The sequence below is a fragment of the Bacillus rossius genome, chromosome 12, assembly GCF_032445375.1.
Source record: "Bacillus rossius redtenbacheri isolate Brsri chromosome 12, Brsri_v3, whole genome shotgun sequence".
In the NCBI taxonomy this organism is placed as follows: Eukaryota; Metazoa; Arthropoda; class Insecta; order Phasmatodea; family Bacillidae; genus Bacillus; species Bacillus rossius.
The window spans coordinates 20,888,820-20,960,908 of record NC_086339.1 but is presented as its reverse complement, the minus strand read 5'-3'; the positions used below and the strand labels follow the sequence as shown (position 1 = coordinate 20,960,908).

The following is a 72,089-nucleotide window of genomic DNA, read 5'->3' as shown; positions in this document are numbered from 1 at the left end:
TAATCTTTTATTATGGTCAATTCACTTGATATAATAATATTAAACATAAATTGATTGGAGAAAAAAATATGTATTACTATATTGTTTGATCTTGGCTTTATTAAATTAGTAACAGTTTTTTATTAAATTTTTTTTTCATAAAACATTTTCTGAATATTTATTCCACCAATTAGAAAAAAAACTTTTTTTTTAACGAATCAAGACAGTAACACCGAAATCATAAAAATCTTGTCCCTTCTTATCACGTATGCATAGAGACTGGAAAAATTCGCACTTTCGATGACCTCTAGGATAGACTCCACAACCCCCTACACACTCAGGCAAATGCCACTTGCTCATTGGCTATTGACTCGTGACACCCGTCAACTGGGACACTTGCGATTCGATACTTTTTTGGTTGAAGGTTTTCCATTGGCTCAAAGTCCTTCAGATAAACTGTAAGCCAATAACAGAAGTAATATAAAGGTACAGTTGTTTGGATTCTAGCATATCGTGAAATTAATCCGCGAATTTTTCCGGTCTCTACGGTATGCAGTTGATACGAAAGGAACACGCTGAACTGGTTACTTGTTTCTCGGAAATGTGTTGCGCCGGTGTGTGACGTGTTCCTGTCGTGCCGCAGCCAAGCCCGGCGCCTGCCCGCTGAAGCCGTCGGGGCCCTGGGTGTGCGCGAGTCGCTGCTCCGGCGACTGGGACTGCCGCGGAGACGCCAAGTGCTGCAGGAACAGGTGCGGCGCGCTCGCGTGCCAGCGGCCCGTACGCTAGCGCCGGGAGGCCCCGTCCGCTAGCGACCCTTCCCGCGCCGGGAGGCCCGTCCGCTAGCGACCCCTCCCGCGCCGGGAGGCCCGTCCGCTAGAGACCACCCCTCCCGCGCCGGGAGGCCCGTCCACTAGCGACCACCCCTCCCGCGCTGGGAGGCCCGTCCGCTAACGACCCCTCCCGCGCCGGGAGGCCCCGTCCGCTAGCGACCCCTCCCGCGCCGGGAGGCCCGTCCACTAGCGACCACCCCTCCCGCGCTGGGAGGCCCGTCCGCTAGCGACCCCTCCCGCGCCGTGAGGCCCGTCCGCTAGCGACCCAGCGCGCTCCGCCTCCACAGCAGGGCACTCCGTAGACCGTCATCCGCAGCCAAGACCCTGCCACATCGTCAAACATTCCTCTCCGACCGTCACGAGCGTATATGGGATGCGTCGAACCACTTCCCCCCCCCCCCCCCCCAATCGGACCGCTTTTTGCATTCAATTTCTTTCCTTTTGTTGCTGGGAACGATAGATTTTTATAGATAATGTTTTTTTATATTTTTTTTTTAGTATTTCTACAACGAAGCATCAGAGTTAATAGGAAAATATTTAAAAATTACAACAAAAAACTTATTGTTTTTAGAAAAGTTATAAAACTTTTTTATTTTATTTATTTCTTTAGATTTGGCAATTTGTTCTAACAAAATATATATATATGTCATAACACATTTGCAAGCCTACCTACTGTGAAATTAAATTCAGAGTGCGAACTTTCGTACTTTAGATGAATAATTTTTTAATACTTGGGTGGAGCATAGCTTCTAGTTTTTCTCCACCAATAAAGTTGGACAGATAATCTCAGACAAGTTTCCAAACACGTCACACCATCAAAACGGACGACGTATTTGTACGAGCATCACATTTTTAAAGATTTGTTCGATGGAAACTGTAGTCATCAAAACTTGTCAAGCTAGTGACGTTCTTTTCGGTGTCATAATTTTAATCATCAATACTTTGCCTGAATCTTTACAAATGTCAGATAAGTAAAACATGCATTTGGAGACAAATATTTGCTTCGGAACTGTAAATGTAATGATTATGTGGTGAAAAACCCGTATAAAATGTTTTAGTAAAAAAATTACTCAGTGCAAATTCAATCATACAACACGACGACAAACTTTAAGTAACATTTTTGAGTAATGATAAACTACGTCTCACTAACCAATAAATTCCTTGATGACGATCCAACTAAAAATTCATTACCACTATGTTTTTTTTTTCATGCTGCAAAAGAAGATTATAATTTATTATTATATTTATGTATTTATGAATGTTTGTAAGAATGTGCCACTGTATTTATAATGTTTATTAAAACAAATAAAATGTTCTTTTTGTGAATTTGATTTTCCTTCATTACATTTTTTACCCTGATGCTTATAAATATTTATTTTAAACAGAATTTATATATATCGAATGTACAAGTTACTTAGTGCAAGTTAATAAATTGAAAAATTACATGTATTAATTGCAAAGTTTATTTTGATTCTGGGCATATTATTACCAAAATTACAATCAAACGAGGTTTTATCCATTACCTTGAAGATCACTTTTCTCGGGGATAAATTATTACTGAACTATGATTTTTGAAAAATAATTATCTACTACGCTTAGGATTTTTGAAGAATAATTATCTACAAGACTTAATTACTACTAAAACATTTTTGTGCAATAGTACTTTTATGTAAAAATTGAAATAAAATTAAGATTATTATAAAATAATTTTATTCTTTGTATTCATAAATTTAAGTACTATTTTATTATTTGATAAGATTCTTATAAAAGTTTAACTTTCAGGATACATCCAGTCAACTTAATGATTTTAGTGACAGATAAAGGTGTACACAAAACAAAATTCTGGCTATTCCCGTGTTTAATATAATATGTATTCATCATTGTCTATTGCTAATTAGAAAACTTATAATTTGAGTTTTGATGAAGTATATCCCGAACAATTAAGTTAATAACTACTATGATGATTGAAACGTTGTAAAAATTAATATTTCTTATTTTTTGACGCTAAATATTGGAAAAATAACGAAAATTAACTTTATTTAATAATGTACTGTTAGAAACTTTGCCTAGCTTCCCTTTCCCGCCAATATGGTAAAACCTCATTGCATTTACTTTATATAATAAATATTTTTTTATTTCGTAATTTTAATTTCATAGCTCATTTTCTACTCATCTCTCAGATATTTAATGACCTAATCGCTTATCCATCGGGAACGTTAGAGGTTATGTTATGCGATACCTGGAAATCGTAATAATTTAATTTGGTACTTTAAAAAAAGGACACCTGCTCTTATATTAACTAGTCATTTCTGTTGAAGGCAATGAAAATTAAAACACTGAAGAACCGTCTTACACGATTCAATTATGTCAAAATAGTTAATCACATACCGGCGGCATAACAGCATGCATAGGTTTGTGTTTTCGTTTTTGCTTAAAAGACTGAAGTCAGTTTGTAAATACTTATTGCAAACAATCTTTAACCTTATTGAGCTGATTCAATATTATTTTTAGATACATAATAATTTTATATTATGTCATTAAATAAGGTTTAAAAAAAATCCAGGGACGAAATTCGAATCGGGTCTTTTGAAGTTAACAAGCTGTTATTCCAATTGGGCAGTTATAAAACGTATTATATTCATTATAAAGCCAGTTTTATTAAATATTTTACAATTTAAGATTACTTTTTAATATGACTTTTTTAGTTTATCAAATATATTCCAGGATAGTTTCACTATAATAAAGTTTCATTTGGCACACCAGTACGTTTGGTATGTCCCCTAATGTTTACTAAAGTGACTATATATAATGTTATGTTGCTACACGTGAGTCCACCATCTTTGTTTCACATTTTCCGTTTATCGACTTTCGTTCCATTTTCACAAAAAACACTCCTTCCAAATGCCGTATTCTGAAAGCTAAGATGTTTACACAAGAAAAAAACAGTAAGCACTCGTCAGAACGCCATTAAGATAACGGCAACAAACGAATACTTCGTCGTAAAATATTTCTGTTCGATGTCCATGACCTTGAAGAATCTACTGATGGATACTATTTGTCCGTTTAATTGCCGTCCCACTTAACCCGAGACGAGCGCGTGTTTCCTCAAAGTACAGAAACTGGAAATATTTTTCCTCGATTGTGCAATGGTCTCCCCGACCCTGCACGTGTTGCGTCACTTCTCGCGTGCCTAGAATGATTGGTCTGAACGGAGTCGCAGCAGAGAAATTGCGTAGTCTCTGGAAGCAGCTCTGAGTGTAATAACTAGTGGTGTTTGAAGTATTATGTGAAGAACTTTAACGCGTTTTAAGTAGAATATATTAAACATGATATATATTTCATTTTATGACAGTTATTGTCGTACATCCATCCATGAAAGCTATATTTTATTCGTCTTAAAGCTGTATGTCCCGTTCCAGGTCATTATTTTGTATTTACATTCCACACGGATAAACTTGCTGTTGTTTTGAGTGGCTGAAATTTCGCAAAACGGAAATAAAAAATTTACATATCGCATAATTTTTGCATTATTAGCTGGAAAATTTGTATTTTTAACGTTTTTTGTGTAGTATGGATAAGAAGAATAAAATGGAATATAAAAACTGGAACATTTTATATTTAAAGTCAATTTTACTGGCTAGTATGAGCTATTTATTAAATCTATTTCAGAAAAAAAATCTAATTTTATCTAGCCTTTTAAATCCTCAGAAATTTTATAGTTTTAAAATGTTGAAAAAAAAAATAAGTAAAATTCTCTGAAATTTTTTTTAAACTATACCATGCAGTAGCCATCGTAATTATCTTTAAACCCAAAAAAGTTTATTTATTCTTTTGGTTCTCCTTATCTATACAGCACAAAAATGTTAAAAATTTAATTTTGTCAGTTAATTATCAAAAATGTAGGTATGCGATATATAAAAGTATTTTTTTCATTTTGTTGAATTTCGGCCACTGGAAAAGTCTACAAGTTTAACCGTGTTAAACGTAAATATAAAATAATGACTCTTAACAGGACAATACCCATTAAGGGGGAGAGATCGGAACAGAAAAAAAGCCATACAGGCTTAAACCAGTTTTATGCCATAACGATTTTTTAATGTAAAATATTCAATATTTGCTTTTTTTTCAGGCAGATATCCCTCAATTAGAGATTTTCAAACACATAACATAGTGTCCATTGTCAGGATTATTTCAGTTGTAGAATGACTTCACAAGGAAAAATATTTGTAGCAGCCAAATCACTAATAGCTCTAAGCATTCCACTAAATTATAATAGGCTATGGTTTAAAAAAGCAGAATTTCTAAAAATAAACGATAAAAAATAGTTAGGTCTGAAAACTGTTGAATCCAAAATGGCGTCTTTCTGTTCCTGTCTTTTTTCCTTAAGAAGGGTCCTGTTATACTTTGCAAGGTTCTGGGCCATTTACTTTTGCGGGACCCTAGTATTTGGGAGAGTGGCTTCACCAAAGGCTCCCCTCCCCTTTTTGGTGGTTATGAAAGCCCTCAGAAAAAAAAGGGATCCAGATATGTTAAAAAAATAAACTCTTTAAATCAAAATTTTCAAGCCAAACATGAACTTAAGTTTAAAGATAGTTTTGCTCATTTACTTATACGTTTAAAGTACATTCATTTATAACAATGAAAATTTTGCGTTATTAAAACCCGAATAAATTATGTTTAAGTAGTGTAATGAATAGGATTCTACAATTCAATGACAGGTGCGTCGGTCTAGTAAGAGAACCATAACCCAAATAAATGACTGACTGGTCTCGGCTAATCCTCAACTACATATAAGGCTTCTTTCAGACGAGTCGGTTTGGTTGATTCAACTAAGCTTTCCCCGGTTGACTCTCAACTAGTTGCTTGCAGTGTGAAAACTCTTTTCGGGCTGGTTTCACACCAGGCAACCTGTGGAATCAACTTCTCTTCCGAAACGGGAGGTCATTACAATGTTAGGAAGCAGAAGTATGTCTTGTTCTATCTTTCCTGCAAGAAGAGAAGCAAAAAAAGAAGGAAAACCGGTTGAATAAAGTGTGGGTTCATCCGTTGTTACAGAACTTTCCTCCAAGCTTCACTACTTTTGATTTTATCTCTGTATTCCTCACGACTCAGTTCCCATATCGCGGGACTACTATGAATTTCCTCCATAAACTGCTGCACATTGAAACCGACAGGTGGAACGCCCTCCATCACGACCTCGGATGGACTCAGCCAGGCGACTGGTGTGAAGGACGAATGCCCATTGGTGTCTTGTGCTGAGTCTACTGGTGGGGATAAGAACAAGAGCGGCACAAGCGCCTATTGGCCGCCCGCCAGAGCGGGCGAGTTGACTGCCTGTGAAGTTGTTTCTGGCGGTTCCCAGTAGAAGAGTCTAGCGACAGCAATGCTACCTTCCTGCAACTGCCGCACCGCTTACGCTCGTTCCGGGGCCGGCTGCCGCACCGCTCAGGCTCGTTCCGGGGCCGGCGGCACGATCATATATATCATCTGAAACTTCCAATCATTAAATATGGCCTCGTGGCTGAGCGCTCAGCGGCGCTATTAAGTATGACAAATTTTAATATAAAAATAAAAATCAATTATACATATTAAAGCAACTCTTTCACTCGCATTAATATTGTTACGATTTATAATGTGTGAAGAACTGGGTTCGTAAGGGATAGACCAATTAATTTTAATCACATTTTTATTGATTACTAAATTACAATATTGTACAAAAATATTACACAGCAGACAATAATAGATGTACAAAAGTAGACGACACGCAAAATATAAATAATTTAATAATTTAATCACGATGCGTATTTGATACAAAACACCAAACTAAGTTGTTAATGCAGTAAAAACTACTATATAAAAGAAAAATGGCGATCTACGTGGCGAAGGTTACTTTTAAAAAGTGGTACTGACATCTAGCATTATTAGCCTTTATACAGTTACTGTTTGTTTTGATAACCAGCGTGACTTCAACTTGAGAACAGACACCCACCTCCACGGAATTACACCGGACATGTTTATGACAACATCACGACCCGGGGGGCACGACCAGCAGCGAGGGGAAACAACCGCAGAGAAGTGCCTGGTTATTCCACCTTGAGGTCGCGTCGTCATCAGAGCGGCGGCAGCAGAGGGGACTGCCCCTGCCGACACCTCGACTTCGTGCGCGTCAGTCGTGGCTCCGCTCTGCTGTCTGGGGGAAGTCCGGCGAAGCTGCGGCGCAACGCCACATTGGACGACGATGGGTGAGAACTACCTTTTAGTACAGCAGTCTTCCGATGTACCCGGCATGTTGGACCGCATTTCCTGGCGGTGTCTCCCGCTAACGCTAGACGCTGAGTTGTAGAGCGAATACGTGTTTAAAGGCCCGTTCTACAACAGCACGCAGACGGATACGGACCCCTACGGATTATCATCTCGCTCCGTGCGACCAATAGAAGTTGAGTACTTGGCTGCGGTGGTAGCCGCGTTTGTTTATGTTCTAAAGATATGTTAAAAATTGTTTCAAGTACAATGATATGCGGTATTGTATGATTACTTTGTCGTTTATTTTTATTATTTATGTAAATTCTGCCCATGTTATGATTTCGAAGCGAAATATATTTATTTTAAAATTAAATTAATATTTTCGTAACCTTGAAATGCAGTCTCACTGGTTTCCGTGCACCGTGTAAGCAGCAGACGCGACAGTGAAATGTTGTGGGAGATAGGTCTCCGTTTCCGTGCCTTGCAGGCCGGGCCTAGGCTGATGTTCGGCAGCAAATATTGTTTAGCCGATCACTTCCGAGCGATCCCGAACCGTGCCTCCGACCAGCCCGGATCGATCCGAGCTTTCCGACTACCACTTAACGTTTTTTTTTTTTTTTTTTCGTAAAAGCCTTTTAGAACTTAGCAGATAAGTATAAGTTTTTTTTTTAGTTTCAGTTTGCTTAGTTGGCTTAAGCCCGTACATTATTCACTGGTGCCGAACCAAATGTCATTCCTACTCCTTAAATTACGGACTATCGGAAGTCTATTACGTTGCAGCTAATATGAGCACAGGGGATTTTTTTACGAGACAACGTCTAATAAATCGATGAACGCCGGCTGCACACACGAAAAAGTTTCCCGTAACGCACATTGTCCCACTACTGTTATGCTCATTGTACGCATGCGTGGCATCTCTCTTCCACTCGATTGAAACAACCATCGATTTGACTTTTCAATCATATTTTCGTCGTTTGAATTATTATTATTATGTAATTTAACGATCGTCCACCGATTTTCAGCACAATCGGTACGGTTATTTTAAAGTAATGTTGAATATTCAAATACGTTTTTAACGAACAATGGTGTTTTACAGTTACACATAATAATTCAAATTACACCCGGGATCTTTTGCACTATTTTTTAAATAATATTGTAACACATTATAAATAAGTTTGGTGTATTTGGGATGCGTATTTGTTATAAAATCGTATTATAAAAATAAATTCCGTGTTGCCATCTACGGTGACGGACGCGAACCGAATGAATCGCGATATCTATCCGCTATCGCGGGAACCAGGCACTCCTTAATACATATTTTCCTTTGTTTATCGCAAGGGGCGTTATTATTAATGAATTATAAATAAAATTTCGTGGCTGGGGCCACAATTGCATATCATTTTGAGCACTGGAAGACATAAAAACAAAAATATTCTCGACGGATTTTAATCTCTGGTTTTCATTGCTTATTACAACAACAATTTCGGCAATGAAGGTTAATTATTCTTGCATATTAAAAATCTGATTACTAGTATAATTTCAAGTATTTATTCTTTTATTATTTAAAAAAGTAGCATCTGTCGGCGAGTGCAGTAATAATAGGTTATGTTAGATATTTGATTACAGTTTATTTATATGAAAACGTGTTCATAATTATATTGAAACGAAAAGTTAATATGGTTTTCATTGCTTATTACAACAACAATTTCGGCAATAAAGGTTAATTATTCTTGCATTTTAAAAATCTGATTACTCATATAATTTCAAGTATTTATTCTTTTATTATTAAAAAAAGTAGCATCGGTCGGCGAGTGCAGTAATAATAGGTTATGTTACAATTGACTAAAGAATTATGGTGATTCATATAATTTTTGATAGATATTTGATTACAGTTTATTTATATGAAAACTTGTTCATATTTATATTTAATCTTTATAGCTAAATGCCAGTTTTTAAAATTAATTACAAGTCATCTACACGTGAACTGTTTCGTCGACTGTTTATAAAGTGAAGTGAAAAGTTAATGTGGTTTTCATTGCTTATTAGAACAACAATTTTGGCAATAAAGGTTAATTATTCTTGCATTTTAAAAATCTGATTATCAACTAGTATAATTTCAAGTATTTATTCTTTTATTACTAAAATAAAAATGATTAAATTTTATTCATAAAAGTATACAACAATTTCATCAATGTTTTGTTATGACGTTGTCACGTTAAACTATCGTCCGTAAACCGACTTTACAGACAACCAATTTTTACTATATAATATATACTATATAATTATTGTACAGCGGGACTGTAAGATTGTTTGCAGAAAATCAACTAAAAAATTGCCAGACTAGTTATACAAATTATATTTCACTGTTATGAAAATACATAATTCATGCTGAACGTAGAACATAAGAATACATAAATTTGTTCGTTACCGAGGTTAGATGTTACTACATGTACTGCACGTGTTATTGACACACGAAACTACAGTAAACTCGTGCAATAACATCATGTCAGTGTTAAGAAGACTGTAAGTATCCGCTCTACCACTCTGGTTCTGGGGTAGAGCGCCTGCCTTGTGATTAGTAGGACCCGGGTTCGCGTCCCGGCTCCTCCAAGGCGGATTGCCCAGACAAAATGATAGCATTTTCTTTGGTTGAAATACAATCCCTTGTAACAAGCCAGACTACCAGAGAAACGGTGGGTGGAACAGAAAAAAACCTTCCAGGTGGCTTCCAAATGGGGAGCTAGTTTCTTTTCTTGGGCTCCCCATGCGGTGGCCATTCCAGGGGTTTCTCCGGGGGAACGGAGTTTTGCAAAAATATTTTTTTTAAAACATAAAGATGTTAAAATACTAACGAACGTGCCCTAAAACAGTACCTATAATTTCAGTTGGTGGTGATGATGATGAATTAGAGATTGGCGTCTTGTCAGAATAGTGGGTAAATAATTGTTACTTATTGCGTAACCAGTTTATACCAAGTTTGATAATTCATATTTTCAAAATAAAATTTAAAAAAAAATTGGCTACCATGCAGTTTCACATCACAAACACTTTCAACTGCTTATTTTATTTTAATATTTTACGTCAAAATACAATTGGCTATATTATACAGAACAGTTTATCCCGGGAACAATGTTCTTCGATGTTTTTTTTAAAATATATTTTCAAAATCAAATATCTTTTGGTGATTATACAGCTTTGCATCACAAAAACATATTTTTTGCCTGTTGCGTAGTTTATAAACGAGTTGTTGAAAACTTCGCTGTTAAATGTTTTTCGTCTTGCATTATTGCGTTTCTCACGTATTTTATAAACCTGGCCTAGCTGCCGATTTTCCCATCATCAGAATAAATACAGAACGCACCAGAATTACTCGAGTAGAAAAAAAACGCACCCGGGTTTTAGGTTATTTACTAGTGACTTACGTTCTTAAAATTGTTAATATTTTTGGTTGTAGGTAATACCAGATATAAGATTCATAGAATATTTTTAGTGTTCAATTAAAAAAAAAAAGAGAGCTTTAAAATGCCAACAGCTTTACGGCACGTGAGAGAACAAACCATGCAATAACTTGCTTTCTCAGAAAAGTAAACAAGGCAAGATTGCTGTGGTTTTGTTAATTGAAAAAGAAATTGCATGTTCCACCTGAGCTTTTTTCTTTTAATGACGATTTTTTTATGATTTTTTATGGTAGCTGTTGTATTTTATATGTTCATAACGTCCCATATAAATTTATATATTTTTAGGAATTAAAATTAAGTAGCACTGGAAGACCAGTAGCTTTCGTGTATAACATGTTATGAATCCTCCCAAGTTACCTTGACGTTATTGTAGTTATCTTTCAGGACCGTAACTGAGAACACACTTGTTTGCCATTCATCATGATGCCACTGAGATACACAGGAATTTTATACAGAATGAGTCAGAATACATCCGCCAAAATTCGGCTGTAAGTTCATTACGAAAAAAATAAGTTGAAAAATAGATGTTTTAGAGTATTTCCCAAGATTGGCATACACCTCGGAAGTTAGAGCTGAACAACTGGAATTTAAGAAGGAACATTATACATCTGGATAGTGTTCAGCTGAAGAATTTTTTGCATCTACTGCAAAACTTGTCGTTGTAAAATAATTACTTCGAAATAATGAGTTCGATAAAATTTTACGACTGTAACAGTTTTTAGGGGAATTTATAATTTTTTTTTTAAATAAACAGTATCCAATCGATTAATGATCCATATTAAATACATAAGTGATTTTTCTATATGTTTTAAACTTATTTTTCGTGATGAACCAGCAACTTAAATTTGTCAGTCGAATTCTGACTTGGCTCAGTGTAGATGCGCATCACAGTAGTTGAGAGCAACACTTCTTATCTTCGTGCTTGCACAAGCATGCATTAATCATCGCACTGCTTGGCAGGTAAGGTAAGTGTGCTTAGCTTCTTGGCACGTGTAACAAATACAGTGACGCTTGCATGTTCTTCTTAAAGTACAACCGTTTGTTGCGATCTACAGTAAGATATTTTTGGTTGTTGTTATGCATAAGTTTGCTGCCTCACAGTTTTGAGAACTTTACCAAAGTTTGAAATTAAATCATCTAGTATTTACAACTACTAAAAATATTAGGTGGGTACTGAAGATAAAGTAGCAGCAAAGCACAATTTCCATAACTTGAACTACTATTTTCAACCAACTGTTTTGGTATAACCCTGTTAAATTTCTACTAGGTTCAAGTATGGCTGACTTCGCCATACTTATTAATTTATCAAGAGCACTTGCTTCAGAGTTAAAGGTTTCGTTTAAGCAGTAATATAATGAATGCAGCCTGCCAACTTTAAAAACTTATCATGCTGTTTGGAAAAAAAAAATATTCGTATGTTGTCTGATAACTTTGTAGAAATATCACGCGCAAATTTAACAACAAACCAAATTAAAATGCCTAGGATTGATAAAAGGAATACTCTGGTACCATTTACACTTTGTCACTCTTTATCCTCCTGATAGCATTGCAAAAAATAAACAAACGCACGTGTTGCAAGATGGTAGCGACACCTGCTGTTTGAGCAGCTGAGACGTGAGGACGATAAACACTGACGCAGGAATAAAAAGTAGAACTACTATAAAGTCCCTTACCCGTTTCTTGCGATACCATTAGGTAAGAGTAGTTCTGCCCAACGTACATTCTCTCTGAGGAACCAGCTCAGCCCGAAGGTGGTTGGTTAGACGTCTCTTTCCCCCGCTCATAAATCTCATTTATAGAATTGTTTTAATTTTCATTTGACATCGGCTGATTTTGGTTTGTTTTCCGTGTGTTTGTGCATTCATTTTTACGTTATCCATTTTTCAGGTTTTCTTCATGGCATACAGTGTAAACCAGCAATGGCGAACACTGAAATAATGTTTTAAATCAATCTTGTCCGTTGAAAGAATCATTCAAAGAACATATTAATTGTTACGTTAAAAATATGTATCCAGAAATTAAGCAATAAACTTTCACAAACAAATACTATTATCATACTGGGTGATTTAGCCATTGGAAATTGAAAAAAAAAGTGGAAAAAAAAAAATGAAAAAAAAAATGATTCGAGGGCAGGTTCTAAATAAAATGCTCTGTGTAAAAGTGTTTCAAAAATAAAACACTCGTGCCATCCAACAGACCCAAATTAATAAAAAAAACTTACATGAGTTTTTAATTCACGCACCATTTAGATTTATCAAACAGACACGTAATGCTTTTTTTATAAGTTAATTGAAATGCAAATGTTTTTGTGACGACTGTTTCAGACTCGAAGATGGTGATACTGTCGTCGCTGTTGATGATGACCTTGATATGCACGGCAGCAGAAACAAGCAGTGAGTACAGACCGGTGGTTCGCACTTCTAGTGTAGCGTGGAACGTTGAAGCGCTGTTGTGAGTGAATTAAATTGGCAACTGCATCAGGAGAACCTCTTCGGCTGAATGCAGGTCTTCAAAGAGGGGGGAGGGAGGGGTTTAAGGGGGGGGGGAGGTCAAAATCCCCGGGGCTTGGGCACCAGTGGGCCCCGGATGAGTTACCCTGATATAGGATGAAAATTACAAGTCTCTTGTTAATAGAATCCATAAGAAACCTTACAAGTTATATGCTATTCACGGGATGACGGGATGACGGGATGATGGGTTGACGGGTTGACGGGATGACGGGTTGGTGGGATGACGGGTTGACGGGTTGACGGGATGACGGGATGACGGGATGGCGTGATGACGGGATGACGGGTTGGTGGGTTGACGGGTTGACGGGATGGCGGGTTGACGGGTTGACGGGATGGTGGGATGACGGGTTGACGGGTTGACGGGATGGTGGGATGACGGGTTGACGGGATGGCGGGATGACAGGATGGCGTGATGGCATGATGGCGTGATGGCATGATAGCGTGATGGCGGGATGACGGGATGACGGTTTGGTGGGTTGACGGGATGACGGGATGACAGGTTGACGGGATGATGGGTTGACGGGTTGACGGGATGACGGGTTGACGGGATGACGGGTTGGTGGGATGACGGGTTGACGGGATGACGGGATGACGGGATGGCGGGGATGGTTTGCGCAGGCAAGGCGGGGTTCTGCCCGCTGAGGAGCTATGTGACGCGGTGCTCGCCCTCGTGCAGCAGCGACTACCAGTGCCTGGGCGGGGCCAAGTGCTGCCCCAACGTGTGCGGCTCCAGGTCGTGCGTGGGCGCCAGACCCGTGGCGCAGGGCGGCGAGGCTGGCTCCAAGTACGACGGCCCAGGTGACACTCCCACTTCCTTCCTCGTGCGACCATCACTCCTATCAGCCACATTGTAAATTTCCCTTTAGGATTATACACTTTTATAGTAAACTAACCGTAGTTACCCTCGCTTCGCTAGGATAAAGCCAGCCAGCCAGTTTCTATAAAAACCGGAACCAGAAATCCCTTCGAAGCTCCAGAACCTTCTGGGAAATTCCAGAACATTCTCGAACATTCAAGAAATTTCTGGAAGATCATATAACATTTTGGAACACTCTAAAATATTCACGAACCTTTGGAAGATTCTTTAACATTATGGAACGATATACAACATTCTAGAACATTCTCGAACCTTCAGGAACATTTTGGCCAGTCTCGGCCGATTCGGCACTTGATTCCCAGCTGCTTAACCGACTTCTCTTAATAAGTCCATTGGTGCGAAGCCCTGTTAACCCAATCCCTGCCGTTTCAAACGATTCCCCATATAAACTCAGAATAATTGTTAGGCAGTCACTATTTACACATAAACTCTTACAAAAAGATTAGTGGAATTAAAGAAAGCCACCCTTCTCACCCCCTGTTCCAAAAAATAAAACCCACAAATTAATCTCTGGTCGGTAAGTATTTTTCGCTTATTTTTCTTTTCAGACACCGTGTATTGTGGGAATGTGAAATGCAGAAGCTCGGAGAAATGCGCGTTTGACAGAACTTCCAGGCGAGAGAAATGCATCCCCAAGTGATGCAAGACTTCAGAAACCAGCTCTTAACCGGTTTGAAAAGTGTAAGTAGGTACTAGGCACATGATTTTTGTATCACAAATAGTATTGTTTACTAAATCAAACACACACTGTAAAAATACTTAGCATTACAGTGAACAAAAGTTAAGTTTCACGTGAACGATCAACATTTTTGATTAAATTACATTTTCTTTCAAATCACTTTCAAATTTATATAATATAATGTCTTGAAAAGACAAATGACCATGATTGCTGTGATTCTGGAGATGAAGGATCCGAATGTTTCAAACATATAACAATGTTTTAAATTTTAATTTTACATCCAACCTTTAACATTTGAACCTTATTTCAACAAAGAAACAAAAAATGTAGGCCCCGTATTTTGCCGAAATGCGATTGGTAAGGTGGTTCTCTTTGTTTTGTCTCACAGAAAACTTTTGTCACTTACGGCAGCGAGATAAAAATTAATAAAAATGTTTTTAGAAATCGTGTGATGAACTTGTTGTGGACCTCGAAATGTTACTTAAAAACATTTTTTTTAAAATCAGTTAGCTTTATGTATTTTTGAATTATTAAATAAAAATATTGGTTTATGCTATACCGAAAATATTAATTAAGATGGCGCATAACTGGGAAGGTAGGTACAGTAGACAAAACTGTTCCAGTATTTGACAGGAAATGAGAGGAAAAAAAATACGTGAAAAAATCAGCTGCTACTACTATATAAAGCACCAAGAAACTTAATCCAAACAGAAAAAAGTGACTAAAACTACAGTCCGGAGGTGTGCATGGCACTGACAGTAACTACAGAAATGAACTCCCCAGTCTGCAGTGTGCGTTCGAACGAGTTGCAAACTGATCATTGGTCATTCAGGCGTTTCCTCCTCGAAGATGAATCTGGTTCTAAAATTAGACTAGCAGTCATATTCATCTCTGTTTACACGGTTGTTCGCCGAACCACGTTGCTGAACGGCGCGCGAAGTCAACGGAAATGACTCGGAGCCTGACCGTCTCTTCCCGGAGGTTTTTTTTTTTTATGGACATTTTTGACGTCACGTAGTAAAGTAAAGGTCATGACCGCAGTGTGACGCGCTTATGGCAGGAGAGGCGATTTGCTCACGAGGTTATTGCACCAGAGGCAAGCGGTGGGTACGGATATATTTAATTCGGTGTTGGTTTTTGGAGGAGAAAAAAAAAATTAAGATAGTCTTCCAGTACTCGCTGGTGATGTGTTAACATCTAACCTCGGTTAGCGAGCAAAATCCCGGTTGCGTTGAGTAGAGTTACGAGCAACATTTATATTGGGCCTTTTCCTCCAGTTTGCAATTTTTCCTCGCGCTTACGCTGTCAGTATTCTCGCACGTACTCTCCTCTTGAGTTACCAACCCATGCAAATAAAAATAAAAAATCTCGTTTATTCTGGAAATTATTATGAAGGACATTATTTATGTTATGGGTAATTCGTTAATTTTTTGTTCCAAATTTCAAACGATTAATTAACACGGCATTAAAAGGAACGAACATCTCACATTTTAAAAGACATTACAATATAAACTACAGAACTGTATTAATACTCACTTTATACAATTAACTTCCAGCAATGAATTGTTCACTAATTTTTTTTCCACATGACCTGTCATAACCTAAATTAATTAATATTAAAAAAAATGTTTATTTAAAGTCTGCTGGTCAGATAACTAGATTATATATATATAATCCCATTGGCTATAATGATACAATAATTCTGAATTGGTTTTTGCACAGTTAGTGCGCACAATTTTGAGCATATATTGCTATGTGCTTGCTTATATAAATTTTTAATTGTATGCCCAGCCTAAGAGAAGGTCAAAGCAGTGAGATGAATCCGCGACGGAATGTAACTGGGGGGGGGGGGGAAGGGAAACTCCCCGAATAAACACTTCGGCTCTCGGTAGCGTTCACTACGTATACCATGCACGAAAACATCGTGTTTCACTCCGTTAGGAATTAAACCCGGGTCGCTTTGGTGCGGTATGATAGTGACTTGACCACTCCACCACCGTGGCCATTTTCCTTGCTCTTGAAAAATGAAAAAGGGGGGGTGGATTTAGTTTCTAGGATTGTTTATAACGCCTCTTCACCTTCTTCATTTCGTTATTTCTGGAAACCACGCGGTTTGTTTATGTGTTTTTAAGTAATAGTTACGCAGCTTTTTATCACAACATGTAATTAAAATACGTTACATATTTTCAATGATGTAAATGTAAGAAAGAAAAAGGTGCACAAGCCTGTTTATAACAGCTGTAAGTAACTAATTTACAGTTACGATACATGTGGCTTGAATTGGAACAAGCATTCTTTGTAAATGAACAATTTACCACAGTAGGATTGTTAACTTAATAAAAAAATAATACATCTTTTCTTTTGCAGGAACTTCTTGGCCAGCAAGAAATCTTCATAGTTGGAAACAGAGGTGAAATAAATTCAGTTCTTAATTGCGTGTTTTTACTTAAATAATTAGTCATGTGCTTTCTTTAAACAAGAATAATCTGTGTTTATTTACTATTCATAATGAATAAATATTGAAAAAATTTGGTGATTTGTTAAAATATTTTTGTATCAGCCTTGCCTTAACGGTTTTAGCGTTTTAACATTTAAAAAACACACGGTTAATGTTTCTTAAATGCTAGTAATACTTTTGTATATATATTAATTTTTATTCTGTATGCCTCAATGTTATTTTACTAGATTTCAGTTATTGAAATCAAGTTTATCTATTGATTAGTTTTAATTAGCTACTCAAATACATAATTAAATAGCTAATATGTGATATTTCTTATTTTGTACTTGAGTTAACGATGAATATATATAAATTATTCCTGTAAACGGTATATTTTGAATAAGTGCAAAAAATAAAGAGCTAAAACGAAGTTTTCAAACGAAACATAAGTTTTCAATTTTTAAATACATTTTCAGCGCTATGTTTCCTTAAAAAGTATATTGATATTTAATTGTAATACGAAGGACGTGAGTGTAGACAACTAATGGTTATCGAGAAAGCAACGTGTGGTGTATCCATCTCTCCTACGCTCAGACGCGATGCCTCATTGGCGGATCCGAGGTCACGGGCTCGATACCAGGTTTAAATGTCTCTTGAAGTTAACGCCTTGGCACTGCGTCGTCACCCTATCCTCCCGCATCGCGGAAGGCGACGGGGAACCACGGCAAAATCATCCCACGCAGTGTGCAGTCTACTCAGGACTATCAGGACCAGGGCCGTGGCAGCCAGTAGACCGAAAATAGTTTGACTGACAGTCAGTTTGCCGACAGCCATTTACCCGAAAAGTCATTTGACCGACAGTTTTTCCTCCAAAATTTAGGTCAAATTAATTTCTGTCTACTGACTGCTAACCGTCTGGTTTGCTAGGAAAATCTATTCTTCTTCTTCTGCTTCAAACATTGGACCTTAAGACCTGTCGCTAATTTCAAAATTGCTTTCTCAAAATTTACCGTGGTCGTTTCACTACTCAGAAACTGGTATTTATGAACTACTTACTTGTAAATCAGTCGATGCTAATTTCTTCCACGCGGGATTTACAGTTCTGATGGTATTCTACAATTTTATCTTACAAGTTATATAAATCATGTGTTCTGTGGATATCAGTATCTTTGCCCTTCAAAATTATTACTTTTTTTAAAGGTAAGTTTTGCACAAGGTTTTTCACTTTAAGGTTTGTTGTGGCAAACTTTCTTACCAATGATAGCTACTAATGCAGTATCTGTTTTTACAAGCTAAATCATTTTAATCACAAATAATAAAAATGAATTCCAAATACACAAAAATTTTTTTTGCTCTAATGCTTTTTTTAAATTTCAGTTTGAACAGAAACAATTGGTTTGGATAAACTTTTGTTCTAAAGAAAGTGGTTAACAGTCTAGCTGTAAAAACAAATATTCAGTAATAGTTTAACTAATTTTATCTTTCGCAAGTTGGTACGCGAACTTGTCCGCGCAGTGTTTGGGTGCCCTAAAGGCCTCCACACGCGATCATTCGGAACTGTCAGTTCGGACTTATCAAACAGTCGGATCTGTCGAGAGAGAGAATAAGGACGATGGAACCGATCAGTCGGAACATATGGAATGACGAACTGATGGCTTTCCGTCAGTCCGAACTGCCGAGTGTGGGAACAGCGTCTCACCAGTCCAAACTTGTCAGTCCAAACAATCAGTCCATTAGTCCATCACCTGAGTGTCGTAGCAGACAATATTTGTTTGTACTCTTTGGTCGCTTTGCTATTTTTTTCTTTTCCTTTTTTTCTAACTATAAAAGTGCAACTGCAACACCTAAAGTTTCTTCCACATTCTACGATGAAACGATACATCCCACAGCAACACAGTGACCACAAGACAGTGCGTGTGTGGGGGAAGGCTTCAGTTGAGTACAAACTGCTCAGTCCGAACCGGGAGCTGGACTGACCGTGTGTGTGTGTGTGTGTGGGGGGGGGGGGAGGGCCCCTTGAGAGTGTGAGAACTCTTGGCTTGGAGGCCCGACAAACAGGGCGGCCAACCGCCAGCGGTTGGTTGGTTTGGTGGAGTAAAAAAAAAAAAAAAATCCAAACCGTATCTGATCCGTGAAATCGGCGAGACGTGATTAATTTAACGAGCGGACAAAACAAACAAACACGGAGATGGGACTCGGTCGTCGTCAAGGCAGAGGGGGTGGTGTTGTTGGAGGGTGGAGGGAGGGGAGAGAGAGATTTGCGCGTGCAATCCCCCCCGTCATTGTGAGGCTGGTGGATGCAGTGTTGGGGGGGGGGGGGGGGTTGAAAAGGCAGCCCCCAGGAAGGTGAGGAGGGGCTGTGAGCCCTCAGGGGCGCTCAGCGAACCGCACAAAAGGGACCTTGACAAATCTATCGAATGTGACAAATTCAAGTCGGGGCACGTGACCTCTCCGTGAGCGCCGCCACACGTATGCTTGTTGGGGTAGGGGGGGGGGGGGAGGGGGGAGGGTTGCAGAGGCCTGGCGGGGCGGCGGCGCTGAAATACTAAAATACTAATCACGAGGCTGCCACGAACAGCCCGCGGCGAGAGGAGAGCTCTCGTGTTCAATGGTTCGAAATGGTTTGCTGCAAACACACTTCCTATACCATACAGACTATAGATGTGTTTCGTCAAGTCTTCAGTTCAATGTTAAGGCATACAGTCGAAAAAATTATGATCAAGCTCTCGGTATACGGTATACATTTCGTGAATGCGACGGAAGTCGAGGAACTGCCATCTGTTGGCGGATGTCGCGAACCAAAGTTCACAAAGACAAACTTTACAGTGGTAACTTGTTAATAAATTCAAACAAGATGGGCTGTATTTCAATAAAATTTACTTGTCGAAAATCGGGTCCATGGCCAAGGTTTAGTGGTTTTTTTTTGACGTGATAACGTCTCGGCTGCACGCACGAAAAAGCATGACTCAATTGTCACGTTCCGCCTGGGCCGAATGTGCGAGAACCGGGCCAACCATCGTGCGAGAAAATCTTCTATAATATCAAACAGGTTAAGGCGGGCTTTTTAACTAATTGTTCGTGATTATATTTAAACATATTTATTTAAATTATTTTTGCAAAAACTGCAAATAATATTTGAAAATTAAAAAGTATGCAATTTTTCATCAATGTTTTCTTATGACGTTATCACGTAACATTATCGTCCGTAAACCGACTTAATAGACAAACCCCCCCCCCTTTTTTTTTAAGTATTGTACGTTTTTATCGGAGCCGTTTCATTATATAGTTTAAAATTTATCTCTACAAGTGGAATGATTCGATAGTCAACGTAGCTGCACCATCAACGAATTCTAGAGGCGGGTGCGGAAACTACATATGATTAGCGTCAACAAAAGTAGTTACGTTCATTATTTTAAAGAATTATACGTTGAATTTAGTTTCAGAGTTTCGTATTATAAGTGTATTTGCAACATGAAAACACATCGAGGGACGATCCAAATTTTAGTTGATAGGGTAAGACATTTGATTGCTTTTCTATGTGCAGGAGACTATTCTTGCACAGATGATAGATCCTCGTTACTGGAAGTCATAAGAGAATCGAGATTAACAGAATAAAAACTTCTATTTGTTTTGATCTGATGTATATATATTTTTTTAGAAAACGTAATAAAATAATTATCCGTGGAATATACGTAATATTAGCATACACGGTGTACGAGTTAACATACATATTTTATAGTTTAAACTCGGTGTTCTAAAAAGTCAATGTTCGAAAAAATAAGATGGAGCCAGATCATAATGTTGCCTGCTAATCGTATGCTATCTTATCCTGCGATCTAGCATTGGCCGTCATATATGTGTTATTTCTTTTAGTGTTAACCAATATTACTAACCAGAGTGAGGCTCGATATTACACTCCATGGCTTTATCTTCTTCAATTTTTTTGTCATTGCTTTTGTTTAAAGGGTTATTTCCAAAATTTTAACTCCATAACTCCCTGGCAATGTTGTTATTCCTGTTATTATGCAGTCGTTGTTTTCAACAGAAAAACACTTAATGTGATATACATATTAAAAGGCATGTAAGTGATAATACCTGTTATTACGAAGACTTGCGTGCCTTTTTGTACACCTATGATATTACACTATGTGAATATATGTTGAAAATTTAGGTCACATAACAAATGCAAGGGAGAATTTGAGTAAAAATTTTAGAAATAGCCCTCGGTAAAAGGCGTAGACGAAACAAAAAGTCAGTATGGCGTATAATACCGGTCTTACGAATAGACATTCACTCACACCATGACCATATCATGTTTTTCAAGAAAATTTCATACTAAATGAAAGTTTAATTTTTCCTGTACACAATAATACATGGTTGCTTGTAAAAAAATGGCCGTAAGTTGAGGAGGCCATTATTTGAATTTATTACTCTTGCTCTAAATGAGTATGAGGGAAAGACTCAAAACCAGAATCCCTTACATCAAAGTTACCGTTTCAGACAACTCATGTGAACCAGTGGCACCGAAACTAATTCTTATGAGGACTACCACCACGGTTTACGTAGATTTTGTTTTGCCAGTGTTGCATGTTCTCGGGAAGGGGTTGGGGGTGGGGGGGGGGGGGGGGGTGAGTTATAGTCCACCCTTTCACCCCCTTCACTGAAACGAGCTCCGTATTGGCTGTCCGGCATCGAGACACGCAGATCTCGCACGCATAAAACTCTGCTGGAGCGGACGTATCTTGAGGCGCTCGAGAGTCGGGGGTGTTTCCTTTCCGGTCCAGTTGGCGGCGCTGTCGTCGCCAGGACCGCGCTCGAGGACAGGGGGAGGGGAGGGGGGAGGGGGGAAGGAGTGGGGCGGTGGATGCTGGGAGCGTCGACCACACCCCCTCGCATGACGGCCACTTGCGCGCGGCGCACGCGACCTAATTGTGGCCGGCGCGTGGCCGTAACCAGTTGTTAAACCAGAGGCGCAAACACGGACAAGGCCTGGGTGCGGGGAGGGGGGGAGGATCCACCACGGCCGTTGTGGAGGAGGAGGAGGGGGGGGGAAGGGGGTGTGGTTTTTGTTGCCGGCGGCCACGGACAAGACCTCGAGACGGGCCGGGGGGGGGGGGGGGTGAGTTTTGTACTTGTGTACGCGACCAGACACGCGGGCAAAAGGGGAGAAGAGACCGGGAAGTGATTTCACTCCCCACCCCCCTTCATTCCCCCGAAGAACTCTTTAAAAAAAAAAGTTTTTGTTTGATTTGCTCTGCCACGAACAACGGCGCGGGAGGGGATGAACAAATATTTAGCCCGGAGATATGCGGCCAGCTCCACAAAAGAGACAACGGAAGGGAAAAAAACATGGAGTCCGTGGCGCGGACCAAGTGCCCGGTGCCGACTGAACTTCCGGGACCGTGAGAAAAACACGTTTCAGTCTGTCTCCGCACTGATTCGTTTTTTTTTTTTTGCGACCGCAATGAAATACTCCTCTCAATACAGACATGGTTATGATTACGTAATAATTTTGTAACCTGACAGTGATAAGTTATACTTAAAACGAGTACCGACATAGTGATTGGGCGTAAAATACTTTAAAAAAAATATCAAGACATAGTACAAACTCATAGCTAGATAAACCAGTAATAATAATATTGGCCTAGAAAGTCGTTAATCCAGAAGGGCGTGCTAAGCCAGTTTATGATACACTACAATAATGCACGTTGGCTAGAATAATAGGGCAGTGCAGCATCCAGTGGCGTAGCCAGGATTTGTGTATGGGGGGGTGTTAAGAAAAATTCCCCCCCCCCCCCCGTATTAAAGCGGGGAGTGGGGGGGGGGGTCCTCCCATGGGAAAATTTGGATTTTAAGGTGTAAAATAGTGCTATTTTAGCAGTTTTCGGTACTTAAATTTAAATATTGTAATGGCAAAAATTTTATTAATTTTAATGTGAAATTTGTTTGAGTGATGAAAAAGAAATTAATTAAAGATTTGGTGCTAAGGGCGGGGGGGGGGGGGGGGGGGTTGAACCCCTACCCCCCCCCCCCCTGGCTACGCCCCTGGCAGCATCAGTCTTCGATCACTATTGGCAGGTTCTTAGTGAGTCTGTAGTTTGTTGAAGGACATTCTCGACATCTTGAAACAAAACAAAAAAAAAATATGCCAATAAGTAGAGACATGATTGTATGGTTTTATTTTCAGAATAATTTCGTTAAAAAAAAAAGAGATTTTGGTATTGTTTCTATAAGTTCATTGCATATATAAATTTAGTGTCATTTTTTGGCTAGTATTACACTAAAATGTTTCTTTATACATATTTCACCAGAATAAAGCAACTGTGCTAACACGATACATTTTTATAGTAAAATAGTTTGCAATAAATAAGTTAAGGACAGATTAACTCGGAACAAGAAAAATAAATCAACAGACATTTGTGTATTTGAAAATTAAATAACATCAGTCTTTTTAAAATTTATTTAATAAAAAATGCAATATCATTAAAATGTTAAATTCTTTTTATATCCATTTTGTTGATGTATTTTGGTACCAACTAAATACTAAGTAGATCACATTTACTTAATAATATTTATGTTTAAAGATTATTATTTTTGTATTTGAGTTAACCTATGTTAAAATTTGTTTTAAATTAATTTTTTTACTTGTTTTTTGGTAAAAAAGTTATTCGGTAATATTTCGGTTTTATCGCATTATTTACCATAAGATATCGTCCCTACTAATAAGCCAATATTTCAAAGCGATCGGTGAATAACTTTCTGAGATTTAAGAGTTTGTACGAACGAACGAACGTTTACACACAGCTTAAGGTGTAGTTTGTTGTAATTATAACTTCTCTAAGAAAAGGCTATTCACAGGCAGCTGGCTAGCATTCAGCAATCATTGTGTACGAATATATTGACGTCAATGTTGACTTAATGATGTATCAGCCAGCCAGTTCATTCTGCAATTATTTATGTAGCTTATTTATGTATCTTTTTTTTCGAGCTTCAAAGCTTGTGATGTGAAAACACCATCATCCCGAGGAACTAACTAGCTCGCCATCCGAGCACGCGGAAACTGCGTGAGACGGGAAGCCTTGTTTTCACAGACGAGAGAGATAAACTCCCGATCGTGCATCTTCGGTTTTTTTCTGTTCATTGGAACAGGTTAGGTTAGCTACATTATAAATACTTTAAAACATTGTGGACGGTTGATTTGGTTAGGATAGCTACATTAAAGATACTGTGAATTCATGTAAACAGTTTCCTAGCCCTGGATAGCTACATATTAAAAAGTTATTTGTTAAGCAACCATAAAATTATTTTACAGTATTTTTAATGTAGCTATACTTACCTAATATAACCAGCCATCGACAATGTTTTAAAGTATTTATAGTGTAACTAACCTATCCTAATCGACCGCAAAATTTAATGCCACACCGGTTTATACAATGAGACAGAACGGGAAAAAAGCGCGAGCATGAACTTCGGGGAACTTCGGGTGTGGCTCTCTCGTCTGTGAAATGAAGGCTTCCGGCGTGGGACCAGCGCCGCTTGTGCTGCTGCGGCGGGAACCACGGCAACCTTCGCCGCGCGGAGTCTCACACCCGGGGCTGAGCGGCGTGAGCCGTCGCTAGGGGTCCCGTTGAAGGGAAGCCTTCTTTTCACAGACGAGCGAGCCAAAACACGAAGTTCATGTTTTTTCCCCCGTATCTTTAATGTAGCTATCCTAGCCAAATCAACCGTCCACAATATTTTTAAGTGTTTATAATGTAGCTAACTCAACCTAATTGACCATTAGTATCCTTTAATCAACACCGCCATATTTATTTACAATGAACAAAAAAAAACCGAAGATGCACGATCGGGTATTTGGCTCTCTCGTCTGTGAAAAGACGGCTTCCCGAGAGGGATTCGTCGAGACCACCCTTAGCCCCCTCTCCCCACCACACGCACGACTGGAGCCATTTGGGGAAGCCATTTGGAAAACCAAAATCAGAATTGAGGCCGTCAGAACCAAGGGGGTGGAAGTGAATAAAGGAAAATTAAAAATAAAAAAACCCTTAAAGCTCCTAAAAAAATATTTTTTTAAAGTAGTGTACGAAAATTTTCCACGTGCTGGAACAAAGAGTACAAATGTATCCCTTTTGAGACCAAACGTTACTCCTTGGCCTACAAAAAAAAAAGTTCATATTAATATTCAACTAAAAATAATAATTATATAATTATTATATACTTACACTCTTTTGCTTCTAACCGCCTCAATTAGAACAGATTTAAGACTTCCCCAGGCGTGAAAATTACGCGGCCTATCTTCTCATATATAGGCTCATATGCAGTAAGACAATGAACTGACGCCAAAACATGATATTATCTGTACATTTGTTATCTTTATTACTTGTAACTGTTACCTTCTTGCATAGATCGACATGATTTTTTTTACCGCGTTAGAATTTGACAAAATAAAGCACTTTGAAAATGTCACCTTGGTCTGGATTGAAAGGTTTAAAAATAAAATACCATTAAGTAGAAATTCTTCAGTTTCCCCGATGCCTTTGTAGGCACCATTTCCAATATTATATATATATATATATATATATGTGTTCAATGTATATAACATAATATAAACGACTGTAATAAAAATAGCAAAAGACCAAATCAGAGATTGTGAACATTCTCTTGACCAGTAATTATTTTTTTTAAATTTTTGCACCCAGAAAATTATACATAAATAATTAAAAATAAATTTGGGCAAGCAATGCATGACTGTGTTGAAAATACACCATAATACAGTTTGTCCATAAAATAATGTCCCAGTTATAAATTGTAATAGTATCAACTGTAAGCGTTGTAGAATGTTGGTTCAGTCACAATTTAAGAGTAACTCAAACAGTTTTAGATAAGCGCATGAGTGAGTACTGCTTTATTTTTTTCTCGCTTGCAGCGCCACCTCGCAAAATGGCGACTCCTGAGCGTAAAGCGTTTTATTCTGAAATTTGCTAAGAGTGAATCTGTAATTTCAGTTCAACGTGCGTTTCGTTTAAAGATAAATTGTGAACCACCCCCACCCCCCCCCCCCCCCCCACCCCCAACATCGCAAAAAACATCTGCCAATGGTATAGGCAATTCGAGATGACAGAGCTCTTTTTCGCTAGTCTCCACGTTCACCTAATATAACGGCATTCGATTTTTTTGGGGGGGTTTTATAAAAGATCGTGTCTACGTTCCGCCACTACCTAATGATTTGCCAGAGTTGAGACACAGGATTGTTGAGGCAATTGCTTCCATTACTCCGGACGTGTTAACCGAAGTGCGGGAAGAACTGGACTTTAGGTTGGAAGTGTGCCGTATAGCTAAATGTGCACATATTGAACATTTGTATAAACCAACTAGGTTAGTTTACCTTAAATTTGATGTATTATTTGTTTTAAATAGTCTAAATTTAACTGTTATAATAAACCATTGCAACTGAGATATTCATTTTATGGACATTCTGTACACTACGAAATTGAAAGAATTTATCAAAGATCGAACCAGTATCTTGGTTGAGATAATGCCTTAATTTTCCGTTTATGAATGGAAACTACTCTACTGCCGGTAGGGTAAGTGGAGGTGTTGACTCTTTAGAACGTAATGAAAAAAAAGAAAAAAACCAAACGCTCAGGATTGGGGTGATCGATGGTAGAGAAGGGAAGGAGAATAAGGAATAAAGTAGACTCAGATAAATGTACGCTGGCTCTGCGTCGCCATGGTTGTTCCAAAAGTAAACCTCCAGTGTTTAGCTTCATCGTTCAAGCGACCTATTGATTATTTTTTTGTCGTTTAAAAGGCTCAATCAAGAGTGAAGTTTCACTTCTGACGCGTGTGGAGGCTTCGTGACCATTTGTATATGAATATTCTTCAAACTATCTGATGTTATTTTTGAAACTTATTTCATACTGATGAGATAATAAATAGGAAATATCGAGGACAGTATTGGCAAGGAAGTGGCGACGTGAAAGTTAAAATGATAGTAAATTAACAATGTTGAAATACGAGCAGCTCAAAAGATTAAGTATTTCTACGAGTAGGAAAAACACACAGGTCCGAAAGCATTTATTAATTATAATTAATTTATTTACTAATAGCTACACTATTTCGTAAATTACAACAATCTTATCGACTGTTCGCCAATTAATCACGCTTTCATTAATACACTGTTTACTCTCTCCACTGTTTACTCTCTCCACTGTAGCTCCCTCTACTGTTAGTCTCTCACCGCGCACCTCGGTCCCGACACACCTCTTCGCTCTACTCTCTTGTCCGCCGCGCGCACAACTCCGTCCCGAATGCTCCGATCTTCCACTCGTCACTCGTCGCCCTCTATCGCTCGTCAAGGGGGTCACTCATCCCCTCCACTCGCAGGACGCTCCGAGGTTTCGCCAGTGCCGCTACCAGCCTCTGCCACTCCTTCGCCGGAGTTCGGCGTGGTCTCACATGCCTGCGAAGTTCCGCCCTGGAAAAAGGTCTCGTAGCCATCCGAAGTGTCGCGACATCAAGGACCCCTCCCCTCCCCTCCCGCGCCCTAGCACTCGAAGCTGCGAGAGAACGCGAAGATTGTCCCAGACAGTGAGGCGCCGCAGATTCCGTGGGTTAGGGGTGTGATTGTCAGAAAGCGCTGACTAATCGGAGGTTCTTCTGAGAGGGGGAGGGGGGGGGGGGCGGGTTCCAACCTTGTCTTTGTTCCCCCGCTGGTTGGCGCGCTGGACCGGCAAGCTTGCCCCGTCTCCAGCAGCCTCACAACACACTGGCCTGCCTCGTCTCTAGCAGCCTCGTAACAATATCACCGATAATTTGGTGATTATTTATTTATTTATCTATCACCCGCCATGTGAAAATTATTAATAAAAAAGTGGAGATGAAGTCAGGTGCCTGGAATGGTGATCCTGACCCAAGTCCATCTAATTTAAAATTGTCCAAACCAAAAATGTTTCGCAGAAATAAAAAATAGGAAAATTTCACATCTATTTCGAAAACCTTAGCGTCATTCTCATGTTTGTGAATGATTTTTGTTGAACCTAAAATAAATTACAAACTTATTACTATAACATAATTAACTGGGTGTCTGACCGCAACTATACAAGAAAAGCACAAAACTCAAGAAGCGTTAATCGCTAAAATTAAAAAAAAAAATAGAATACCCGTTTATGAATCACTCTCAATACGCAAAAACGCAGCTCAATCATGGCCCAAATTTTTTAATTTCTAAGTTTAGGCTTGTGTTTCCGCTTTCCGTATTTAAAGTTCAGTTTTTTCAAAAACTCTATAAGATGCGGTCATGATGTTATAAGCTGAGATTTTTTTTATTACATGCCTAACTTCACTCGATACACTTCACGCAGTGAAAGTACACAAAACTTTTAAAATCAAAATAATTTCAAGATAAACACGAATCATCGAAAGAAGCCCCACGTAAAGAAATTGTTTTTCCTTACAATTTTAAAATCTCGAGTTGTAGTGCTGATTGCTTTTTTTTTTGCTTTAACTTTCGTGTTTTCATAAACGACCGTTGTTGTCTTGGCTACGTTTTGCTGTTGCAGTTTCAAAGCCCGGCCTTAGTGGCTGCAAATAACCTCCTGAGTGCAGCGTAACGAAGGGAACCGGAAGCCACAGCCCACCCCCTTGTTAACACTTAGTGAACCCCGGCTTCCCCCCCCTCCCCCAACTCCTTTCTTCCCCATGTGTGGTTCCCAAACCGCGAGACAAGAGTCGATGACGCGTGAAATCGAGGTGGGTGGACGGGGGCGACGCGCATGAAAGGCTTACGCAAATATGTGGGGCAGAGCGACGCCGCGGCGCGTGACTTGGGCCGTTTGCTGGGGTGAAGAGGGAGGGGGGGGGGGAACACGGCACGGCTTCAGTCAAGCTTCTGGGAGCTGCGACACAGCGGCACATTGGTCACGATGCGATATGTTTCAAATACCAGAAAAATCGATCTGGGCGAAAACGGTGCAATAATAATTTATTTATGTATAGATTCGCGTTTGCGACACATTAACACTAGATCTCGAAGCCCCAAAGTTGGTTATTTCGTTTTAACATTAGGCTTTGCTTTAAAGGGTGATTACGCCTCTCCATCTTGCAAATAAAGCTTTTGAGCTTTTTTTTTTTTGGTATGGCATAGGACTTAGCTTTGGATACTTGTTGACATTTGCGGACTGATGTGGATTATAGTGATAGTTGTAATCGCCCGCGTAAACTAGACTAGAGCCCGTTAGTAAATATGTGGTTGCAAAAAGGTGTAGAAGGTCTGGGAGATACAATTCATTCTTTGACACGCCAAAAATTGGGATAAATAGTTAAAAAAAAAAAAAAAAATAGAATCATAGCAAAACTATATGAAAAAAAAGCCAAGATGGCGGGGTCTGTTTCCCTCAAGGGCTACTGCTGCGCAAATAAATTCCGATAGCTCTTTTACATTTTTTTACGTTTCGTCACAAAATTTGTCACTATGCAGAATTTTTTTCTCTCTCTGGAATTGGAAGGCATACATTTAATGGCTGGTAGGATATGCAAAAAAAAATTTTTTGTTCACGAACATAGAACATATATCCCGAAATGCAATCCTGCAAAGTTACAGGCGCAAACAGAAGAGCGCTTATTTTAATTTCGCGCGCATCCAGGCACCACTGCACTGGCTGCAAGGACGTGTGACCGCCGGACTGTGACTTCCAGACACTCCGCGGGAAGCATGTGACGAGCCGCGTGCAGACGCTAGAAGTATCGCCTTCCCTTCCCTTCCTTAAATATTCCAATCATAACTACGCTTACTAGCATTATATCATTCATTTTGTAATATTAAGGTACTATTCCATCTGTATCCAGTTCGGGGGAGCTGAATTGTTGCCCCTTGGAAGGGCAGCCCATCAGGATTTTTCTGACAGTAGTGTTTTTGAAAGGTTGTCTGAATTGTTTCCCCTTGGATGGGCAGCCCTTCAGGATTTTTCTGACAGTAGTGTTTTTGAAAGGTTGTCTGAATTGTTTCCCCTTGGATGGGCAGCCCTTCAGGATTTTACTGACAGTGGTTAGTTTAGGTTAGGTTAGGTTAGGTTAGGTTAGGTCACTTTACAAACTAACCACTCTCAGAAAAATCCTGAATGGCTGCCCATACAAGGGGTCCCAATTCAGACAACCTTTCAAAAAAACTACTGTCATAAAAATCCTGATGGGCTGCCCTTCCAACGGGCAAGTTTTCAGGATTATTTAAACACTTAAAGAAACATGTTTTCAGAAATTGGATGGGCTGCCCTTCCAGTCGCTGTACAAACAAACCATTGCCAGAAAAATCCTGAAGGGATGCCCTTCCAAGGGGCAGCATTTCAGTCACCCCTCCAGTTCTTAGACTAGTTTTCCTACAGTTGTTGAACTAAAGATAATTAGAAGACATAAAATATGTCAACTAGTCAATCACCTATTTTAATCTAACATATTTACGTACTCCTTTCTTTGTCAGCACGCCGAAGCACAATTACGTATTACTTGTCTAGCCGATTAAAAAAAAAAGAGAGCTATTTTTTTTTATAATTCGCCAGAAATGTGTATCTAACCTCGGTAGCATGCAGATTCATGTCTTCTCATGTTGAAAATAAACTTATAATACGAAACCCAGGCCTCAGACATTAAATTGAAATTCTAAAAAAATAATACCGAGCGTGATAATTATTCACGCAAATTGTGTTTACAACCATCTTTATTGACGCAAATCACACGTAGTTTCCGCACCCGCCGCTAGAATTCGTTGCCGTAGCAGCTACGTGACTGTCGAATCATTCGATTTGCAGAGCGAAATTTTAAACTGTATGATGAAACGGCTCCGATGAAAGCAAAAGAGACTCGAAAAAAAAGATACTAAACCCCGGCTTTGGACCTGATTTTCGACAAAGGAATTTTAATGAAATGCTGCCCATCTCGTTAAAATTTATTTAACAGTTAATACTATAAAGATTTCCCTTTGGCCTTGGCGCCATCCACCACAGATCGCAGGGCCCGTGGTTACACATTTCCGTTCCATGCGACTTCCGTTCCATTCACGGAATTACTCCTACCAAATGCCGTACACATACCGAGAGCCAATATGTTACACATCAGAAACGTAAGACGAACTGTAAATTCAAAGCAGTTAAACCGCGACGAAAGGCCGTATTTGACTGGTCTCCGAGCTACAGGTTCGCGACAGTTGACGTGTGACGTCACGACCACGGACTGCCCATCAATTTATACGAAGTGACTTCCATTTTAAATACTGTAGATCATTGGGTAAACTGCTCACGGTGGGCGAAATACCACCTTTTCTACAAACGAAACTACCAATGTAGAGTCCATTACAAATACGCTATTGTGAAATTTGAACAGTGATAGTTTTTTCTCTCTAAATCCAGGTAAAGTACTAAATATTAACACTTTACATTTTTGATTTATTAAAATGCTTCTGCTGTTACTGACCAATTTTTTTTAACTGACCCTGAAGCTTGAAAACAACATTGTCAGACAAGAAATCTAACTTTTTTTTTTCTAATTGTACAGTTTGATTTGTTGTAGCTTCAGTTATAGCCTATGTAATTATTAACGTTTGGAAAAAAATTACAAAATTTTGAATATCTTCTGAACGAATTATTTTTCTAAAACATTGTAAACGACATTTTTGCTGCCTTTGAATTGTAAAATTGGTAATCAGAGGTTAGTCTTTAAGAACTCGGACATTCTGTATAGCACGTGTATGGGGTCTCACTTCGTTTCTCCTTAGCAGACGTGAAAGTCAATGAACACGAACTTCCACAACAAATTTATATTACACTAGCGACCCTTTACGACTTCCCACGGATCGAACTACGACTGTGGTGCCATGTAGATTTAACAAGTAAGTATTTCAAGTAGCATATTATATTTATGGTATAAAAGCCAGTTTTTATTTAAATTAAATGCGTAAGAGTAGTACACAAATGGGCATTCTGGTCCAGGTTCCAGACTGAGGTGCGAGGTGCCGACCGCCATCTTGGATTGTGACGTCACGGCGGCCATTTATGGTGTCAAAATGCCTCAAAATTCCTCAAAAATGATTCAAAAATAATATAAATTTCCCTATTTTGGGGGAAAAATTCTCGTTTCTTAAGGAAACTTTCCCATTTTATTAAAAAAAAAATATTTAAAAAAATTCGAAAATTCGAAATTTGAAATCCTTCAAGATATAGGCCTACGTATCTCCCTTTGACAACATAAAAAATTCCTCAAATATGCTGAATTCCCATCGGAAACCCTCCAATAAGCTTCTGGAGGGAAGCTTTGACCATGACCTTGACTATAAACTTAATTTTTAGTTTTTGACCAAAAAAGTTGGACCAAATTCCTAAAAATAAAAAATGCTTACTTAAAATATTTAGTTTCTTAATCCATCTGAACCTCAACTTGATTTCCGGCGCGAGTAAACTTGTAATTTTATAGTAAAAATTTAAAACAATTCTAAAAAAAATTATATAATATAATTTTAATAAAAAAAACATCATGGAGTCCTCAGTTTGAACCCAGTGAGGTATTTCGTTTAAATTTGGCGTCGGATCTTTCATGGAAGCCACTGGCAGACTGACCTCCTACCACTAATGCTAGGGTATGGCATCATGGCGGCCATCTTGTTTTAGTCTGCTGGAGGTCACCATCTCTTTTTCATCGCCTGCTAGAGTGTGTTGTCGCCAAATTAGTTTAATTTTTACCCGCAAGAATGCAGTAGTGTTTATTTCCAGGGTGCCCGCCATCTTGTCGGCCATCTTGAAAAATATAATTTTTTTTAAGCCAAAAATTCTGGGAAAATTTCAAAAATCATAAAAAAAACCACTTGTTAAAATAATGATTGATTCTGTTGATTCCTGTCCGCAGTTTCATACCAGGCAGAACAGAGTTTATTTAACAGTCTAATGTCCGGGAATCAATAACTAAAAAACCATCAACAGCAGGTCCGTGGAGAAAGAAGTAAGCACACACCAAGTGACAGTCACTCATGTGGTGAGGACCATGTGTTCGATACCCACCTGCGAACTTTGTGTTTTATTTTTGCCTTGCGTAGAAAAAAATTCCATTACGTGTGAAGTTAAAAGTAGGTATTCACATGCGACTAGTCAAAGAACCTAAATTCAAGCACGTTAACCACAAAGATTAAAAAAAAAAAAATTATCAAGGTTCGAGGCAGACTCTGGCCGAACGAGGCTCGTCTGCCGCTGCGTTGAAGACTTCGACCTTCCACGCAGACTATCGACTTCGCAAGCCGACTATCGACCTCGCACGACGACTATCGAATCATTCCACTTACAGGGATACATTACAGCTCGACTGCTACTGGCCCTACATAAATACTTTACTATTCGCCGTCCTTGGGAATGGCTGCAACGTAGCAAGCCAAAACGTCGAGCACTTCACTTTTTTCATCTGACGTGTTCTTAACCTAAATGAAGCCTAGAAGTAGGTCATCAAAATAGTTTCAACAAAATTTAAATACCATTTAGAATGCTTACAACAAACTGTAATGTGTGTTCTGAGGGAGAGTTATAAATCATTTTGTTCAAAACCCCTGTTATTTTCACCCATTGCAGTAATGGATCATTTTATCAAAAAATTGTTTCAGATAATATTCATAAGTAAGATTTGAGAACAATTTGAACGAATTTGATAGAATGTTTTCTAAGGAAGTTATTAATTTTTTGTCCACCTCTTGCAGCAATGGTTGGTCTTATCAAAAAGTAATTTAGACAATAGTTTTGGTAAGTATTATTCTTTGAAACATAATAATTTCATATAGGATATGCGATATTTGTCTTCTATATTTTATATATCAGTTTGGAAGTTATATGTGTGAAATTACTGAACTTAAAGTGTTCATAAAAATTTTATTTATACATACAACCATAAACTTTTGAGGAGGCAATAGTTTTAGGGGTAAATAGACCATGGGACAAAAAAAAATATGCAGTCTAAATATTTTGGGGAAGTCGCAACATCGGAACGATTACAATAGCTGAACTGATAACATTTCTTTAAATTTTAAGCTATTTACGTACTTTCTCGTTATGTACTTAAAAAAGCGCTAATTCTTTTTTTTTTAATTCTGTTTTTTTGACGTTTATTCCCTCTTGTTACCCAGAGAAACGCCAACGTCAATGTCTTGGGTAAGGGTAGTGCACTTCTAACTCGGCTCGTTAATTCTAAGGCCGGCTTGCACAGTCTCGTGACTTGAGACGAAGTGGAGAGTATTCTTCCATTTGATTAACCTGCCAAGTTTTTTTTTCTCGGACCTGACTCACCTGACTCTGCAAGCGGGACCCTAAGCTACCTGACAAAAAAAAACTTCAAGAAATGAAAACAACCGTTCTGAACGTCGCGCGGGGGCTGCGAAATGTCCGAGCAAGGACGCGACGAGACCACAATGGCGGCTCGGCGCGGCGCGCGCTGTTTCCCACGCCGGGAGACGAGACGGGACAATGCGCATGCGCGACAATGGCGCCGGCGGGAGGGGGGCGTGGCCACAATCACTCAGCCTCCGGGCCCCCGCAACTCCTCCGGGGAGACATCGATTAGTTCCGGCTAACGGAGCTACCCCTCTCCCCCCCCCCAACCCCGGCGTGACGTCAACGAAGAACGTGGGGCCTGGAGTGTGCAATTATCGGTATGCGATATCTCTTGTGCGTCGCTGCTGCTGTAGCATCATGTGCGTGGCTGTTGCCGCGCGGAAGGAAGGGGGGAAACAGAGGGTGGCCACTTCTGCTTGTTTGCAAGGCATCTGGGCGAAGCCTTCCCCCACCCACCCCTTCAGCTCGTGAAACGTATAAAGCATTGTTTGAAGTCTAAACAGAAAAAAAATTTCTATAGCCTATAGGCCTACTATTACAAAATATTCCTATGGAAACTACTGTAGTTGCCAATAAAAAGTTTGTAATACTACAAGAAATATATTGTAACTTTAGACAACACACGTCTATGGTTATTTTTTGCGTGTATAAAATAGGTTTTTATTTTTCTAGAGATAAATTTGAGTATTTATTTTTAAAAAAAAATTGCTAATAATTTTATATTTTAATTGATGTTTCATTCAAGAAAATATGTCTTAAACACGGGGAAAAATAATGGAATATTCAATAACTGGACTTTATGTTGTTTTATTATGCTTATTAAAGTGCACAGTTAATACTGGAAAATAACTTGAACTATTGGAGGTACTGGGCATAAATGCCCAGGCAAGAATCCGAACCCAGTACTATTGTGAACACTATTTTGTAGTGATATGGTTGTTTTCATGTAAATGTAAAATTGACAAATATCTGTAATTTTACATGAATATTCCTGTTCAGTTAAAAAAAAAAAAAAAAAAAAAAAAAAAATACAGTGTAGTGTTAGAGCGTGGAAATAATTTTAAATGACTGTATTTCATGTAAGTTGCGACGGATATTATAATTCATACTCACGAACCATCATCAGACTTGGTCAAGCACCATTTCCGTAATGTTTTGGGCGGGAAAATATGGCAACATTGAGGTAACTAAATTGGAACATAAACTTGGTCGTATGATTTGGGCCGGGAGGGGGGGGGGGGGGGGGGGGGTAGTAGAAGGGGAGGAAGAAGGGACATCGCGGCGTCGATGGCGCAGTAGGTTGAAGCGCCAACTTCTGTGTCGGGGGTTCTGGGTTAATATACCAACAAAAGACTATAGACGTGTGGTAGGTACTTTAAAATAATAATATTTTGATAGTTATAGTTTAACTTGTGACCTGGTCCCAAGCCCTCTCAATTAGTGAATTAATGTACCGGCATTAAATTTAGGGCCTTTATAATGCCAATAAAATTTCAATAATAATTACGAGCCATCACTTTACCTAATTTACACTTGTACATATTCCTTATTCACCTCTGATAGTTATTTTTAATTAAAAGTATAGATTTATCTGTGAATAAGTGAAGTTTACGTATACAACATGAAATTTGAGTTACAATTACAAAAGAAAAAGAGGGATAGTACAAACGAACAAAAAAAATTATAGGATTAGAAACACAGCCATACAGGCGTAAGAACGAACAGAAAACTGCGCTATTAAAATAATCTGAATTTTATTTTTCAATTTAAATGTAAATGATGAAGTAGATATGTTTATCAATTGCTAAATTTGAGCCAGAATTAAAAATTGTAAAAAAAAATTACAGGATAGCACATGTGAATAAAAAACCAAAAGATAAAAACCAGCATCACACAGAACTAGAAACCAACAGGTAACGTTACAATCACAGGTATACATCAAGATACTGTTGAGATACAAAATAAAAATGAAAAATAGTTTGAAATTTCCTGTCGTTGTTAATATCTTAAGCTCTGGATGTTGCTGCTAAACTTATTCTTTGTACCTTATACTTCGAGACCTGAAAAATTCGCGGGTTCATTTCGTGTTATGCTAAAATGCAAATAATTATACCTTAGTGCGGCTTCTGCCATTGGTTCACTGTTAATCTGGAGTACTGAGGGCCAATTAGAGACCCTCACTCATATAAGTGTCGAATCACAGGCCACCCAGTCGAGACGACTCACAAGTCAGCAGCCAATGGACAGTTGGCATTTGCCCGAGTGTGTAGAGGATAGTGGAGTCTCTCCTGAAGTTCATTGAACCTGCGAATTTTTCCGGTCTCTACTTGTATGCAAGTAAGAGTAAGTAACTAATATGTTCCCACGACTCGTGGGCAACATGCTACAGGTCACGGTCGGACACACACGTCAAAAGTCGGGACCTACACACTGTCGGAAATAACAGTGAACTCACGGACCTTTCAGCGAAGAACCCGCGTAAAATAAACGAAGAATCCTTCGTATGAAGCCACGCCGCATTACAACTTCCGAGCGCTTAGTTCCGTTGTGAACACGGTTAACATATATGCGGAGGGTGTATCTCAAGTAGGATTATCAAGATTTCAGAGGGATTCGTTAGTACGTTAAGATGATCCAGGTGGGCTCACGTTTATTCTGAGCAATCCCATAATTTAATACAATCCGTCTGTCCGTCAGCAAGCCGAGCGATTCGCAGTTTCACGTTCGTCAAAATATTTTATTCCACGTGTGGATGCTGCCAAATGACTAGAAGACTACGTTTTTCAGAAAATTTCTTTGCGAACGTTCATAAGTTTGTGGACCATGCAAGCACTTATAATTCATTAAACCATTGTTTTTTTTTAGCTCTAGTATTTATTTTTACCATATTTTCGAGTGTCGGTAAATTTTTGTTTCAAATACCGAACTTCGAAATGTTGTTCAAACACAAATATTAAAAAAAAACATAACACGGTAGCAACTTTAAAATTAAATGCAACGTCCACCAGACATTTTTTGAGGTTCATAATTTCATCCGTCCGTCTGTCGGAAGTTAAAGCTTGTCAAAGGTTTTTGGACGGATGGACGGATGCAATTTTCCTGGCTATCTGAATTGGCTGCTGGAGCTACGGATGTTAACAGCGATTGGAGGAACCAACCGTCCCAGTGAGCGTGACTTCGGAGGAAAAAAAAACACCGTGGGAAACCGAAACCAAGATGGCGCCGCCCTCTTGGCTGGGGGGTTGTAAGTTTGGCAAACTACTGGCTGTTCAGTTGGAGAGCCACGCCCCCATCGGCCCCACGTGAGCGGGAGGTTAGGAGCGGGGAGGAGGGTGGGCTGACGAAACAGCTATTTAAAAAAAGCGGCGCCGGAGGTGCCCTGTGATCGCCGCGGGGGAGGAGGCAGCCCCCCCCCCTCCCTTTCTCGATCACGCGCCGGGCCACGTGACCCGGTAACCACTGTCATCTGGGGACGCGCTCCGCCGCTGATTGGGCGTCTCGCGCACTCCGCCCCCGTCCGCCGTGAGTCACCGCGGCGTCCCTTCCCGCGGACCTCTGACCTCTGACCTCGCGCGCTGTCGTGTTTGCAGACACACACGTAGGTACAACACGAAGCTCGGACACCGTAGTAGCTATTCTTTTAAAACAATGCCGAGCCTGATAAATACACGCAAAACTGTGTTTTCAACTGCATTTCTGGACGCGAACCACACGTAGTTTCCGCACCCCACCGCTAGAATTCGCTGCCGGAGCAGCCACGTCGACTGTTGAATCGTTCGATTTGGCGGAGCGAAAATTTTAAACGATATATAATGAAACTGCTTCGATTAAAACCGAAAAAAGCCTGGAAAAAAAATACTAAACCCCGGCCTTGGACATGATTTTCGACCATGAATTATATTAAAATACTACTCATCTTGTTAAAATTCATTAAACAGTTTATACTATAAAGATTCTCTTTGGCTTTGTGAACTTTGGTTCACGTCATCCGCCGCAGGGGGCAACACCGTGGTTACACATTTCCGTTCCATGCGACTTCCGTCGCATTCAAGAATTTACTCCCACCAAATGCCGTATACCGAGAGCTAATATTTAACACATCAATAACCTTGTGCTGGGATCACAATATTGTGACGATCGCTACGCGAATGAAATAGGCTATATTTCTAACCAATTTTATCCAACTCATCTGTAGAGCTACGTTAAAAAATATCGCGGATTCATTTCGCGATAACCTAAAATTAAAAAAAAATTACTTATACCTTCAAATTACTTCTGCTGTTCTCTCACATATTTATTTGCATGGGTCTCAGCCAATGATAAACCACCAACCAACGAAAAGTAACCAAGTTCTCACGCCTCACATGTCAGCAGCCGACACAGGAGTTCGGAAGACAACGGAGTCCATCATAGAGGTCATTTAACCCCGCGAATATTTTCCAGCCCCTTCCTCTACGTCATCATTGGTCGATAACGAGGTCATGTTCTTTGACGTCCCACACATGCTTGTGTGACCACTTCTCCTTGTTTGTAACTGGCTCAGGCTTGTGAAGGGCGTGGCAAGAGCACTTTAGTCCCGTCATCAACGTGAAGCAGATGTTACATGTCCTTCAAGCCTACTTTGCTACCTGATGAATCCGCGACGCTACCTACACATCCGAGACGCAAATCAGACTAAACTTTCCTCCGCGAAATTTTTCAATTACAATTTATTTTATATATATTTTTTGTTATTTATACCTTTTTTGCGGGCGCAGTATTAACTGAAATGTGTGCGAGAGTTTGATTTGTAATGACGGTTAAAGATGGCGCATTGGTAATACAAAATTATCATTCGTATATTTTTCTGATATTTTTTTTTACTAACAGGGGAAGCGTACGACTTGGGAAATTCGCATCGTGACGAGATTCGGTGAATTCTTCCTCGGTTTCATTAGCGTCTCGTCTAAATTGTGTATTCTTAGGGGTGGGAACTTGTATGTTGTGTATGCTCATATTTGCAAAGAAGAGATTGTAATGTTTTATTTTTCAGGCCTCACCGTCTTGCAGTTCCAAATAATTCGACGCCCTTTGCAATAAAGAATTCTTTGCTATTTCACAGAAGCAACAAAAACGAGCGTCGCACTCACCATCCCGCCTCGCCGACGCAGATACGCCCGCGACCGGGCGGCGCCTCCGCCGTCCTAACCGAGCTGTCACGAGATAAGGGACGCCTCGACACGTCCGGGAAAGGGATACGGACAACAAGGACCAGACCGCAGCGAGAGACAGCCTCGCCTCGCGGATTACGGCCGGCGGGCCGGGGTCGCGTGGCCGCGCCGGACGCCGCTAAGCCGCCAGGCGGGTGGGAACAACTCCCGCACCACGTCGCTCGTCTCATCTGCATGCGCGGCGTGCGTACAGGGGTAGGGGCAGGTACCAGACTTTATTATTCCTTTCACACACACATACACACACACACAATCTCAATTATACTTAAATTTTACACAAAAGGAAAAAAAAATGAAACCAATTGATACCAGCGGTCCACCTTTCACTCACTGTCCACATAATGGATTCTGAATGAAAAATGCTCTATTCCTGCAATGTCGCTGCTTCGTCTACAAGAACTCTAAAATAATTAAAAATAAAAACTCTAAAATACACAAGCCGCATAGTTCTAATTAATTCGCTTTCAAATAGCTTTTTTTTTTGAAGGAATGTTATATTGTTTAGGATTTTCGGAGGGGTAATTGGGAAAATTAATATACTATATCCCACCTCTTGCGTGTGCCACTGTTAACAAATTACTTTATTTAAAAGGCTTGGTAAAGTAAAAAAATAAATAAATAGGAGAAACTGTGTTTCCCAACGCGTTATCTGCCAGTTTCTCAAGTATCTAGCATCTCTTCTTCTGCAGACTCCAACCTGCTTGGTGACCTTTTTTTTTCTGTGAATTCTTCCTCGGTTTCATTATTGTCATAACGTCCGTCTCGTCTAAATTGCATATTTTTTAGGGGTGGGAACTGGTGTGTGTATGCTGATATTTTCAAAGAAGAGGTTGTCATGATTTTTTAGGCCTCACTATCTTGCAGTTTCAAATTGTTTGATAACCTTTGCAAAAAAAAAAAGCTTCCTTGCTATTTTTTTGGTTTGACATGTTATTGGACTAGCTTGAGCTACTCGTTGAAAGTCAACACTTGTGAACTGATGTGATTATCATGAGAGTCGTAGTCGACCGTGTGAAATATTAAGTTGTTTTCTCACGAAGATTACAGACTAGAGCCTGTAGGAAACTATGTAGCTGCGACTCGACATGCCAAAAAAAAAATTGGGATTAATAGTTGAAAATAAGAATTAGGTATAGCAAAAAGTTGGAAAAAACTAAGAAGACGAGGCCTAATACCTCTTAACTTTGCTGCTTTGCGGACACTTATGGATTCTGGGGCTCTAAATGAAAGCTCAGGACTTATTTTCAAGAAACCAGTCAACCAATTTGATTATAACTCAAGAACTCTTACATTTCGACAAAGTATATCAAAGGTCAAATTAAAACATATTTAGAAGTTCGTGCACACGTACTTGCGACTGTCTAAACGGAAGTAATCCGTAGCTTGATTCTTGAAAACTATTTAATCCTACAGTAATTTACAGGTATGAATTGAAGTGATATGGTAATTTAATGATTTATGTTTAAATAATGTAATAATTTATCATATATCCGAAGCTATTTAAGCGAAAGTTAAAATCTTGGGCAGTAATTCTTACTTTTTTTCTTTTCAAAATTCCTCCGATAGGAGGGTGAAAGTGGATAAATACCGTTTTATGAAAAAATCATATTCCTGATGCTAATCAAGGTAAAAGAGTATTAATACCATACATAAAAAATTGCATACTCCAATTTACCATTTTGCAAAAATTTAATTCCTAGATTCCTAAAGGGTGTAAAAGGGGAAAGTTTGGTAATTAAGAATTATTCGTGTGTCTCTCCAAATCTACTAGAGTTGTATGTAAGAAAATAAGCAAGATTGAAATGTACACAAACAAAAATGGTGTAAACTTAGGTTTTAATTTAAAACTCATACCTCCGAAACAAATTAAGCTAGGGTTGAACAACAAACAGCAAAACTTTACATACGTATATTAAGATACGGCGTATATATTACGTTATATTTTAAAAGTGTGAAAAAGGGTTAGTATATTTTTTTATGACAGAAAACATCATATAGCCGAAGCTAATAATGGGTGTGTTTTTCGTCAATGTTAAAACGGGAGGGAAAACTGACACACTTAAAATCCACTAAAATAAATATCTCACACACACATATATATGTGTGTGTATACACACACTTTCGATATTCCAACCTTGAATAGTTTTTGATTAATGAAACATTTAATCAGGTGTATTGCTTTACGTAAGGATGTTAACCGATGACTTTAATAGCGCTGCAGGCTACTGTAATTCGCGCAAGTGAGGCGGGAAGCCTTCTTTTCACAGACGAGAGAACCAAACGACCGATAGTGCATTTTCGGTTTTTTTTGTTCATTGTAACACATTATAACTATTGGTCATTTAGGTTAGGTTAGCTACATTATAAATACTTTAAAACATTGTGGACGGTTGATTTGGTTAGGATAGCTGCATTAAAGATACTGTGAAATCATGTAAACGGTTTCCTAGCCCTGGATAGCTACATATTAAAAAGTTATTTGCTAAGCAACCATAAAATGATTTTACAGTAGTATTTTTAATGTAGCTATACTTACCTAATATAACCAACCATCCACAATGTTTTAAAGTATTTATAATGTAGCTAACCTGTCCTAATCGACCGCAAAATTTAATGCCACACCGGTTTATACAATGAGATAGAACGGGGGAAAAAAACAGAGCATGTACCGGGGAACTTCGGGTGTGGCTCTCTCGTCTGTGAAATGCAGGCTTCCCAGGCTACTGGTGGCTAGCTGGTAAATGATAAACGAAACTGTCTGGAAGGAGATGCGACGGCAGCGCACGGCAGGGAGAAGTGGTGGCTGTTCGGCTCACACTCGTCCGAGGGAGGGAAGCTGTTTGCGAAGGGCAGGGAGGCATTTAGCTAGGAGCTGTCAGGGGCAGGCGAACCCCGACCCGCCCCCGCGCGCAGGCTAGCCCGGGGAACAGCGTTGCGGTGCGGGTTGCGTGGCCCGCCCCTTCCTGGCCGCTTCGTTCCCCCTCCGCCAGGGGCGCGCGCGCCTCGTCGCGCCTGCGTTTGAAGCGCGGAGAATTACTCCGCGCTTGTTCCGGACAGGCCTGTGTAGCGGTTAGGGGGAAGGGGAACATCGAGGGGTCGTTTTCTTTTACACTCGGCACGGGCGGCGCGAACGCTAGAAAATATATTTCGGAGGTATTAATGGTATTGGCACAACTGTTAGAAATTACAGCAAATCTACGGACTTTTTCAACAACGAATTCACCCCAAATAAACGGAAAGGTGTTCGTTATTTCAAAAAATTGGATCAATGTAGAAACTACACCGTACTTCAAATTCTGAATGCTGTTTTTTTTTTCCTGTTCAAACAGGGCAAACAAACGCGGGCAATAAAGTGTTTTTTTTTATGAGTATTAACCAGGTTTTTAGTGTTTTTATTATATATCATTATTATTCTTGTGGGTTAACATTCCAAGTAAGTGAACATTGTACCCGTAAATTAAAAAAAAAAACCGATCAATTTATGATTATCTCTGGATAATTTGCAATCAGGGTTCTTCGTAAATTTACAAAATAAAAACGCATTTTTCTTAGTTCCAGATAACTGGATCTTCGTAAACTACTGTACGCTGGATACCGACCTCTGAGTTATATGTTCCGTTATAAACAAAATAATCACGCGCACGGAAGGAAGAATAGTGTGTTTTTTTTTCTATGGACTTGAAATTTTTTAATTTTTTGTTTGTACTCCGATAAGATCCTTGTGGGTTTGTATTCATAGAAAGTAAAAAAAAAAAAACAGTACCGGTGAATATACGAAGTTCCCAGGGTAATTTATAACCAGTGCTATCAGTTATTTAATAGACTACTATTTAAACAGTGTTATCATTTAGCGATATGCTAGAAAATATGGCGTTATACGTTTGGTTGAAATAACCATAGTATCTTGAGTAGTTTTATTCGCTTTGAAGCAAGCGAAAACTGTTAAAAATGTTAATCTTAAATTTACGAAGAATGCTGGTTACAAATTATCCAGAAATCTTGGTAAATTTACGGCTATATTTGTTAGTTTACGGTTACTGTGATCATTTATTTTGAGCATGAATCAACAAGAACAATCTTAGTATAGTAAAGAAACATTTAACAACTTGTAAAAGCACTCATGTTCCTGCCACGTGTGTTTACATTGTTTACTGCGAAACATTAAACTCGGTATTCGTAATACGGAGTATTTTCTACGAAGATTCATATTCCTGAAATTACGAAGAACTCTTCATTCATTCGAGGCCCTCTTTTCGTCTGAAATTCAGTAAATTTACCGAAATTTCTAACAGTGAAACCAATAGCCAAAATACATAATTCGCATGCCCCAATCTTACGCAATCCGGACAGAAGGCGAAATGAGAAACAGTAGGTGAACAACCGTCGCCAATTTGATTCTATTTCTGTGTAGTCCACCCTGATTCCAGAAAACAAGGCATGTATCTTACTATTGTATAGTGAAAACATATGTTTTTGATAGTATTTATTGAAATTTTATTGAGTAAAAACATTTACGTCCTATGTGATTGAATTAGCTATTTTACCGCGAGAACATGAACAAACATTTTTCTTTTTTAACTAAAATCTAAAAATACAAATGGTGCAATATTTGTCAATTTCTAACTAAAATTTAGAAATTAATGACATGAAAAAAAATATATTAGCAGAAAAGAGCAATAATGGAGTTATTAGACGCATATAGCGAAGTGAAAGAACCTAAATGTGAAAATGCCAAAACATTTTTCATAAAGTACAACTCTTTAAATATTTATTTATTTGTCATTTAACAATTTTTTATATAAACTATCGTTAAAGATTTCTGCATACTCCTTTCGAATTGTTCGTGAAAATTGTAATTAGCGGAAGATATGGAAGAGACCAGATGGAACATGTGCTAGCGAAAGTGATGCCAATATAAACCAGACCGTTGCGTTGCCAGGAAATGACCGGACGTTTATCTTCTCAGTATGGTGGTCATAATATCCACTAATTTCTTTATTATACACCAAAGATTTTTTTTTAAATCTTGTAATAGGTGTATCTCCCACCCCTATTGCCTTCAGCCTCCTCACTGCCTCGTCTGTAGTCCAGCCTTATGCTACCCCCGTGTATACATGTGACCAAATGATGTGAATTTAATACAATATTGATGATTATATAATTACATTTTAAAATATATTTTTTTTATTCATGCAATTTATCTACTTTTGTTGCTTAGTGTAAGAAAAAGTGGCGTGAGATAACTTCTCTAGATAATTAAAAAAAAAAAAAAAAAAAACAATTTTACAATTATGTTCATATTGGTTTGGAGTAAAAATAATCATAATTTTCGTGGAAAAGTAGTTTGTAGGTTATCCACGTATTGCTGCGTCCCGAGAATAACACATACAAAGTATGTGGCCATAATGTTGGATAACCAATGCTATTAGGGAAATACCTAGGTTTGAAAATGCAAACACACCGGAAAAAAAAATTTCATCAAATTTTGTTTTGTGTCAAACAACATAGTTTGAAATTGGAAAAAGAGTAGAACCGGTGGAAAAATAATGCAACTTTATGAAGTATTTTTTTTTATGACGATGACAGAAATATCACAGGCCTTTTTAATTTATAACCGTGGAATAAACGATATTTCTTCACTTAAATAGGACTTTTACCCATGTTTTGCTACAGAAATGCAAATATTTATGGGCTACGATTTTCATAACATCACATGGTTAGCAAAGGTACTTAAATATTCTCGGTATTGCTTAATAGTTTAAAATATTTCTGTGTTTTTATTTAAAATTATATTCACATTAGTTTTCTGTAAAAAAAAAAAACTTTAATGCCTTTCTGAAGCCTGCAATTTTATTTCTTGCGGCTTGCTGAATTCCAGCATGTGGCAGTATTGATCAGACGCATGAAGATCCCACCTCCTAGCGTCTCCCCTTCCTCCTCATCCCTCCCGATCAGTGTTGGCCAATCACAGCCCTCGTACTGAAACCACCCCGACTTGCGACAGTAACCACGCCCCTCCGCCGGGCCGCGGACTCCCATTGGTTCCCGGCATTCCTGCTGGAATCAATACATCACCACGCCCGCCCGGTGACGTGATGCCAGCATTGCCTCCCGTGCCCTTATATGGCATTAATTCCCTACGTTTGAATCGTTTGAAAAATAAGCGCACTCGGGGAATTACATATTTACAGGCGAGATGTTTACAAAGCCGTTATCATTTTATTACAGGATAGGAAAGGCTGTATCGTGCATGGATGACAAGTATATAAGAACAATAATATATTAAGACAATTTGACATATTCGATGGTGTTTGTTTCGTCGGCCGGATATTTTCAATAAGGAGACCTGAATTGCAAACGTTTTTTTTCATAAAATAAGGTTTTCAAGCAAAAACAAAAATTAGTAGAATTGGCTGTAAAATTATTTAAATAACATAAGAAAAACCTCTATAATACACTATTCTTAGAATTAATAATAAATTAGAATTTTGGGCTAATTTAATTTAAACATTGAAACATATTTCGTTCTAAAATTTTGTTATTATATGTACTTATGTTTTTAAAATGTGATTTTAATAATATTACAGCCAAAATATCTCATATTTGTTTATTTGGTTGGTGTCAAGCCCTTGTTTTATGAAAACCGTTTGCAATTTTTTTTAAAAACTATATACTTTACTGACTATTTATGTACATTCAGGTCTCTGTAATGATAATATCAAGCCGACAAAACTAACCCCATGGAATTCTGTCAAGTCGTCCAGATTATATTATTGTTTTTATATGTTCATCATTTATACACGAAACGTTCTTTTCTATCCTCTGAATCAGTTATTTTAACTTAGAAGTTTTAAACTGACACGTACCCGTTTTTTTCTATCTTTTGGTACTTCAACAAGCTCGTTAATTTTCGAATTTATTTTAATCTTATTTTAAGATTTCTTATTTTCTATGGTTTCCTTGAATACATGTGAGATGTGAGGGTAGCTCTTAAAAAACAATTTTTTATATTTTATTAGATTTAACTCAAACCACCCTTAAAGTAAATATGTAATTAATTATATTATTTTAATTGTTTCAAAAACTAATTTAAACAATACAAAAGCATTTTTGGGAATCACTATGGGTTTAGAATTAAAATTCATTGTACTCTCATTACTACAACTTATTATTGTTGTACTTTAAATATACATGTAAAAGTTTTTTAAAAACCAACAGAAATTAAAGAAAGAATAATGCTATTCATCTACAAGAATATTGTATGAAATTTCTTTTGTAGCACGGAATACGTAATATTTATATTTTGGAAGAACTCACTGATTAAACATAACACCCTAATAAATGACTCATCAGTACTAAAAAAAAAATTGTTATTTAAAATTAAATCGACCCAAGCCTACAGTTTAAACTGATACAACCATTGATGTCTTATCTAGCGTTTAATACAGGAATTTTTTTTTTGACTGGACGGTTACGTGGTATTAATTATGTCGACCGTAAAAAGTCGGCATGCATCTGTGAAATGATCTAGAATGGGACTTCTATTGTATCTTGCGAACTAAAGATCCTTTGCTTTGGAAGTTCAGAAAGCTCAGGTAAGTCAGAGCAGTCCTTTGAAAATGCTAAGAAGCTTGCAAAAAAATTTTGATGCTAAAAATAGTTAGCCAGGCATGTATAGCAAAACTAAAAAAAAAAAAAAAAAAAAAAAAAAAAATCTTAAATGATATTTTAATATTTCTTTCTTCCTGATAAACACACAAGAATTATCAGCAAAAGAACTAACGGAGTAATAAAGTTATTGGAATCTGTAAGCAAAACTGTCATAATTGTCGAATTTCGCTTCGAAAACGAGCCAGCTTACTGACACGCCCTTCTCCAGTATCGACCACCCCCTGGCTGACGCCCGCCCCTTCCGCCGCCCGACAATTTCGAACCTGTTACGATCTCTCCTCCCCCTACACGCCCTGCTTCGACGCCATAGGGCCACTCACCCGCACCAACCCCTGCTGAACCCCGCGCGCGCTCTTTATAAAAGCCGCCGCCTTCCCCCAGGGAGTCGTCAGTCCGCCGCTGATCCGACTTCCGGGGGGTACGTATGAGGGGGCATGCCTTTCCGTGATTGAATTGTACTCACATGTCGCAGATAACAAACAACAAAAAAAAAAAAAGAAGACAAGTAATCGCAGTTCATTCGGGGCAAGATCTCAATTTAATAATAAGGGGAAGGCACATCACGCGCCGTCCGGGTTCGCGGGAGTATAAAAGAGAATAGGGGTTGGTGGTAACTAACATGCCGTAAAAGAATTCGCGGCCATACGCATTCTAGCTTATTGGGCGGTCTGGAGAGACTGTCGCGGCAGTCTGTAAGCTTCGGCAAAGGCAACCTTCAAACAAACGCGGTCACTCTTGCAGAGTTGAGTTAGAACAGGTGACTGAGGAGTCAGGTGCTGTCGACGGCGGTTATGTCCGGATCGAGCGCGGCGGACGCCGGAGACCTGGTGTTCGGCTTCCACGCCGCCGCCGCCGCCGCCGCCGGCTCGGCCCCGCCCGCCCCCGCCGACGAAGGGGCGGCCGCGGGCCGCGTCACAACGTCGCGCGCCGACTCCTCGTCCGGCTCTTCGCCGTCGGCGTCGGCGTCGCCGTCCGCGTGCCTGCACCACCACAACCACCACCACAACCACCACCACCAACAACAACACAAGATGGCGCCGCAGCAGCAGCACCCCTCCTCATTCCTCGCCGGCGGCGGCGGAGGAGGAGGGGCGTACATCGGCGCGGCGCCCGGCGACCTCAGCGACGAAGAGCTGGGCGAGCTGCCGTCCTGCGCCTTCGCGGGCCGCGGCGCCGCCGGGGTTTCCTCCGGGTCCTCCCAGCACGTGCACTACCTCAGCATGGCAGGTGAGAGCTCCCGTCCGCCACTGTTAGTAACATGCCCATGGGGGCCCCAGCCTGGACGTTCTTAAAGAATATGAAGGCTGGGTTATCAAATAGGTAGGAGGAGAGATCCTCAAAACCTGTTAGTAACAGCTAGCCTCAGTCTCTGGGCATAGCCGCATCTCTAACGCCTTTCCATTTCGCGTATACGGCGTATCCGTATCCGTGCCCATGGGGGCCCCAGCCTGGAAATCCTTATAGGATATGAAGACTGGGTTATCAATAAGGAGGAGAGATCCTCATAACTTGTTAGTAACAGCTCATAACTACGTGTGCCAATTACATGCCTACATTTGGACGACTTTGAAAAAATATGACGTTTGTTTCGGTGCCATTTATAATATTTTGTCTTGTTCTGTATTATGAAGAAAAAAAATTGGAGTAATAATTACATATTTATTTATTGTTGTATACAAGCCAGAAATCTCACGCAAATCTTTATTTTGAGGATCTTAAGCAGCGTCCCCTCCCCCCCCCCCCCCCCAAAAAAAAAACTTAATTTGAACGTAAACCATCATCATGTAAGAGCAGTAGCTCGGCGGCCTAAGAGTTAAGAGATACAGTGAGTGCATGGTTCTGCTTAAGGCGATATTAAAATATTAAAAATACACACAAAAACACCGACCTTTGTTAATAATTTTTTTTCTATATCAGTGTTCTTTAATCCGTCACTCACGATCCGCCCAGTGATTCTTTTTTTTTTTTTTTGGAGGTTTGCGGACGATGTTTCAGCGAGCGTTTTTTTATTACAACCTCCACAGGTTCAAGGTTTACTGCCCATAATAAAGACGTCTAGACTGCTCACTGTGTATTGGGTACAATTCATAACAAAATTTATATATATAAATTAAAACGTAAGACAATAATATTAATTTATAAAATTTGAAATAAATATTGTTTGGAATTTATAAAGTAAATAATAATATAAAAAAAGTTTTATTTAAAAGTTAGTAATCTTATTTAATATTATAAAATAATATATATTATATATTACACTGGTTAGTTTCAACATAATCGAATGTATAGGTATATTAATTTTATAAAAAAAACATTTTCGAAACTAAGAAGTTGTGGTATAATGATATAATGTCAAAGTTTTGAAAATAACCACTGTTAATTTTAATGTAACTATAGGTATAACAGACATCACAGGCAATTGTGAATACACAGCAATCGGTCATTATGATATAAAAAATTTAATATAATTTTTTTCACCCCGCCCGAGTCGCACTGTTGTTCCATTAGTGGGACAAACGTGAATTTGTGCAACATTTCTTTTATTTTATATAAAATATATTCATTTTATTGAAAATCTGGGTTTACGTAACCCGTAACCTAAATAAGCTCGGTAAATACATTTCATGATTATATGCATTAATATTTATGTGTTTTTAAGGAATTTAACAAGCATTAATCCCTAAGATGCATTATCATGCCACGCCGTTCTGTAAATTCAAATGAGTAAAAATCAAATAAATAAACAAAAGCAACACACGTGCACGTGAAACTTTCTTAAGAATATTAAGTTGAATATAAGAAATCTCTTTACATAGTCAAAATAGGTAAAAGAAATACCGAAATAACTTACTTCCGGTACCGAGAATCGAACCCGAGCCTCCTGGGTGAGAGCCAGGTATCCTAGCCACTAGACCATACCGGATGATAATAATCATTTATTTAAAGTTATATTTCATTAGTAGTTCTTTTGCCCGTTTATTGCTTATCGGAAATGCACGAAAACACTGTTACAGACGGCTGGGAAGGTTGGACCATTACTAAAGCCTAGTTGACACGATGATAGTAAAGTCCGATAGTTACTACCGCGACAGCTACTATCGCCGTACTATTACACTACTTTCACCGTGTATACTACACGATAGTTACTCTCGCGCTTTCGCGATAGCACTATCGCGATATCAAGTCGAGCTAGGTAGTTGGTAGTAACTCTCATGACAGTACTTGTAACTGTCGCAGCACTTTCGTAGTGTAAACGGACTGAAATACTATCGTGATAGTGTGAGTGCATGTGTTCCTAGTACTTCAAGCAATAGTTGAATTTATTATAGGTTATTTTGATTTGGACAATGTCTCGCCAGTAGCCAGATATCGCAGTGCAATTTGTAATTTCAATTTTGCGGGAAGTGCACATCTCATAACAGTGTTTTTCTTTTGAATGGCAGCTGTAACCTGTACCAAACACACGAAATACATACACAAATCTAACACAATTTTTATAAGGTGAAGAGTAATGAAGCCCCTTTAATTAGTGATTTAATACTTGCCTTATTTAGTAATGTGTCAAACATTCTTTTATCGATTCGAAGGAAATTTACATAACTTTTGGGGTCTTCAAATGCTAATTCTTTTATAAGCGTGTTTGAAACGCCCAACTCGTTTCTTCGTGCCAACCAATGTCTTATCCACTGTTTCTTCGTCTTTTTTTAAACGGAAATAGCTATCGCAACTACTAAAATCTGGGCCACACAACGCACCAGGTCTGACATTTTCCCAACTATCACATAATATCTTAATGCCAGTGTAAACAGACACTGTCGTGACAGCAACTATCGCACACTGTCGTGACAGCTGCTGTCGTGACAGCGACTATCATCGTGTCAACTAGGCTTAAGTCTCACAAAATTACTAACTGAAGTTGTCTTGAAAGATTCCTGCAGTGGTAAGGAATGGCCTTAACCGAGAACGACTTCTGTTTGTTAAGAGATACGTGCGGAAAATACAAATGATTTTTTTTTTATCAATTATATGTTCAAAGCTGGTCACTCTATAAACACGATAAAAAAATTCTCCGTCACATTTACATTACTTCTTCAGTTTAAAAAAAAGTTAACATTTTTATATTTAAGCTTAATGCTTTTATGAAATTAAAAATAATGGTAACTATTCAACCGTTCAGTAAACAGATTTTCCTGAAACTAAAATACGTAATACTGAGAAATTTTTCATACAGATCGATATATGTGTGCAATAGCTTCAAGTCTTTTTATTTTATTTTTTATATTATGTAATGAAAATTTTTTCAAATGCTTATAACTATCTTTTCAAGGTTTCCTCTTTTACTTGAGGGATAATGGAAGTTTAGGATTCCTTTCTTACAATTAAAATCCTAAATGATTATGACATTTTTACACCTAACATTACACATCTTAAACAGGACTAGTTGTCATGTCGTCCTCAACTGTTCGGAGCATGAACTGTCTTTATTTATTTATTTTATTTTATTTTTGTATTTTTGTTCCGTTGATCCCACATGGAGTCAAGGCTCCGGGATATAGAACATGTCACGTTATACATATAATTAATTCCCTTTACATACAAATATGTATGAGCAGACATTAATATTTACATGATGCAAGTTACAAACAAAAAAAAATACAAAAAAAGTACAAATACAAAATACAGAACATGTTACACAATTTAACTGTTACTTGATATTTTATGCAAAACATGAAGCAGCTGTTATTACAAGTCCATTCAACAAATTAACAGTTCAATTTCTCTATTATCAATCAAATTAAAGAATTCCTTCAGAGAGTAGGTACGATATTCTATAAGTATTTGTTTTACTGTTTTTTTTAATACTGGTAAACTGTTTATGTTAGTTATTTTCTGTGATATTAAGTTGTAAAGTTTTACTCCCATGTAATTTAGTCCATTTTCAAATCGCCTTTAATCTTGGCCAACTCTGCTTATGAGGTACGACAGCTTCTCTGAGTGGCATCGTTTGTAACTATCAATTTCCAATTATACATATTTGATTAACATTTCAATAAAATTTTATTTTTGTAATGCATTTTCATGGACGTCGTAGAAACAAATTAGTAGGATTGATTAATTGCAGTTATAACGATTTAGTTTTGCTGAATTTTGGTTTCGTATTATTCTTCTTAGTAGGATTTTATGGCTAGGAATAGTTAAACTTGTAACAAGTCACAATCGTGTGCGGCTACGACGACGAAGACGACATATCCTTACACGTACTAGAAGAACACTTTAAAATTATTCGTCAATTCTTGCAGGTAGTTGGGCGTAATATTCTGTTGATGAATATTAAATGATTCGAAACTGTTAGTGGAAACAAGCACGTGACACCAAGAGCTGCGGTACAAATGTTATAAGGTTCCAGCTTATAAATTCACTTCAAGTATGCCACTTTCTCATCCCAACCAGAGCTGAAGCACACCGACATTTTCTGCGCGTTTATGTGCAAGTGCAGCTCTGGATGGGTCAGCCAGTTTCATTTGGGAGAAGGTGGGGAGCCGGAAAAGTTTGGGTGAAGGCGTACAAGCAACAACCTACAGTCTGTCACTTCTAACCATCAGCCTCCTGCACCTGACAAGCTCCTTCAACTGGTTGCACGCAAGTGCGAGAGAAAAAAAAGTGTGCAACGGCAATGTGCAGGTGCACGAAGTCTGGGTTGTACTTCTCTGACGTGTGTGAGCCGTGCGAAGAATCCTGCAGCGATGTGCATCACTATGATCTCGAAGAGGAAGAAGATCTAGATTGAAAACATCAGCCACCTGTTCGAGGTTAAACGATTAAACAGTGTACCAGTTGCACCTCCAATCAACCCTTAAAATTCAATCATTTCACACTTTTTTTTTCTCTACCGGCATTTCTTTCTCACCTAAGCGCGGCCGAACAAGACCTTGTCAAACCAAACGTTTTTGGTGTATTTCCGAAATTCGAAGTCCAAATTTTACTCAACCAAAATTAAATGTTTAAAACGCGCTCTATGGCGTGTATCTGGCCACAGAGCACGCCGAAACAAGGAGGATCAGCGCTGACGGCAGAAACGGTGAACTGGGAAGAGAAAGTGAAATGCACACTGCAACCTGAGGATGAGGATGCGCTGTAGAATCGTCGGAAGAACGCATGCCGCGGAGTCCGCCCTGGTGACGGCAGTTTCGAGTCGCCCGACGGGCACAATAATTATCGCTCGTCTCAGGTTACGAGCACGCGCGCGGGGGAAAAAACAAAAGACACTCGCGCACAAAGCCTCCCCCGCAAGCCAGGGCAATGGAAACTATCTGCTTGCAGTGATAAAGAGTAAAGGGGGGGGGGGGGGAGTAAATTAAGAATAGAATGTACAGCTGTGCACGACAAGACAGCTGCGGTTTGCTCACCTCTCGGTGGGTGGGGTTTCAAATCAACCTTTGACAAACGTCCCAGCTGGTACAGTGGTACAGGTATACGCCTTCGATCCGGTACCTTTCGGCAGCACGGCCGTGCTGTGTGGACCTCGCTAGGGGTGACTGCAGAGCGTGCCCGCCGCCCGTTTGGCTTGTTGACCCTTTGCGCTCTTCGGCTCTTGCGCCATTTCATCGCGATCGGGGAAGGGAGGTTGGAGAATCGGGTATGATGAGAGGCTGAGACCTGAGACCACACATCCCAGCATCATCACCGTCTCATAACCCCCGTCCCTCTCTTCAAGACTCGTTCAGCTTACCAGACAGTCGACTGTGTCCTTATCCCTGGCGCCTACCCTGTCCTTCCACATCACCCTGAGACCCTGCAGGTGCCCAGAGAACCCGCGACTCTGCAGTATACTATCCAAACTCTCCTGCTGGCCGTCCAGGCTAGAGCTGGAGCCGTGTAACGACTCACTGCGACCGCTGTTTGCCGGGATGGATCAAGAACACAACATTATATCTACTTATAACTACCATTTTAATACGTAAAATAAGGGAAATATGTTCCATATTTTGATAACCAGATACATCGAAAAATATCGATTTTTGATTATTTTTTTTGGACATACGTCATTGCTGGTTATACTGGACGTAATAAAAACTTCAATAAATAAATAAATATATAACTTGTGCCGCATCTTGCTGCTGGGTGCCTGAACAAAGCCAATTTCCTGAGGTCGCGTATATTCGTTTCCTATAGGCAGGAATCGGTCTGCACCACACTGTTAAGGACCTATCTCACACGATGGAAGATTCCATGGAAGTTTCTGCGCAAGAATGTGCCTGGACCGCGACGCAAGCTGCCGTGAAAGTTTTGGCAGACCGCTGGCCAGTTGTGAATGCATTTCTCGTGCGATGGTCCGCTTCAACTTTCTGTGGGAAGACTGGGCTGTGAGCCAATCAGTTGGTAGCAGTGGTGCGCTCCTAGTAAAACAAGCGGTAGTTATGTTTTATACGTAGGGCCATGAAAATTTCGCGAAAAAATCCCGAGAGTAGCTGGAAGTTAAAACACTGTAGCATCGTCTGTGTTTCGTGATTGGGTGAGTTACTTTGTGGTGCATGTCGATTGTTACAACAACCAATCACACTAATTCAGTGTGGAAGCAAACTCGTCCTTAGTGGCTCGTGCAAACAAGGCAACGACTTCTCTCGCAGACGGCCGCTAATCACAAGGAAGATACCGCTGGTGTGGGTATACCTTGTTGCAGTCTAGTAGGCGTTCAGATTTTTTCGCGAAAATTTCCTGTCCCTATTTAAACGGTTGAATTGAAGCGGGAATTACGTTGACTCCTGAAGTTGTTACGGCGATATGATATAAATATGGATAGTATCTGTGTTTCCTTTTCCACAATAAAACCATCTGAAATAGTTATTTGACAGATAACAGAAAAATATGTGCGTGAAGTGCGTCCGGAAACCAGTTTAGGAGGTTAAATCAAAGCACTTATTCCTGCAGCTTTACCTCTTCTTCTGAGATGATTATTGTTGCCGCACTTTAAAGTATTTTCCTTCGAGTAGGAGACATAGGCCTGCACCAGTCACAGTCTACGTGTGATGGCTTCTTCCGTAGCAAACATCTGCCGTAGCCTGTATGTAAAGCCACATCGAAGGTTTCGTTAAATATTTTATCGGAGCCTGTATGAAAACATCCATCGTGTGATCAAGGCTTCAAAGTGGGTTTACGATTGAAAATTAAGAATTAACAATTAGCAGTGTTCTTAAAAATTGACTCTATACAAACAAAGGTTCTATAAAAATTTATTCACAATTCATGAACATTTTTATTAACTTCGCAGCCCTTTTATGTTGGCTTGAAATATGTTATATAGGCAATAGTATTTATTCTGATTTGTGTACGAATTCAGGTTGCCAGCTGAAATGTTGACCTTTTTAGGTTAATTCTTGTCTGATATGTAAAGTAGGTAGGCCTACAGAACCAATGTCAATATGGATGAAAAAAGGTTAATTGGAAAAATTATCAATCGGTAATGCAGACAATATCTACAAATTCAAAATTTTCACTTATATGACACTACTGCATTCTCGCCAGTTTTCATTGGCTGGAAACAACAACCACTAATTCGGTGATAAACTGGAAATCCGCCGTGTTAATCTCGGCCCGGCCACATTCGAGCAGTTGCGTCTGTCTGATCTGTCTGATCGTGTTGTCCGAACATGCTGTCTGGCTTGTCTGTAGCGGCATGCCACCTTCACTCGTCTGGTGCACCTGGTTCACATGGTAATACATAGAGAGCATCACGGTAGATAATTACACTTATTTATCTAGGCTCCAATACAAAACATAGTTTAATGGAAATGGCATTATAATATAATTTCGATACATTCCTGAAAAATCAGTCAAACACGTTTAAATAAATAATTTTTTTTGCACTTTTTTTTGGGTATTTACTTCGTTTTCCGTTTCAAAGCAAATTACGGCAGACAAATAGGTACAACAAAATGGTTCCCAGCACGAAATTATGAACACCTTGAATTAAAATAGTTTTTTTAAAATTAATAATTATTTCGCACGATTTTACGCTTTGTTTGTATTCATCATGCTTCTAATTGGCAAATATTGTTCTTGACGTCAGATGCAGGTGGTGCTGTCTGACCTCGGAAGTTCAAGTTCAAGTTCAAGTTCGCCAGCCCCGGTCAGACAGATTCGCCCCGCGCGACTGTACCATCAGCACCTGACAGTCATAGGTAGGGGCATGCATATTTCGCGAAAAGATTCCGAGACCAGTCGAATGTTAAAAAACTGTAGCATCGTCTTTGTTTCGTGATTGGGTGGTTTATTTCTTATTTATGTCGATCGTTTCGTAACCAATCAAAGTAATTCAGTGCGGAGGCAAACGCGTCCTCATTGGCTCGGTCAAACATGGCAACGACTTCTCTCTCAGACGGCCGCCAATCACAAGTAACAAACCCATTGGCGTAGCTGTGTTCATAAAATTGGGGGGGGGGGGGGGGGACAAATAATGATTTTGATTTCATGTTAACCCATTCCCCTGTTACTAAGACGGGGGGTCCGGAAGTCCTCCACAGGAAAATTTTGGTTTTAAAAGTGCAAAATAGCGCTTTTTAAAGCAGTTTTTGTATCTAATCAATGGATACATCGATGTTAAAATTATTATTGATTCTTTAAGATAAAATTTGATGAGTGAAGAAATTACAAATAAAGTTGGGCAGAATAATATTATAAAATAAAAATATCACGGTCTAGAAAGTTGGGGTGGGACAGTCCCCTCCACCCAAAATGTTCAGGGGGACACGTCCCCCCTGCCCCCCCCCCCCCTCCGGTTCCTACGCCCCTGATACAAACCGCTGGTGCGGGTACATCTTTTTTTCAGTCAATTAGGCGTTCAGATTTTTCCGGGAAAAATGCTTGCCCCTAGTCATAGGTCATCAGATCCGCATCTGCAACATCAGACGGACGCGACCGCGCGAATGGCGGCAGGCCCTTCAGCCAACGCGCGTGTTTTGTTTCTTCTTTCAGACGAGACGCAGGGTTCGCTGGAGGGCGCCGACGACGCCTTCTACCCCAGCGGCAGTCCCTACCGCATCCAGAGGCACGCCGCCAACATCCGGGAGCGCAAGAGAATGCTGAGGTCTGTCTCTCAGGGCGGCCACCACCCGCGCCTCAAAATGTGAGGCGAGACGCCCTCCCGCCCCACGTGACGCGACGAACAACCCGCCTCAGACTGTGCGCTTGGTCAGGCGACAGTGCGGCTCGTGGTCGGGTTGCACCAGTTTGATCCCCGGCCCAGTGATCTGGGCCCGAGAATGGTCTCGGGTTAATTCCGCTAGACGTCGCGCCGACACACACTGGGACTGCACGAACTGGGAAGCCTTCTTTTCACAGACGAGAGAGCCAAACGCCCGATCGTGCATATTCGGTTGTTTTTTTATGTTCATTGCAACTCATGATAACTAATGGTCAATTAGGTTAGGTTAGCTACATTATAATATACTTTAAAACATTTTTGGACGGTTGATTTGCTTAGGATAGCTACATTAAAGATATACTGTGAAAATCATGTAAACTGTTTCCTAGCGCTGGATAGCTACATATTAAAAAGTTATTTGCTAAGCAACCATAAAATGATTTTACAGTATTTTTAATGTAGCTATATTTACCTAATATAACCAACCATCCACAATGTTTTAAAGTATTTATAATGTAGCTAACATATCCTAATCGACCGCAAAATTTAATGCCACACCGGTTTATACAATGATATAGAACGGAGGAAAAAAAAAGCGAGCATGAACTTCGGGGAACTTCGGGTGTGGCTCTCTCGTCTGTGAAATTAAGGCTTCCCACACGAACTTCGTTCACGTGAACTATAGTTCCAATCTGCGACATTAGGAAGCATTAGTGTCGAAGAAATGTTAGGTGCATTTCTATTGGCGGGCTGGAACGATCTGAGGAGCTACAATCGATTGTGACACGGCAAGCAAATAGTGGATGTGATTTCCGTAAGATATCAGCATGCTGCCTCATCTTTGGAATTTTAATAAAGACTGGAAACAAATACTGGCATTTGAAAATTAATACAAAACGAAGCAGTCGGAAATATAAACCGGTTTTGACTAAAAGTAGGGTAGTAATAATGACGAAATTTTATATTAAAACATCAAACTAAAATAACAAGAATTTCAAACATTTTAAAATATGGGCATTTCACGTAAAAATAGGCTGTAACACTAGAATAAGTAATTTTTTTGATACGTTTTTGAGGCACCCTTGTTCCGCAGTGGTGCCGAACTGTAAATTATCTTTAAAGTTTAAAATTAATTTTTGACTTTAGTTTAAATTTTTTCTTCAACTTTCTGCACCAAATCTTTCGTAGTGACAGAAGCTCGTCAACTTCGTTCCTCATTATGAACATTCGTGCGGCCATCTTTAAAAGCTCTCTAACTCTTTTCCGTATCATTACATCGGGCAGAATGTTATCTCTATGAACTTCACTGATCTGCCGCTTTCACGCCTTCAGCACTAATAAAACGAATCACAGCGCGTGTTTCACAGTCGGCGGGATTCTCAGTCGGCGGAGGCATTTTAAATACTCGCAAACAAACGTAAACACGGTCGAGTGTTTCCGTAATGGAGTCTGTGGCTTGCCAACAGAATGTAGGGACACAGCGCGCATGCGCGGAATGCCGATCGCAGCGCTGAAACTGAATTTAAAAACAGTTCTTACTTAAAAAAAAAATCCCTCATATGTCTGTTTGAAGTATACTTTACCGCCAAAGGAATCGTGGCTCTACTCATAGTCTCAGTCTAATGTTCCTGATCCCGACGAGACGATAAGCACTAAGGCCTGGTTTATAAACTACGCAAGGAACGCAACGATGTAACAACGTAACACGCAACAAACGCAATAAATTCACGGTCGTTTATAAAGCACGAAACTCGCAATATATCACCAACTTTACAACTTGAAATTGTAAAACAGCAGAAAACAAATTTCTTTCCCGGGCTTCGTTTTATACCTAATTCACGTTTATCGTGAAAATATATTGATTGGTTAATAATTTGATTTAATAGTTTAATTTTCTTTCACTGTGCGATATTTTAAAAAATTTTAAACGTACATAATAAAATCAATAGCGTGACCTTTTATGTTCATAATATCTGCGGAACACTTCTCTTCAGGCGGTCACGAGAGACACTGCGTTCTCGTCGACACCCCCCCCCACCCCCCAGGGTGGTCCTGTGGGAAGGGCGATGAGGGTACTCGCCCCTTTACCCTTTCTCCAAATCACAACCCTTAATCCCCAGGGCAAAAAATATCCACCCTTGTCTGCATCTAACCTGGGATCTCAATTCATTTTTTTTTAAAGTATTATTTTACAGTTTTTAGTGCTACTCTAAAGTGTGATTTTTTTAAAATTTAGTAATCAAAAACAGATAAAAATAACCACATAAATATTCAAGGCATCAGAAATTCTTTAAATCCGTTTTTTTAATAGGGCTATTATTTTTCAAACTTACTGACTACTTTTTAAGTCTCGGTGTCTCATACGCCAAGTCCTTAACTTTTTACGAATGGCTACTTCTATAATTTTGACTTGAATTGTTGTACTACCACAAATATTTTCGACAGATATTCACTAAGTGTAATATCATGGGTGCAAAAAAAGGTGCGCAAATTATAATAATTACAAAAACTTGCGCGCATTCTACTTCTGTGATATTCAACTTAGAGAATATCTGTTGAAAATATTTGTGGTAGAAATCAAATGCATGGAAGGTATCGAGTTAAAGTTTTATGAATAACCCATACATAGTAGTAATGTCTAGAACATAAAAAAAACAACATGGCGCGTGAAACTGAGCATCAATGAGTTACTGCCATTTCAGGTCTTTATTTTATACTTAAGTTTAAAACTGGTAAACATGTATCCTTTTTGAATAATTAACTGCCAAAGTAAATTCTTAACCTTTTTCGGCTGAACAAATAATTTGAATCAACTGGAAAACATGACTTAAAACGTTTTAGATTAAACTACAATGCTACTGGTTACTTCAAGAAATTGTTATAATTTCTTTCTGAAAATATTATTTCTACCTTTACCTGACCTTCCAAAATTCTCACATGTGTGAGGATTTTGACAGCAAAGCAAAATAAATAAGTTTTTGTGATGGAAATGCAAACCATATCAAGAAGTAGAAAGAAATTCCAGTTATTTAATAAGTACATATAAATGATTCAAATTTGTACAGCCCAATGTAACTTTGGCAGCTAATTAGGTAAAATGTATGCAATAAATTTTTTTTAATTTCTTGATAGTTAAACCATTTAATAAAGTCTACAAGTTGTTCTGTGATTAATGAAAATATGAAATCATGACTCGGTACTGGAAAAATTCGCGTGTTCAATGACCTTCAGGATAGACTCCAAGATCCTCTGCATACGTGGGCCAAATTCGCCTGTTCATTGGCTGCTGACCTCTGACGCGACTTGTATTTCAAGAATTCTTTGGTTGAGAGTCTCTAACTGGCCAAGATTACTCTAGATTAACAGTGAACCAATACACCGTTGCGTGTTACAGTTTATTTAAGGACTTTTCAACGATGGATTTACCTCAAATAAGCGAAAATCATTCGTAAATTTAATTAACTAAATCTTCGTAGAAACTACGTCGTATTTCGACTTCCGAGTTGTACGTTTCGTTTTAACAAAGATTAGCGAATACATTGACAAAATAAGAGCAGTTTTACTGAAGACATAACCAAGAATATTCTTTTGGATTCATAATAAAAGTAAGTGAACTCAGTGTCCGTAAGTTATCGAAGATAGCAGCACATTTTGCGAAGATAATTTGGATAATTTGTAACCAACGTTCTTCGTGAATTGAAGGTGAAAATATTTAACAGCGTAGCAGACGAATCACAGAGGTATAATTATTTGGATTTTTATCGTGTCACGAAATAAATCAGCGAATTTTTTTTCCTATCTCTAATGATGTACTTAAATGGGAGGCACACCCTTAACTGGGAATAACATATGTCACACCACCCCAAAACACCTATAGGTGAACCATCTTCGCCGGGAACTGGAAGCTGTGATGCGCTGTTGCCATTTGACGGTGGGATGCACTCCGCCGCTGTGAGGCGCTGTTGCCAGCTGACGGTGGGATCTTTGAATATATATACTGTATAGAAGTCGCGAGTGGATAGGATTTACTCTACGTTTTTCAGGAGCGTATGATGAGCAGCTTGGGAACTTCAACGCTGCACGGCGCTGCCGTACCGCCCTGTATCGTCTTAGGTTGTTATTTACACGTTAGAGCGCAGCACTGTCGCCCGCTGTCATTCCCCGCACACCCCACCCAACATTCACTGCAGCTCAAGGTCGTTCAACGGGAGTTTGTGCGTCACAAAACTGTAGGGATGAGACGTGGGGTAGAGGGTGGGTGGAGGACAACGCATGTTTGAGGGAGGGTGGGGAAGGGGTGTTTGAAGAGTTCGATACTTGTCTGCTAGGGACCACCACAAGTCGATGCCCTAGAGATGGTGGCGATTGCGGCGGTGAATTAACCAACTACCTCAAACCGTATTAGAAATTTTAACATGGGCTGGCGACTTCTATACAGTATATATATTCAAAGGTGGGATGCACTCCGCCGCTGTGAGGCGCTGTTGCCAGCTGACGGTGGGATGCACTACGCCGCTGTGAGGCGCTGTTGCCAGCTGACGGTGGGATGCACTACGCCGCTGTGAGGCGCTGTTGCCAGCTGACGGTGGGATGCACTACGCCGCTGTGAGGCGCTGTTGCCAGCTGACGGTGGGATGCACTCCGCCGCTGTGAGGCGCTGTTGCCAGCTGACGGTGGGATGCACTACGCCGCTGTGAGGCGCTGTTGCCAGCTGACGGTGGGATGCACTCCGCCGCTGTGAGGCGCTGTTGCCAGCTGACGGTGGGATGCACTACGCCGCTGTGAGGCGCTGTTGCCAGCTGACGGTGGGATGCACTCCGCCGCTGTGAGGCGCTGTTGCCAGCTGACGGTGGGATGCACTCCGCCGCTGTGAGGCGCTGTTGCCAGCTGACGGTGGGATGTTTATCACCGCTGTGAGGCGCTGTTGCCAGCTGACGGTGGTATGTCCTCCGCCGCTGTGAGGCGCTGTTTCCAGCTGACGGTGGGATGTCCTCCGCCGCTGTGAGGCGCTGTTGCCAGCTGACGGTGGGATGCACTCCGCCGCTGTGAGGCGCTGTTGCCAGCTGACGGTGGGATGTTTATCACCGCTGTGAGGCGCTGTTGCCAGCTGACGGTGGGATGCACTCCGCCACTGTGAGGCGCTGTTGCCAGCTGACGGTGGGATGCACTACGCCGCTGTGAGGCGCTGTTGCCAGCTGACGGTGGGATGTCCTCCGCCGCTGTGAGGCGCTGTTGCCAGCTGACGGTGGGATGCACTACACCGCTGTCAGGCGCTGTTGCCAGCTGACGGTGGGATGCACTCCGCCGCTGTGAGGCGCTGTTGCCAGCTGACGGTGGGATGCACTACACCGCTGTGAGGTGCTGTTGCCAGCTGACGGTGGGATGCACTCCGCTGCTGTGAGGCGCTGTTGCCAGCTGACGGTGGGATGCACTACACCGCTGTGAGGTGCTGTTGCCAGCTGACGGTGGGATGCACTACGCCGCTGTGAGGCGCTGTTGCCAGCTGACGGTGGGATGTCCTCCGCCGCTGTGAGGCGCTGTTGCCAGCTGACGGTGGGATGCACTACACCGCTGTGAGGCGCTGTTGCCAGCTGACGGTGGGATGCACTCCGCTGCTGTGAGGCGCTGTTGCCAGCTGACGGTGGGATGCACTACGCCGCTGTGAGGCGCTGTTGCCAGCTGACGGTGGGATGCACTCCGCCGCTGTGAGGCGCTGTTGCCAGCTGACGGTGGGATGCACTACGCCGCTGTGAGGTGCTGTTGCCAGCTGACGGTGGGATGCACTACGCCGCTGTGAGGCGCTGTTGCCAGCTGACGGTGGGATGTCCTCCGCCGCTGTGAGGCGCTGTTGCCAGCTGACGGTGGGATGCACTCCGCCGCTGTGAGGCGCTGTTGCCAGCTGACGGTGGGATGCACTCCGCCGCTGTGAGGTGCTGTTGCCAGCTGACGGTGGGATGCACTCCGCTGCTGTGAGGCGTTGTTGCCATTTGACGGTGGGATGCACTCCGCTGCTGTGAGGCGCTGTTGCCAGCTGACGGTGGGATGCACTCCGCTGCTGTGAGGCGCTGTTGCCAGCTGACGGTGGGATGCACTCCGCTGCTGTGAGGCGTTGTTGCCATTTGACGGTGGGATGCACTCCGCCGCTGTGAGGTGCTGTTGCCAGCTGACGGTGGGATGCACTACGCCGCTGTGAGGCGCTGTTGCCAGCTGACGGTGGGATGTCCTCCGCCGCTGTGAGGCGCTGTTGCCAGCTGACGGTGGGATGCACTCCGCTGCTGTGAGGCGTTGTTGCCATTTGACGGTGGGATGCACTCCGCCGCTGTGAGGTGCTGTTGCCAGCTGACGGTGGGATGTCCTCCGCCGCTGTGAGGTGCTGTTGCCAGCTGACGGTGGGATGCACTACGCCGCTGTGAGGCGCTGTTGCCAGCTGACGGTGGGATGTCCTCCACCGCTGTGAGGCGCTGTTGCCAGCTGACGGTGGGATGCACTACACCGCTGTGAGGCGCTGTTGCCAGCTGACGGTGGGATGCACTCCGCCGCTGTGAGGCGCTGTTGCCAGCTGACGGTGGGATGCACTCCGCCGCTGTGAGGCGCTGTTGCCAGCTGACGGTGGGATGTTTATCACCACTGTGAGGCGCTGTTGCCAGCTGACGGTGGTATGTCCTCCGCCGCTGTGAGGCGCTGGCCAGCTGACGGTGGATGTTCCTGTGTTTCAGCAGCATCAACTCGGCTTTCGACGAGCTGCGGGTCCACGTGCCCACGTTCCCCTACGAGAAGCGCCTGTCCAAGATCGACACCCTGCGGCTGGCCATCGCCTACATCGCGCTGCTGCGCGAGGTGCTGACCGCCGACTGCGACCCGCTGACCTACGTGGAGCGCTGCCTGCGCGGCGAGGTGAAGGCGGCGGAGCGCGCCGAGTGGAACACCAGCGGTCAGTCCAGTCGGCTCCCCGACCACCTCGGGCCTTCCCTCCGTGCACCTCACCCCAACTGTAGTGCCACTGAGCTTAGGGGTGCAACCACTTGTCTGGTTAGCTGAGTGTGGTAAGGTGGTGTCTATGCTGGGATGGGTATAGCCTCAGTCTCTGGGCATAGCTACACCTCTAACGCCTTTCCATTTTGCATATACGGCGTATCCGTATCCGTGCCCATGGGGGCCCCAGCCTTAAAAAATCCTTTTAGGCACGAAGACTGGGTTATCAAATAGGAGGAGAGATCCTCAAAACTTGACGTGCCACTGGGTCTCCTCAACCTCTCGACCTAGCCGGGCGCTCTCCAGTGACACGCCGCGATTGGAAATGGCGAATCTATTTATTTCCCGGTTCTCGGAACCCACGTTGGGCACTGACTGGCAACAGTGTCAGGCATGTAGAAGATCCATCTTTCTCCTAAGCAGGACCACACTCCAACGGGATTACATGCCTGGGGGAGTATCGATGTTAATTTGAGGTGTGAACCTAATATACATGACGTGCCACTGGGTCCCAGTGTGGTGCGGCAGATCGGGGTAGGCGCCAGTCTTAGGGCCCAGGACACAGGCAACTCAGTGAGGCAGGGAGCCAAGGTGGTGTATATGCTGGGATGGGTAGCCCTAGCCTCTGGTCACAGCTGAAGCTCTAACACCTTCATGATCAAAAAAGGGGGGGGAGCAATCCCCACACAGTTCTGGCTTCATAAAACGGCTCTGGAATATTTAAATACGGTTCTGTAGGCTGACTCACAAACTACCTTGTATAAGGGCGTTGACTCGGGAGGGGAGGTAGAGCATCAGCCGGTGTTCGGGTTGGAAAACACTGACTTACCGCGCGCATCATCATTGCTTAATAACAAGTGCAGGCCAATGACTGTGGTATGAGGCCGTGATCTGGGATCCCTACCTAGTGCAGCGTAGAGCAGCGAGGTGTGTTATGGGTATGTGGAGATGAGAAGGACAAAGTGGGTAAGGTGGTAAGCATTAAAAGGGGGGGGGGGGAGAAAGGTGGGAAGGTTAGTCGGGCTGTTTAAGGGTACACAGAGGTGGGTATCCAAGCCGGAGAGGTCACGGAGGGAATGGTGACGAACGGAAAGACGGAGAGGGAAGGATAGATGCAAGAGATCAATAAAGATGTAGAGATAAATAAAGGGGGGGGGGGGGAAGTGGGTACGAGAGAAAGGGATTCATTTTTTGCCACCGGCTGAAAGCTCAATAGCGAGTTTAACAAATCAATTCAAATCAAAATCTTTGCCCGCTGCTTGCTTTCAACGACAACGGTCAGAAACAGTGGCGAATGCCAGGTTTTCTATAGCAACGTGCCACAATTCTTCAGACAAGTGAATGTGGCACGTTGCTACAGAAAAATATCCATTAGACAGCATATAAAGTCTTTGCTGTTTAGTATTGAGTGCATGTTTGGGAATGACTAAAGCTGTAATAATACTGTATACACTATGTTGTGTTCTCTGAAAAATGATTTTCATGTGTGATTTATGCCTTAACGAAGGAAAATTTTAAAATACTAATCGAAAAATCATTTTTATGGCATACAAACTGTTGAAACCAATATGGCGTCTTTTGGGTTCCTTACAACATACACTTCATTTTGTAACGCCCATGTTCCTGTGTGGAGCGTGATGGTATTAAACGATCTGCTGTAGACAAGACGTTTAACAGTGAAAAATCTATGGTTCACAAATTCTTTCGTACACCCCCGAATACTTGCCTTCGTGTAACTATGTCATTTAACAGTTTTAACGTTCGCCTGGGCAGTAACGCAGGCGCCATCACGCGTGAGTCCCACCTGAACTTGCAAACAGTCTGCCTCGATAATGACAGGGACCTTAATGTTCTAACCTGTTGCAGAACGACAGGTATCAAGCGACGTAAGAAACATACTTTTTCTGCAATTTATAAATCAATATTTTTATCGTTTCCGTATTTCGTTTCTAAAGTGTATTTTTAAAAGAGTGAAAATGGCTATAAAAAAAAACGTGTATTCAGAATAATATTTTAGACATGAAATGCCGGGTAAAGATTCTTGAAACCATCCAAGGGCCTTGGATCACACCTTTAACTTCATTTCTTCGCCATCCAACGTTATGGGTTACCGCTCAAATTTCTTTGTTGTCGTATGCACGACGAGAAGACTGCGCGCCAGCTCAGAGGCTACACCGCGCTAGAAGCACCAGCGAGCGTCGCGCTTATCATCCCGCCTCACCAACACAAGTACCTACACCCCTGACTGACTAGGCGGGCTCCTCAGGAATCGTAGTTACGCCCCTTGGTACCTTCATCGAATGATACATTTACTTCGCGCTTTTAACCCACGCGTTTTGTTTTGGTCAACTTAATCCCAAAGTTACTGGCGTGTACGGTGGGGATTTGTGAATTCGCATAATGTCTGCGTAAGCAACGCACGGATGTATGTTGTCAGGGCCGGCGCGTCCATATAGGTGAACTAGGCAATCGCCCAGGGCGCCAAGTAGCTGGGGGCGGCGCAGCACGACACACAACAGCTCATATGATATAACATGTTTAACGATTATTGAAACTAGATGAAAATGGATTTTTGTAACAGTTTGGAATGTTTATATTGATATAAGTAATTATTATTTAAAGTCCACGGTGACCTGTTTATGATTTGTAATAAGTAAAAAAAAAAAAAAACCACAAGCCTGCTTACATTTGATTGTTGACAAAATCTTAGGCTTACGTGATGTATTTTGAGGCAAGAAATTTTTTTTTTCTTGGGTGTCCGGCGGGGAAGGGGGGGGGGGAGGGGGGGCATTATTTTGAGGCAAGGGTGTCCGTTGGGGAAGGGGGGGGGGCATTAATGTTTTTCGCCTAGGGCGCCAATTTACCTTGCACCGGCCCTGTATGTTGTTGTTGTTGTTGTTTTTTGGCGATAGACCTGACGGCGCGGCTCTCGTGGATCAACTGGGAGAACCTCGGCGTGAACCCCAACCGCCGGAGCGTCCTCACCACCCTCACCCTGACGGCCGACAACATGAACTGAAGACTGGTCGACTCCGCCTCCAGCCGCGCCCCCGCCGAGTGCTCGTCAACCAACCCTCGCCGTTCGGCGCCGTGGCGCGGGAGGGGGGAGTTGTTCTGCAGAGAGCACGTGCCACGAGCGTAGTCAGGGTTTGCGGAGGACGGCGAACCAAAGGAAGCTGTGAGAATAAGCGATGGGTAGGGACCGGAAAAATTCGCGGTTTCAATAGCCTTCAGGATAGACTGCACATTCCCCTGTACACTTGGGAAAATAACGCCAGTTCATTGGCTGCTGACTTGTGAGTCGTCTCAGCTGGTTTGTCTGTGATTCGATCCTTCTTTGGTTGAGGGTTTATAATTGGTTGAGATTCGTACAGATGAAAAGTAAGCCAATAGCAAAATCATCTAAAAGGTATATGTATTTGACTTCTAGCCTATCGCCGAATGAATCCGCGAATTTTTCCGGTCTCTAGCGATGGGTAGAGACCTGAAAAATTCGCGGGTTCATTTCTCGATAGGCTAGAATCCAAATATACATTTGCCTTTTTTTGCTGCTTCAGTGATTGGGCAACTGTTTATCTGAAGGACTCTGGACCAATGAAAAAAGTTCGACAAAAGAAGTATCGAATCACAAGCTTCCCTGTTAACACGTGTCACGAGTCGGTAGCCAATCAGCAGGTGTAATCTGCACAAGTACTTAGAGGATCATGGAGTCTATTCTAGAGGTCATTGAAAACGCGAATTTTTCCGGTCCCCAGCGATGGGCCGAATCCCAGTTTTCTCGAATCCGAAACTCGAATTTCGAATCCCAAATGTACCTCGAATATACCCACCCCTCCAATCCGAATCTCAAATTAGAATCCCAATACGTACGTCGAATATACTCCTCCAATCCGAATCTAGGTCTCAAGGGTCAAGAATAAAATAATGCATAAAAAAATTAAAATATGATGTTGAAACATTCACCCTTTAAATGTTCGTTTCACATACTAGGGTTCCATAATCAACTATCAATTATATTTATGTAATTACGTGTTGGATCACAATATCTTGTGAAATGGTAACATGATAGGTATGAAGAAAAGAACATGACCTAGTAAACTTCAGAGAATATCAGTGCTGATTTTTTTTTATTTCCTGTAATAATTTTTTTCGAACCTTTTTTCTCGAATATCGAATCCTCCTAAAACTAAGGATGTGATGGAATCTGAGTATTTGAGAATTTGATTGGCCCATTTGTAATAAGAATACATTTTTGATAGGCCCTTTTCAGGGAGTCTCTGGGGGTTTTGGAGATTGGCCACACCCCTCCCCCTTTTCCAAGTGACAAGCGGGGGTTCAGGACTCCTTCCCCCCCAATCATGTTTAAAAACTCGTTTTCAGTCTATCTGAGAACAATGAATGATTTTTTTTAATCCCTAAAAATTACTAGGTAAAAGTGACACATATGAAAGTTATATCATTACAATGTTACTGTTTATGATTATTTCCTAATACATATTTCATAATACATGTTTTTTACATATTCAGTGGCCATGAAGTCAACCATACACTTTTTATCTTTTTATTTTAAGCTGGTTAATAAGTTGGAATTGAGAAGGGGGGGGGGGGGGAGTTTGGCATGGCCTATCCCTAACTACGCATTTGGTACCTGCTACTACCAACTGTATTGTAAAGTCATTGACGAATTTTGTACATCAACAAGGTACACTTCAGTCTTAAAGATACATAAGTATATTAATAATTATGTGATTTAAACTATCGTATAATCATTATTATTAAACAGAATGAGTCAGAATTTGGAAGGGTCTTGAAATGATGTATTGGGGGTAAAACCTTAATTTCCCATACATTTTTTTTCCGGCGTGTTGTTATTAAAAATTATTTCAATGAAGTTATTTTGGTGGTTGAATAATTTTTTTTTTTAAATTGAATACTATTCAGATGATTCGTGTTCCATCTCAAAGACTTTCTCGGTTATTTTCAATAAATAAAAATAGTCAGCTCCAACTTTAAAGACGAAAATCAACCTGCAGCCGAATATTTGTCGGCCGAATTCTGCCTCAGTCTGTATAACTTTTAGTTTTTTTTTTTAATATATATAAATAATATGGATTCGTATTGACCCCTTACTGGGTACGGGTTCTCGTGTCTGTAATTTCTTAGTGTATCTTTAATGGCATTCAATTATACGGTGTTTCCAAATACTAGATGTACCCACAACTCCACGGTAGAGGATGCACGTTTAATTGTAATACCCACGTTTAATTTTAAAGCTTCTGTTTGGTGAGACAGAATTTTTTGCTTTCCTTGACGGGCTTCAGGTCTTGGTATCAGTGGTGTTCGTTCGCCTCCACACTGCGGAATGCAATGTCAAACCACTGCCAAATCACTTCGCCTAGCCTGCCCCTGTCACGCCACTGCCATATTCCCGTGCCAATAGATTTGTATTCAACACCCCATTTTTCATAATTTTGTCAAGAAGCTAAATAGTTTCCTTTCCCTTATCCTGGACGGCAGTAAGGCGTAACGAACAGATAAGTTTATGATTTAGGCCGGATTTATAAACTACAGAAGAAACGCAAAAAGTTAAACTATGAGGTTTTAGAACACCCGTTTGTAAATTACGCAAGATTAAAAAAAAATTACACACACACAATGTAAGAATCAGCGAACTTTCGACTTCTTTAATTTCGACTTGAGTATGCGGCTTAAAAATTTGAAGTAATGCGTTACAAAATCTTGTAAAGAACGAGGTATTATGTGTAAAGATGCTGTTTGCACAGTCGCGAATTGAGGCAAAGTAAAATATTTTTCTTCCATTTGATTAACCTGCAAAGTGTTTGCTTAGATTTTACTTGCCTGTCTCTGCAAGAGTTTCTTTCTTACGTTTTCACTTAATAAACTATCACACATTGAAAACAATAATGGTGGTTAAAATCAAATTATTAAGAATCTCGCACGTTTTTGTGTAGATAAAAATATTTATGAAGAGATTGACACATTTTTGTGAAGTTATACTTCTTTAGGCGCGATACGAAAACACGATGAGAGTGATTTTTTACGATACGCGGGCACCATACAACGTAATTTTCACAGGATTAAAAGAAAGCTACAGACAAAAATGTTACATACAATTAACAAATTATCTGTGTTTTTTTAATCTTATACTTTAGTGACTTATAATGAATACTGGTCCATATCAGTAAAAAATTATTTATTGTAAATATTAGTGATAATAATTGTGTTTATAAACTTTTTCAAGTGTATTTATATAGGCCTAAGTGAGGTTATGATCCCGTATGTGTAATATATTTGCATTATAAATTGTTAAATTTTTCATTATTATTTTATAAATGATTAAAATTAATAAATTCGAATAAAAACTAAGCATTTTATTGATTTTCATTATTAATTAAAATTTACCTCGATTGTTTTACTAAATTTTACACAAATGTTTATATTAATATTGAAAACTGATTATTTATCTAATGTTTATTATAATTTGATTGACATTCAATACTTTACCAACCATATTTATAATATCACTTCAGTTCTTTTATTATTTTATTTATATTAATTATTTGCATACAAAATTAAAGTTAGATATTTATTCGTATCGCGTAAGTTCAACCATTTAAAAATTCTACAGGTTTATCTGTGATTACTGTATTATAAAATCATGACCTGAAATGGGAGCCGGGCTCATAAATGATTTTTTTTTTTGTAATGCTGTTTGAAAATTTTTGGGCGACACAGGATTTGCAATGTTAGGCATCAGGCCTTTAATATCTTATGTTATTGTAACAATTCATCTGATGTGCATTCATAATGTCTAGACAGCAGAAGGTTTATACTCGTATAGTGGACTCCACATTATAACACTGCTCTTTGACTGCCTCTTGCTTTAAAAAAAAAAAAAAAAAAAAAAAAAAAACCTTTCCATTTTCATCCCTTCCCTTATTATTCTCTCACTCACTAGAAAACACACATAATTGGAACACACGAGCATGAGGGTTGAATCGTTACAATTGAATCTCTGCCCTCTAGGGTGTGTCAAAATAACGATGGACCAACCTTCCAATGAGAAGAAGAAACGCGCCAATTTTGAAAGAGAAGTCTGGTGGTAAAATAAGCCGCAAAATGCTAAGATCTCCACCAATTAAGTAAGCCATGTGTTTTTTTAAAAAACCAATAGTAAAATAATTATTTATTTTACAATTAGTTAATTTATTCGAGATGCAAAGTAAAAATTCAAGTTGAATTATGAATTTAATTCATATAACAATGTAAATTAATTATGTGATGTAAAATGTGTCCTATCTATCTGTTATGTATTTAAGTTCACTGTTGATGTAAAATATACCTACTGAAATCAATCAAGCATATATTTTTTATTTTGTTGAAATCATGCTAGTTTGTAAATTTTAATATAAATCATGTTTAAAATGGAATTTAGTAGTTAGTATGTTGGTATATGATTATAATGTGAATATCACTTTTGAAACAAATGGAGAAGTTATCAACTTTTAGCCATTAGATTTTCAGCATAAAGTTACATTTTATTAGAGACTGTAGCAGTTAAAATAAATAAACGCAAAGATGAATACATTACATTTATTCAGAGGTGCCCCCCTCCCCAAACACTATGACTTACCCCCCCCCCCCCCTAACCTAATGATGCGCCACCCCCCACCCCCCGCACCAAAATTTTTTATGCTATTTTCTCAATTA

General features: G+C 40.1%; 3 protein-coding genes and 1 non-coding gene across 5 annotated transcripts in view; 3 read left to right on the top strand and 1 right to left on the bottom strand.

Annotated features, from left to right (window-relative positions):
- LOC134537685 (omwaprin-b-like) overlaps positions 1-2,135 on the top strand; it is a 10,674-nt gene extending 8,539 nt beyond the window's left edge. The window contains exon 3 of the mRNA XM_063378395.1: positions 623-2,135. Coding sequence (XP_063234465.1) covers positions 623-765 — 143 coding nt within the window. The 3' untranslated portion in view covers positions 766-2,135. The remainder of the gene's footprint in view (positions 1-622) is intronic.
- A 4,188-nt stretch (positions 2,136-6,323) lies between these two features.
- Positions 6,324-17,107, top strand: LOC134537186 (waprin-Thr1-like). 2 transcript variants are annotated; one of them, XM_063377448.1, is made up of 5 exons: positions 6,324-7,051; positions 12,835-12,903; positions 13,639-13,818; positions 14,446-14,578; positions 16,944-17,107. In XM_063377448.1, the coding sequence occupies exons 1-4, from the start codon at positions 7,048-7,050 to the stop codon at positions 14,535-14,537; spliced, it is 345 nt and encodes a 114-aa protein (XP_063233518.1). In that variant the 5' UTR covers positions 6,324-7,047; the 3' UTR covers positions 14,538-14,578; positions 16,944-17,107. The 2 variants fall into 2 exon arrangements, with proteins under 2 accessions (XP_063233518.1, XP_063233519.1); XM_063377449.1 differs by lacking the exon at positions 6,324-7,051 and adding an exon at positions 12,008-12,261.
- A 31,303-nt stretch (positions 17,108-48,410) lies between these two features.
- Positions 48,411-67,404, top strand: LOC134537185 (helix-loop-helix protein 13-like). The gene is made up of 4 exons (XM_063377447.1): positions 48,411-48,472; positions 57,218-57,329; positions 64,103-64,317; positions 67,271-67,404. The coding sequence occupies exons 1-4, from the start codon at positions 48,466-48,468 to the stop codon at positions 67,375-67,377; spliced, it is 441 nt and encodes a 146-aa protein (XP_063233517.1). The 5' UTR covers positions 48,411-48,465; the 3' UTR covers positions 67,378-67,404.
- On the bottom strand, positions 50,097-50,168 carry Trnae-cuc (transfer RNA glutamic acid (anticodon CUC)). The gene has a single exon. It is a non-coding gene; the product is annotated as a tRNA-Glu (tRNA).
- Positions 67,405-72,089: the final 4,685 nt, after the last annotated feature.

Coding starts and splice junctions, on each gene's coding strand:
- LOC134537186 (XM_063377448.1), top strand. Junction 12,904..13,638: donor CACGGCAGCAGAAACAAGCA/GTGAGTACAGAC, acceptor TGGTTTGCGCAG/GCAAGGCGGGGTTCTGCCCG. Junction 13,819..14,445: donor CTCCAAGTACGACGGCCCAG/GTGACACTCCCA, acceptor TTTTCTTTTCAG/ACACCGTGTATTGTGGGAAT.
- LOC134537185 (XM_063377447.1), top strand. Junction 57,330..64,102: donor GAGCGCAAGAGAATGCTGAG/GTCTGTCTCTCA, acceptor CCTGTGTTTCAG/CAGCATCAACTCGGCTTTCG. Junction 64,318..67,270: donor CGCCGAGTGGAACACCAGCG/GTCAGTCCAGTC, acceptor TTTTGGCGATAG/ACCTGACGGCGCGGCTCTCG.